Raw genomic sequence first — 72,089 nt, 5'->3', positions numbered from 1 at the left:
ACAGGGTAGGGACAGAGACAGAGGGAGACAAAGAATCCCAGACAGGTCTGTGCTGTCAGTGCAGAACCTGACAAGGGACTTGATTTCAGGAACTGTGAGATCGTGACCTGAGGTGAAATCAAGAGTTGGATGCGTAATCAACTGAGTGACTCAGGTGCCCCAGGAAATTTTTAAAAAATTTTAAGATATAGGTATTGGTCAAATAAAGCAATCTTGTCAACAGAACACCTCTCTGTACCAATATAGAAGAAAGAAGAAATTATTTAATATTGAATAAGCATTATCAGATCAACATGCATGAAGGTGACTACAGTTCTGGACAGAAATTCACATAAACTTAAAACAATTAAAGTTCTCTTCGATGAGAGATAAATAGATGTATCTTATGATTGTCTTCTATGAATCTCATAAGAAAATTAATTTCAGAGATACGTGTTTGCAGTTCCAAGGGTCAGAAGGCCCATGACCTTCACATTGTTAAGTGAAAAGGTTGAGTCTCTTACTGGGATTGTTAAGTTGTCAAAGAGAAACGCTACAGACAATAGGATGGAGAGGAAGTTGCTTCAATCCCTACAGAAAATTTTGTCATACTAACCTTACATAGGAAGATGTCTAATATATCTAAGATCTTCTCTGTAGCTCTTTACTTCCCTATAAATATTCTGGTAGTTTTCTACTGACAATTAGGAAATATCATAAAATGAGATAGATTTATAATCCACAGGGAACTAGATCATCATCCAGAACAAAGCAGCTCCAGGGCTCTGCCATCATTCCAGAAGTAGGGCATTAAATTAGGAACACAGAACTTAGAAACAAGCCATCCAGGCACATATCTGTACCTAAATCTGTAGTAAATATCTGCACTAAGTGATAAAATCCCAATTTGGGGGATTAAGATTTTATTTTATTATAATTTGTTAAAAGTGTATTTATTTATTTATTTAGAGTGAGTGAGAGCAGGGCAGGGGAAGAGAGACAGAGAGAGAGAGAGAGAGAGAGAGAGAGAGAGAGAATCCCAAGCTGGCTTCGTGCTGTCACCACAGAGCCTAACATGGGGCTCAATCCCAGGAACCATGAGATCATGACCTGAGCTGAAACCAAGAGTCAGACACTTAACCAACTAAGCCATCCAGGTGTGCCCAAAGGAGATGAAGGTTTCTAAAAATGGCTTTCAGAACTAAAGAATAACTTAATTATCTGTTGGAATCATGACACAGGCAGAAAAACTCTGATAGGGAGGTCAGTAAGATGTTTGAGAAAGGAGTGATGTCCCAGAAGGAAGCCCCCCCCCCCCCCCCCCAGAAAGAAGCAGATCCTAAGACAGGCTACAAATAAGAGAACTGCAGACCCCTCTGCCACCAGGACTGAGTCATGGGCTCCATCATGCGTTCTTAGGTTAATTCTAATCCCACGGGGACACTGCCAGAGCCTGCTTGTCAGGTTTGCAAGAACCACTGTGGCACTGAATCTGAAGCAGGAAAGAAGAACAGATTTAGTACACCTGTGAGGAGTCAGAAGGGGCGGGCAAAGTTAACAAGGACAAGCACATCAGTGTAGTGCTTTTCTATTTATTTGCACTAATTCCTAATCAATCCCAAGAATTATTCTGCTCAAATAGTGTTTCATTGGAAAACATCAGCAGTAGCATTTGTCTGACTGTACGAGCTTTCCTTATCCCTTGACATACCAACTTGCTGCCAATCAGTTTCTGTTTGTAGACATCCAGACATGTTGTTAAGTGGGTGTCTTACACAAAACACGTGGCTTGCGATCCACTACGTGGTTTATCATCTACTCTCAGTTTCACTTATAAAACAGTTACTTTTAATAGCCATTTCCTACAAACCACAATATGAAATACTTTTAGTTTGGCACAAGAATGACAGCCTTTGGGGCGGCTTGGTGTTTGTAGCTGTAATTTGCCGTTGCCATTTTTAAATGCTGGGAAAATTATCATTTTGTAAAAAGCAAATCAGAATGTGTTCTCATATTAAATAACGTTACATAGACAAGAATGGCAATTGCATTGTTAAATAGACTTCTTTCTCACCATATTATAGTGTCTTGGAACGAAGTGTTCCTGACAGAGAGCAGTTTTGGATTAAAGGACCATTTTTTTCCCATTCTGCTACTGTACTTCATGTAATTAGAAACGTGATAAGGACAGACGATATGAAACAATTAGGGAGGGATAAATTGTGAATACAAAAATTGGAGCAAAGAAGCTCTCCTTATCCTAACTTGTTATCCATACAAAGCAGATATTTTTTAGTTGAAGCAGTAAAAATCAAGTTATGATGTTCCCGTCACGGCAATGCTTGCATACGAACAAAATTTTAACTATGAAAACAGGGTAGGCTAGGGAATATTAGAGAATCAAGCAGCAGCAAAGAAAAACAATATAAATAAACACGGCAAAATGATCTTACATGGAATATGCCACTTATTGTCATATATATATATATGACATATGTACAAGTTTGTTTACTTTGAGGGAGTGAGAGCGGGAGAGGGACAGAGAGAGGAGAGGGAGAGAATCCCAAGAAGGCTCTGCACTGCTGGTGTGGAGCCCAACGCAGGGCTCAAACCTATTAACCATGAGATCATGACCTGAGCCCAAATTGAGTCCCACACTTAACCAACTGAGCCACTCCGATCCCCTAAAATATATATTCTTAAAAAACTTGTCTGCCATATGGAAGGAAAACTATTTTTCCCTTTAGCGACATGTGGCATCTTACAAAGTGAGAAGAGATTAATCTCGCGTTGTCAAGTGACTAGCAGAAATCAATCAGTCTGTCAATAAAGCGCCCCAGAGCCCCTAACTCACTGATATGTGTGCAGGAATATAGTCCTCAATTTCAACTTTATAATTTTGCAAGACAAATGGACAGACGAAACATCATAAAAATCTTAGATAAGTCATTATGTAATCATTTGTGAAACTGAGTGCAATTGCTTTAGCTCAGAAAAAAAGTATTGTGAGGGGAAGGAGGGTTGTGACTTTATTGGATAAGACTGGTAGAAAGACTGAGTTGATCTTGAGAGACAGATTACATTCTACATAGCAATGAGTAAAAGGGTTCAGGCAATTCCAAAGCTAAGGGAATAGAAACAGCAAAGACCTCAAAGTGGAAATAGAAATGGATCTTACATGTGACATGAAGAAAACCAGGACGAGTACAGTGAGAACTGTATGTTAGAGGTTGGAGTAAAGTTCTTCATGAATGATTAAGGGGGTAACTGTGACAGCCAGACAAAAGCACGTGGGTTTCCAAACAGGAGTCCTTGACTAGGATTCTAACCAAAGTCAAAAGAAACTCTACTTCTCCTGACTGGAAAGGAGTTGCTTGAAATTTCTCTCTCTCTCTCTCCCTCTCTCTCTCTCTCTCTCCCCCCACCCCCACCCCCACGCGCACACACACACACACACACACACACACACCTCAATCTTTGGAAAAATTAGATTAGGAGGTTATGTAGAAGCTGATTGAGGTTAAACTGTGGAAAGTGGTGCAAATAAAATGTATTACCTACAAGGGATGTGCTTCCATTCTAAGAATTCTGAGGAAATGGGCTATTGCTTCCTGAGATGCCTAAATTATCTGATTTTGTCTCAAGGTCATTTCAGAATAAAGACAAATCGAAGGAAACCAATAAATACTCACCTTAGGTTATAGATTCCTAAGGTGCCTACTCCTGCAAAGAATATCACTGACCTAAGAGTTAAGGTAATTCACTACCTCTCCCCTCAATTTCCACCACTTCTTGGCACAGCAAAATTGATTGATTAAAGAGGCTGTCTGGTTCTCCTTTAATGACCAGAAGCACAGATGGATTGATTGTCACATTAGCTGCAACTCCCTCAGAGGAAAAAAGTTGAAATAAGAAGCTCTGGGCAGTTACAGCCGAGCAGAAATAGCATCTACTGTCCATATGTTATTTTGTTTGTTTTCTCAGTAGCTTAGTTACCAAAAGTGGGAAATGATTATATGAGACTATTGAACAAAGTTTGACCTTGAAGTGTTTGCTTCCTAACAAACCTATGGCACTAGAATTCTAAAAATAGTATAATTAATAAAATTAGCTACAGAATCCTTTCATATTAGGAAGATACATATTAATGATCATTTATATCTCCAGAAGACTATACAGCATACTCAGGCTTTTCCAATGACTTAATGACTTTAGGGTCATTCAAAAGAGACTCTAAGTAAATATATTTTCAATGTTTTAAACATTACTGCCAGAAATGTTATTAAAAAGCTTCTGAAACTAATATATATGTATATATATATATATATTTTTTTTTTTTTTTGAGAGAGACAGAGAGAGAAAAAGTGCAGGAGGGACACAGAGAAACAGTATCCCAAGCAGGCTCTGCACCATCAGAGACAGAGCCCAATGTGGATCTTGAGCTCACCAACATTGAGATCATGACCTGAGCCAAAATCAAGAGTCCGATGCTTAACCAACTGAACCACCCAGGTGCCCCTGAAACTAAAATAATTTTAAATAGTTCACTACGTATTTTAAAAAGTATTCTCTTAAAAATATGAAGTAAAACCACAGTGAACATTTCCACCACTCAGGTGACCGGTAATGGATATCAATTTGTGGGTTGACATCTCCTTTGTAACAATCCTCTATATTAGATATATTTTCTCAACCCAGTGGAGTGCATGCTCACAAAAGAAAGCCAATCTTATTAGAATCAGATTATATTCTAACTGAAATGCTGATCTGATAGAAATGCAATATCATATGTTTTCACATCTTTATGATGCTGTATGTGTGTGTAATTCCTTTCAGTGACACAGCAAATTTCATATAGTTACAATAAACTTAAAAAAAGAAGGAACAATGAAGGAAAACTTCCACTGTATTGTAGGTAGGTTTTCTATCACCTACCAAATTACCTACACAAATTTCATTGTGCAAAAATATGCACAAATCCATTTAAATAAATCTAATTATAACATATTTCAAAAGAAAAATGTTACAGTTAACCTTTGAACCTTTGAACTGCATGGGTCCACTTATGCCTGGATTTTTTACTGTAAGGTACTGTAACTATTTCCTGTGCCTTATGATTTTCTTAACATTTTCTTTAGCTTATTTTAAGAATACAGTATACAATACATCTAACATGCAAACTATGTGTTTACAGACCATTTATGTTATTAGTAAGGCTTCTGGTCAACGGTAGACTAGTAGTAGTTTTGTGGGAGTCAAAATTTTGTGGGTTTTCCACTGTGCAGATGGTCAGTGCCCCTAACCCCCACGTTGTTTGAGAGTCAACTGTGTGTTTGAAATGGCCCATCACCCCACCCTTCAGCTAGCTCTGTGCTCCAGAAAAATAGGCTAAGTTTCTAAGCTTAGAAGGACATTGCATAACCCTTCTATAAATTAGTTCACAGTTACAATAATTAGTTTTGTGACTAGCTTTATATTATGTGGCAATGTACAATTTATCTAAAATATTTCATCATGAATTAATATAGACATTTATAGTTGCTTTTAGACATGATTAAAATTATCCTAAATACTTTTAGGATACATGTGATTAAGGTTTTGATCAGGCTGGGGTCTTACAGCAAGTATTTTATGTGCTCTTTAAAAAAGCAATAAAATAATGGGGCAAAAACTCTGCCAAATTATACTTCCTCAGTTCAGTTTGAAAAATAGTTTTCTATGACACTCCAGTAACAGGCTGTTACCACTTGTAGTAGATTTCTGCAAAGAGGACTACCGACACTTCCTCCCACACCTATATGCACCTGCTGCTCTCCCTGTCAAATCAATCTTTTACTCTTCCTTTGAAATCCAAGCTCTCTTGCACCTTCTTTTGATTCACAGAATATGGTGAAAGTGACAGTGAAGTCTTAAGAGGCCTTACAGCTTCCTTTTTTGTTTTTTTTTGTTTTTTTGTCTTTGTTATTTTTGTGTTTGTTTTTGTTTTTTGTTTTTGTTTTTGTTTTCAAAACAGCCACCACATCAAGAACAACTAACTTGCTGGAGAGAGTTCCCATGAAGAGAAGGTGGCTTTGGAGGATAAGAATACAAAGGGAGATAGAGTAACTCAGCCAGGTCCTACCTTTTCCTGCCATCCAAGCTAAGAGGCCAAACATATGAGGAGAGCCATCTTGGAGTCTCTAGCTCCAAACAAACTCTCAGCTAATACAACGTAGAGCAAAAGTGATCAGTCTCTGCTAAGTTCTATACAAATCGAAAATTATGCACAAATAGATAACTAGGTATTGGTTTTAGTCACTACATTTTAAGGAATTTTGTTATGCAGCAATAAATAATTGAAACAATCTCTTTCCAGATTTTTATCCTAGTACCATTATTCTTCCTACCATTTCTTTCCTTTATTGTGTTTTCTTCCTTTTTACCCTCCTCTCTTCCTCCCTCCCTCCTTTCCTTCCTTATTCCTTGAACTTTAGTGCTAGAAGCTCTGTCCTGGAGGCCATAAAAAATATAGATCGCAAAGCACAGTCTTTGCTCAAATGAACTTTATAGTACGGTAAAGAGAAATATGCTTATAAATGTCTAACTACAATGCAGCAATGATAACAAGAATAAAAGCAGGGTTACACTTCAGGGGGCATTTCATAGTCTTCTGTACATAGAGTACTTCCTTTCTCTCACTGATGTTTCTCTGGCAAAGGAAAGTGATGAGAAAATAAATGTATTATACCATTACTAAAACATGGATATCAGTTAATAATAATAATAGTAATAATAAACATTTATTGAGACTGAATTCTTAATATTCAGTATAAAATTAGTTGAATATATTCATTTTTCCACCAGGAACAAAAGGAGAAATAGTAAGCACGAATGATTAACTGAATATTGTTCTTGAAATTACCTAAGGCAATGAAAAGTATGCTTCCTTTACCACAATGATACCTATCCTCAGTGGTCCCTAGGGACATGTATACTGACTTGTTGCTATTTAAAAAGCTGTATATCTGAAGGAGGAGGAGGAAAAGGAGGGGGAGGAAAAAGAGGCAATGATAACTTTTGAATGTTTAATAATTTTATAAATCAATATCTTTACAAAGAGACTATTTAATAACACATGATATAAATTTACAATGACAAATGTGTATTTTAAGAAAAAAATAACAATTTTGAATGGGGCTCTGTGGAATGAGATAGAGAATAAACTTATGCTGTGTATATGACTTGCAAATCACCAAAAACATTCCACTGCCCCCATGAGGGCCAGAGTGGATACTTTCTCTGGGTACTGCTGTTCTTATCCTGAAACTATTCAAGTAGTCATAGGTCTGGGAATCAGGCTTCAAAAATCTCCCAAATCATCACAATGTAATGAAAACATTTTCTTAAATTTAGTATCACCATTTGTTTTGATGACTTAAGCAACATAAATAATTTTTGATATTCATTTTCTTGAGTTTGTTCATTTATTTGTAGCATACCAATAGGTTAAAAATTACTCATTAGAAAATTTTTACGATATGATTCTGTTGTATCCATTCTCTTTCAAGTTTTGAAACTACTTGCAAAGGTAGGAAATTTTATTTTGTTATGTGTATATTAAAATATAAAATATACTATGAAATAATGTTTGTATCACTTATTTTAAGCTAATTATTTTTAAGGAGCAGAAAACTCAAGTTTAATTTTTGCCTCTTCCCTACCTCCACAACTGCATAAAAGAACTTAGAGAACTTATTTCAGGAAGGGAGTTATCACCATAAATAACTATGGTATAATATGAATTAAGTATGGTAGACAGGGAAGAACATAGCAAGGCCTGTTGGATCAAAGTCCTCTCTATTTTCCATCGTTTTCTGGATGACCTGGCAAACATTTGTTTCCCAAACATTTACTTTTTCCATGCTTCCTGTGAATTGCCTTCCTTTCCTTTCTGGCCCCAGATCCCTAACCCACTTGTCCTTAGTCCAGATTGATATATACCTAAATTTACCTGTATTTGGAATCCCTCATATTTATGTGGATTCCACATACATAATTAATTTTGATTCTCTCCTGTTAATCACTCTATTATCAATTTTTTTTTTAATTTTTTTTCAACATTTATTTATTTTTAAGACAGAGAGAGACAGCATGAACGGGGGAGGGGCAGAGAGAGAGGGAGACACAGAATCGGAAGCAGGCTCCAGGCTCCGAGCCATCAGCCCAGAGCCCGACGCGGGGCTCGAACTCACGGACCGCGAGATCGTGACCTGGCTGAAGTCGGACGCTTAACCGACTGCGCCACCCAGGCGCCCCATCTATTATCAATTTAATTCTTAGACTAGCCAGAGGAATCATGAAGGATAGATAGAAATTTTTCCTTCTCAACAGATACGTTACTTTAAAAAGGCATCTAATTTTAATTGATTTTTATAGCAAAATATATGTGGCATTTAGTTATGTCAGAGCATGTTCTAAAATATTATGCTGCACTCAAATTTTTATCAGTAAATAATAACTCATTTGACATTGAATATTTTAAATTTCTGGAAAACCTCCAAATTTGTAACGTTTTTCCTCAAAAAGCAAGAAGAAAATAAAACAACTTTAAGTGTCATTTGATTAATAAAATTTAGCTCTTATGCAGCTAAAAATTTACCTTAATTGGATTGCTGGCATTGCTGAACTCTGATTAAATGCATTTGGATCAATGTTAATTGACTTAACTATGAAGTATACATCATAGAGTCACTCATGGTTGGGTAAATTATATCTCTTGCTTTCTTAGGACGAGTTTTTTTTTTCTCCCTCCTACATCATTGGATAAAGCTTAAAATCAGTTATTGTTTTAAATGACAACCAGATTCCAAACTCAAAAGATTATGTAACTGGAAACAATCATATCCAATCACTCACATATGGCAAATTATCATTTAGATGAGATACAATTTATAGACTTTTAACTATTTCTGCTTGCTGTTTTGGTTTCTTTTATTTTTTCTGTATATAGTCAGGAAAAATTTTTTTGATGTAGACACTCTTTAGTGTACTATGCCATGTCTCCTTTCAAAAGGAAAAAAAAAAAGTGCCAAAGCCCACCCAAGTTGTCAGATCTGGGTTAAGGGAAATGCAAGCTTACTCTTTTCACGGAAGAAGACAAGGTTAGCTCAGAAATGCATTAGTTCTTTTTGTTTATTTCACATAGTGAAAGCAGGAAAAACATGTTTCTAAAATAAAATGCATGGACACTTCAACCTCACCTACCCTCATTACTTACTGATGCTATTCTGTTGTCTTTATATATATTAATATGAAGTATGGACCAAAATATGTTATATACCACCAATCACGTTTAGATTAGGGAATTTATTGCCGTCATACCATTTAATATGATTAAATTCCTACTCTTTCCTCTAAAATAATTATTAATCTCATTTTGAAGCTAGAATTAAATGATATTCCCATGATTATACAACTAATAAGAGATGGTTTGTGACTACTCACCATGCTTTCACTCTAAAGCCTAGGTGTATTCACTTTTGCCCCATAGTCTTCAATCACAAAATGACATAGAATAAGCTTAGAATAGCTTTCCATTTTACCAAATTATGGTTTATAAATTGAGGATACCAAACATCTTTTTTTTTAAATGTATGTTTGTGTATGAATTCTGTGGCCAATTATGTCTTTTACTCCTAGTAGACTTAATAAAACAATTTTCCAAAGCTGGAATTACATTTTCCCATCCATAGTTTTAATAATGAGACATTTAGAATCAGAGAAAAGACACCTGAGTTCTGTCACACAACTGCTAAATGACATGGACTCTGACCCACATGCTTTTCCCATTCCTGGGGGGCAAGAGCTGTGCCATAAACCTGACATGTAGATCACCATTGGTCACATGGTAGGGCCACAGAAAACTTCTAGTGAATGGAGAAAACTTTGTAAAAATAAAATATTGTTTTCTAAAGTTAAGATCAAGGGCTCAGACTCTTTTTCATATGGAAACATTGTTTTTATATTTATTTATTTATTTATTTATTTATTCCCTAACACATGCTCTTTCTCATTCCATTCCTAGGCCTTCAGGGTACAGTGTCTATGGAAGGAGAGTAGCTACTACCTCCTATGATCTAACAAAAGCCATACTTTCCCTTAAGCACTGAAAGTCACTGTCTTAATTTATTCATTACATTGCATTGTCCTAATACCCTTTGATTGGTAAATAAAGAAAGCAATTACAAGTTGATTGTTAATCAGAGACTTCTCCAGCTGGGAGGAAATTAGCCATTACCCCAGTTAAATCAGTTTAAATTCGGTCTTACATAGTACAGTACTCCAAAGTAGTGTTTTCCTCTGAGGCACTGATGTGGCAATGATCAAGCCCATCTTTAATATATAGGTAGCAGAAACCAAATAGATTGCAATTTGTTGTCAGTTATATCTTTTTTCTGCCCAGAGGCAATTGATTATTGAACTCATTATGAAGTCAAGAGTGTTTGAGGACCATCAAACACCAGGATCAACAAGAAAATGATATGCTGTGTGTATTCTCTGTGTTACTTAGTTTTTCTGTTTATGCGAAAACAATAAAAGTTTCCTTGGTGATGACTGATGTAATCATCCTTTTATCATATATTCAAAATTAAGAACAGAGCCCAGCACACATAAAGAACAGTAGATAAATATTTAATGAATAAATGTTATCATATGACTTATTTTGAGAGACGTGGTAATACAAAAATCCAAAACATGGTCCAAATCCAATTTAGGTTCAATTTCCATCAAGAAGTGGAGGATCTTTTTCTGTTCTTAAATCAATGTTTAGCATATCCTGGAGGAGAAAACAGAAATCCTTATTATTTCTCTATTTTAGACATAAAGGAAAACCAACAGTAACAGTAATTACACAAAAAAAAAACATTAAAAGAAAAATAAATTAGGTCAAATTCACTTCAAGTGAAAAGCCAACACTGTAGAATGTGTATAGTTAAAAATAAGTGCATGACCTTACCTCTGATTTACATGAGACTGTGATTTTGAAAACAAGCCCAATGAAACATTGTAGGGGAGGAAAATCTTCCTTCTTCCTTTCTAGGTTCCTTGGCTCACCTAATAATTAAATTGAGACAAGGAGATTAGCGTGATAAAAACAAATTTAATTATGTACATACAGGGGCCTCATAAAGGTATGAGAGGCTCTCCAACAGCCAGGCAGGTACGTTTTAAATGCCATTCTGAGCTAAAGAGAAGGGGAGTAGAAATATGGGATTTCAAAGGAGAATAAAATTCATAGGATGATTGGAAGAACAAAAGTTTGGGAAACAAAAGTTTGCCATGCCATGTGGAAAAGTCTGATGCAAAAAGTTATCTCTGTAGCTCTTTCCTGGTATAGGCCTTCTATCTAAATTCTTATATGCAGTTGACAGGGAGGTAGAATGTTCTTTCTGAATGGGTTGGGCCTTAATTATTTTCAGCAAGCAACAAACCACATGCCAACATGGCCCAGTAGGGATGCCCTGTCCTGAATCCCATCAATATCTTACTGGAAATCAGAAGACTCAAGTCTAAGGACTAACTTCTGAGAACACTTGTACTGTCAACATCTCTAAGGTTCCATTTACTCATTTCTTAAGTTTCTGATCTGTTGCACAATATTCCTATTTGTATGAAAGTATACCAGGAATGTGGAATTCATTTTACAAAGTATGATGTAGAGTGTTAGCTCTACTTTGTGTTGTACAGTGAAACTGCACAACTGATTGACTGAGAACTCCTGAGTTCTAGCCATTGGCTGGGAAAAATGACTTAATGACTTGGCACAATTCATTTGCCATCACTTAAATGAGGACAAGCATTTATTTAGCAGTTCCTTTTAGTAATGGTACTCAGATTCTGGCTGGGGTTAGGATTTTGAAACTTAAACCCAAATATCCCTAAACCTAATCTAGTCCATGGAACTCTCTGGATTCATTTTAAACATCAGCTTTAGTATCTCTTCAACAAAAGTTCTTCCCCAGAGAGTCACAGAGTAATTTTAGAATTTTTATCTGGTTTAGTAGCCACTCCTGGGGGTCGGGGTGGAAGAACCCATTGACAAGAAAGGACTGTTGAATAGCCTGTTTAGTTTTTATTCTTTACCTTTACTTCCTCTGAATATAGCCTGTACATTATGGATTATTTATTGGAACCTAAAATACTAGGCTCAGTAGATTCTTTCAATAAAAGCTAGAGTTAAATTATTTTCAAGATAAAAACCAGGATAAATAAGATTTATTTTCAACAAGTAGCATAAAATAAAAAGGAAATTGGCAGTCTTATAAAGTTCTTAAGATAATTAGAAAAGTAAAAGAAAGAAGAATCTTCTATCACAAGGAAGGAATTGGGTTGATAGTAAAAAAAATACCTTTTAGAGAAGAGAAAATGAGGTGTTGAAGAAGACTGGTCTATGAGTGGTTGCTGCTAATGTATTCCAGCTCTGTAACATTTACTACCACTGTCATAAAGCCGATTAACTATAATCAGGAATCTAATGTTTGCCAAGTTATTACAGGGCCCTTTTACTAGTGTGCTTTATTTAATGGATTAAATAAGTATTGGGCCACTGCTTACACATTTAAACTGAAAAGGAAAATTTTAAATTTTAAATATCCAGTATAGCAAGCATTTTCCCTACCATTGTCATATATTTAAGCACTTATTTAATTAGATTCATCCTGTGTGTGTGTGTGTGTGTGTGTGTGTGTTTAATTTTCCCTGAATTTATATATCATTGGTTAACGTTTTAGTGCAGAGTTTCTTTTTAGCCAAATTGTCCATTCTTTTCTTAAAAAACTTTATTAAAATATAATTCATATATAATATAATTTACCCATTTTAATTCCACAATTCATCAGTTTTTAGTATGTTCACAGAACTGAGCAAACATGACAACAATTGTTTTTTGAACATTTCGCCTTACCCATCAGTAGCCATTGACCATTTCCCACCAAACCATCTAGCCTTAGGCACCCACAAATGAACTTCCTGTGTCTATAGATGTGCCTGTTATGGACACTTCATGTAAATGGAATCGTATCATTGTGGTTTTTGTTGTTGTTTTTTGTGACTTCTTTCAATTATCCTAATGTTTTCAAGGCTTATCCCATGTTGTAGTGTTATCAATTCTTTTATTTTTATTGTTTAATATTATTCAATTGTGTGGATATACTACATTTTGTTTCATTCATTAATTGATGAACATATGGGTTGTTTCCACTTTGGGACTATTACAAATAACGCTTCTATTTTAGAACCGATCTGCACTCTTGAAGTTAAAATTGAACCACTTAACCTGGACTATATGAACCTAACTCACTCTTTTGTGACTAAACATTTGTTAACTCCAATGTCTTGGGCTCCTTTATATCTGGGGTTGAGAGATCAGATTAAAATGCTCTGTAAATTGCTGTAAAAATAATTGGTGTTCTTTGAGGGCATTATAGTGTCTGAGGTTAAGAAGTGGCTGTTTTTCTGGTCACAAAGTGAAGATTTATCTTCCGTGAGTATCCATATACTTGAGATAACAAATGTGAAGATTGGGAAGGCTCTGAGGTTCTTTATGAATATAGAAAAAGTTCCCAAAACAATAGTTAAGTCTATCACCTCATAAATGTATTGCAAAAACCATAAATTTCAACAATAAAAAGACAGGCACTATCGATGGACCATGTAAATGAGGGCACATCCCATGCTAACTAAAACAGGAGGGGAAATGCTCTTTTTGTAGTATCTAGTAGTTATTCACTAATCAGCATTACAAATATACTAAAGAGAAGAATCTGCCACTAAAAGATCTGAAACTCTCAAGGTCACTTCCAAAGACCATTTTATTATTATTATTATTATTATTATTAATTATTATTATTATTATTATTACTATTATTATTATTTTGTTGTCTTTTTTTAATTCGAGTGTTACATTAGTTCCAGAGGCACAATATGGTGATTCAACACTTTCATATATCACTTAGGGCTCATTAAAGGTAACTGTACTCTTAGTCCCCTTCACCTATTTCACCCATCCACCCACCCACCTCCCCTCTGATAACCATCAATTTGGTATCTATACTTAAAAGTCTGTTTCTTGGTTTGCCTATCTCTCTTTCTTCCTTTTTGTTTGTTTTGTGTCTTAAATTCCACATGTGTGAATTCAGTTGTCTTTCTTTTACGGACTTATTTCACTTAACATTATGCTCTCTAGATCTATCCATGTTGTTGCAAATGGCAAGATTTCATTCTTTTTAAGGCTGAATAATAATCTATTGTATATGTATACCATATCTTCTTTATCCATTCATCTAACAATGGACACTTAGGCTGCTTCCATAATTTGGCTGTTGTAAATAATGCAGTAAACATAGAAGTGCATATATTCCTTTAAATTAGTGTTTTCATATTTTGGATGTCAGTATCCAGTAGTGTAATTCCTGGATAAAAGGATACTTCTATTTTTTAATTTGTTTCTTTATTTTTTTTGAGGTGACATATTTTATTTTATTTTTTTTTCAATATATGAAATTTATTGTCAAATTGGTTTCCATACAACACCCAGTGCTCATCCCAAAAGGTGCCCTCCTCAAAACCCATCACCCACCCTCCCCTCCCTCCCACTCCCCATCAACCCTCAGTTTGTTCTCAGTTTTTAAGAGTCTCTTATGCTTTGGCTCTCTCTCCCACTCTAACCTCTTTTATTTCTTTTTCTTTTTCCTTCTCCTCCCCCATGGGTTTCTGTTAAGTTTCTCAGGATCCACATAAGAGTGAAAACATATGGTATCTGTCTTTCTCGGTATGGCTTATTTCACTTAGCATCACACTCTCCAGTTCCATCCACGTTGCTACAAAGGGCCATATTTCATTCTTTCTCATTGCCATATAGTACTCCATTGTGTATATAAACCACAATTTCTTTATCCATTCATCAGTTGATGGACATTTTGGCTCTTTCCATAATTTGGCTATTGTTGAGAGTGCTGCTATAAACATTGGGGTACAAATGCCCCTATGCATCAGTACCCCTGTATCCCTTGGGTAAATTCCTAGCAGTGCTATTGCTGGGTCATAGGGTAGGTCTATTTTTAATTTTCTGAGGAACCTCCACACTGTTTTCTAGAGTGGCTGCACCAATTTGCATTCCCACCAAGAGTGCAAGAGGGTTCCCGTTTCTCCACATCCTCTCCAGCATCTGTAGTCTCCTGATTTGTTCATTTTGGCCACTCTGACTGGCATAAGGTGATATCTGAGTGTGGTTTTGATTTGTATTTCCCTGATGAGGAGCGACGTTGAGCATCTTTTCATGTGCCTGTTGGCCATCCGGATGTCTTCTTTAGAGAAGTGTCTATTCATGTTTTCTGCCCATTTCTTCACTAGGTTATTTGTTTTTCAGGTGTGGAGTTTGGTGAGCTCTTTATAGATTTTGGATACTAGCCCTTTGTCCGATATGTCATTTGCAAATATCTTTTCCCATTCCGTTGGTTGACTTTTAGTTTTGTTGGTTGTTTCCTTTGCTGTGCAGAAGCTTTTTATCTTCATAAGGTCCCAGTAGTTCATTTTTGCTTATAATTCCCTTGCCTTTGGGGATGTGTGGAGTAAGAGATTGCTACGGCTGAGGTCAGAGGGGTCCTTTCCTGCTTTCTCCTCTAGGGTTTTGATGGTTTCCTGTCTCACATTCAGGTCCTTTATGCATTTTGAGTTTATTTTTGTGGCTGGTGTGAGAAAGTGGTCTAGTTTCAACCTTCTGCATGTTGCTGTCCAGTTCTCCCAGCACCATTGGTTAAAGAGACTTTTTTCCATTGGATGTTCTTTCCTGCTTTATCAAAGATGAGTCGGCCATACTTTTGTGGGTCTAGTTCTGGGGTTTCTATTCTATTCCATTGGTCTATGTGTCTGTTTTTGTGCCAATGCCATGCTGTCTTAATGATTACAGCTTTGAAGTAGAGGCTAAAGTCTGGGATTGTGATGCCTCCTGCTTTGGTCTTCTTCTTCAAAATTCCTTTGGCTATTCGGGGCCTTTTGTGGTTCCATATGAATTTTAGGATGGCTTGTTCTAGTTTCGAGAAGAATGCTGGTGCAATTTTGATTGGGATTGCATTGAATGTGTAGATAGCTTTGGGTAGTATTGACATTTTGACAATATTTATTCTTCCAATCCATGAGCATGGAATGTTTTTCCATTTCTTTATATCTTCTTCAATTTCCTACATAAGCTTTCTCTGGTTTTCAGCATAAAGATCTTTGACATCTTTGGTTAGATTTATTCCTAGGTATTTTATGCTTCTTGGTGCAATTTTGAATGGGATCAGTTTCTTTATTTGTCTTTCTGTTGCTTCATTATTAGTGTATAAGAATGCAACTGATTTCTGTACATTGATTTTGTATCCTGCAACTTTGCTAAATTCATGTATCAGTTCTAGCAGACTTCTGGTGGAGTCTATCGGATTTTCCATGTATAATATCATGTCATCTGCAAAAAGTGAAAGCTTGACTTCATCTCTGCCAATTTTGATGCCTTTGATTTCCTTTTGTTGTCTGATTGCTGATGCAAGAACTTCCAACACTATGTTAAACAGCAGCGGTGAGAGTGGGCATCCCTGTCGTGTTCCTGATCTCAGGGAAAAAGCTCTCATTTTTTCCCCATTGAGAATGATGTTAGCTGTGGGCTTTTCATAAATGGCTTTTATGATCTTTAAGTATGTTCCTTCTATCCCGACTTTCTCAAGGGTTTTTATTAAGAAAGGGTGCTGGATTTTGTCAAATGCCTTTTCTGCATTGATTGACAGGATCATATGGTTCTTTTCTTTTATTAATGTGATGTATCACATTGATTGATTTGCGAATGTTAAGCCAGCCCTGCATCCCAGGAATGAATCCCACTTGATCATGGTGAATAATTCTTTTTATATGCCGTTGAATTCGATTTGCTAGTATCTTATTGAGAATTTTTGCTTCCATATTCATCAGGGATATTGGCCTATAGTTCTTTTTTTTTAGTGGATCTCTGTCTGGTTTAGGAATCAAAGTAATACTGGCTTCATAGAATGAGTCTGGAAGTTTTCCTTCCCTTTCTATTTCTTGGAATAGCCTGAGAAGGATAGGTATTATTTCTGCTTTCAATGTCTGGTAGAACTCCCCTGGGAAGCCATCTCGTCCTGGACTCTTATTTGTTGGGAGATTTTTGATGACCGATTCAATTTCTTCGCTGGTTATGGGTCTGTTCAAACTTTTTATTTCCTCCTGATTGAGTTTTGGAAGGGTGTGGGTGTTTAGGAAATTGTCCATTTCTTCCAGGTTGTCCAGTTTGTTGGCATATAATTTTTCATAGTATTCCCTGATAATTGCTTGTATCTCTGAGGGATTGGTTGTAATCATTCTATTTTCATTCATGATTTTATCTATTTGGGTCATCTCCCTTTTCTTTTTGAGAATCCTGGCTAGAGGTTTATCAATTTTGTTTATTTTTTCAAAAACCAACTCTTGGTTTCGTTGATCTGCTCTACAGTTTTTTTAGATTCTATATTGTTTATTTCTGCTCTGATCTTTATTATTTCTCTTCTTCTGCTGGGTTTAGGCTGACTTTGCTGTTCTGCTTCTATTTCCTTTAGGTGTGCTGTTAGATTTTGTATTTGGGATTTTTCTTGTTTCTTGAGATAGGCCTGGATTGCAATGTATTTTCCTCTCAGGACTGACTTCGCTGCATCCCAAAGCGCTTGGATTGTTGTATTTTCATTTTTGTTTCCATATATTTTTTTTAATTTCTTCTCTAATTGCCTGGTTGACCCACTCATTTTTTAGTAGGGTGTTCTTTAGACTCCATGCTTTTGGAGGTTTCCCAGACTTTTTTCTGTGGTTGATTTCAAGCTTCATAGCATTGTGGTCTGAAAGTATGCATGGTATGATTTCAATTCTTGTATACTTATGAAGGGCTGTTTTGTGACCCAGTATGTGATCTATCTTGGAGAATGTTCCATGTGCAGTCGAGAAGAAAGTATATTCTGTTGCTTTGGGATGCAGAGTTCTAAATATATCTGTCAAGTCCATCTGATCCAATGTCTCATTCAGGGCCCTTGTTTCTTTATTGACCATGTGTCTAGATGATCTATCCATTTCTGTAAGTGGAGTGTTACAGTCCCCTGCAATTACCATATTCTTATCAATAAGGTTGCTTATGTTTGTGAGTAATTGTTTTATATATTTGGGGGCTCCGGTATTCGGCGCATAGACATTTATAATTGTTAGCTCTTCCTGATGGATAGACCCTGTGATTATGATATAATGCCCTTCTTCATCTCTTGTTACAGCCTTAATTTAAAGTCTAATTTGTCTGATATAAGTATGGCTTCTTCAGCTTTCTTTTGACTTCCAGTAGCATGATAAATAGTTCTCCATCCCCTCACTCTCAATCTGAAGGTGTCCTCAGGTCTAAAATGAGTCTCTTGTAGACAGCAAATAGATGGGTCTTGTTTTTTTATCCATTATGATACCCTATGTCTTTTGGTTGGTGCATTTAGTCCACTTACATTCAGTGTTATTATAGAAAGATATGGGTTTAGAGTCCTTGTGATGTCTGTATGTTTTATGCTGGTAGCGATGTCTCTGGGACTTTGTCTCACAGGGTCCCCCTTAGGATCTCTTGTAGGGCTGGTTTAGTGGTGATGAATTCCTTCAGCTTTTGTTTGTGTGGGAAGACCTTTATCTCTCCTTCTATTCTAAATGAGAGACTTGCTGGATAAAGGATTCTCGGCTGCATATTTTTCCTGTTCATCACATTGAAGATCTCCTGCCATTCCTTTCTGGCCTGCCAAGTTTCAGAAGAGAGATCAGTCACAAGTCTTATAGGTCTTCCTTTATATGTTAGAGCACGTTTATCCCTTGCTGCTGTCAGAATTTTCTCTTTATCCTTGTATTTTGCCAGTTTCACTATGATGTGTTGTGCAGAAGATCGATTCATGTTACGTCTGAAGGGAGTTCTCTGTGTCTCTTGGATTTCAATGCCTTTTTCCTTCCCCAGATCAGGGAAGTTCTCAGCTATTATTTCTTCAAGTACACCTTCAACACCTTTCCCTCTCTCTTCCTCCTCTGGAATACCAACTAAGCATATATTATTTCTCTTTAGTGCATCACTTAGTTCTCTAATTTGCCCCTCATACTCCTGGATTTTTTTATCTCTTTTTCTCAGCTTCCTCTTTTCCCATAATTTTATCTTCTAGTTCACCTATTCTCTCCTCTGCCTCTTCAATCCAAGCCCTGGTCGTTTCCATTTTATTTTGCAACTCATTTATCACATTTTTTAGTTCCTCCTGACTATTCCTTAGTCCCTTGATCTCTGTAGCAAGAGATTCTCTGCTGTCCTCTATACTATTTTCAAGCCCAGCGATTAATTTTATGACTATTATTCTAAATTCACTTTCTCTTATATTGTTTATATCCTTTTTGATCAGTTTGTTAACACTGTTATTTCCTGGAGATTCTTTTGAGGGGAATTCTTCTGTTTGGTCATTTTGGATAGTCCCAGGAGTGGTGCGAACTGCAAGGCATTTCCCCTGTGCTGTCTGGAATAACTTGCGTTGGTGGATGGGGCCTCAGTCAGACCTGATGTCTGCTCCCAGCCCACCGCTGGGGCCACAGTCAGACTGGTGTGTGCCTTCTGTTCCCCTCTCCTAGGGGCGGGATTCACTGTGGGTTGGTGTGGCTCATCTGGGCTACTTGCACACTGCCAGGCTTGTGGTACTGCAGATCTGGCGTATTAGCTGGGGTGGATTGTCAAGGTGCACAGTGGGGGGAGGGGCAGGCTTAGCTAGCTTTTTGTTCGGATATCCGCTTTGGGAGGGGCCCTGCGACACCTGGAGGGAGTCAGACCCGTTGGAGGGATGGATCCGCAGAAGCACAGCCTTGGGTGTTTGCGCCTTGCAAGCAAGTTCCCTGGCAGGAACTGGTTCCCTTTGGGATTTTGGCTGGGGGATGGGCGAGGGAGATGGCGCTGGTGAGCGCCTTTGTTCCCAGCCAAGCTGATCTCTTTCATCCGGGGCTCAACAACTCTCCCTCCCATTGTCCTCCAGCCTTCCCGCTCTGCGAGCAGAGCTGTTAACTTATAACCTTCCAGATGTTTAGTCCTGCTTGCTGTCCGAACACACTCTGTCCAGCCCCTCTGCTTTTGCAAGCCAGACTCAGGGCTCTGCTTGGCCAGCGGGCCGCCCCTCCGCCCCGGCTCCCTCCCGCCAATCTGTGGAGTGCGCACTACCTCTCCGCCCTTCCTACCCTCTTCCGAGGGCCTTTCATCTGGGCTTGGCTCTGGAGACTCTGTTCTGCTAGTCTTCTGGTGGTTTTCTGGGTTATTTAGGCAGGTGTAGATGGAATCTAAGTGATCAGAAGGACACGGTGAGCCCAGTGTCCTCCTATGCTGCTATCTTCCGACCTTTTTTGTTTAGAAACCTCCATACTGTCTTCCATCGTGGCTGTACCAGTTTGCATTCCTACCAACAGGGCAAAAGGATCATTTTTCTCTGAATCGTCACCGGGACTTTTTTCTTGTTTTTTTTTTTTCTTGTTTTTTTTTTCTTTTTTTAGCCATTCTGATAGGTGTGAGGTGATATCTCGTTATAGTTTTGATTTGAATTTCTCAAATGAGGAATAATGTTGAGTATCTTTTCACATGTCTGTTGGTCATCTGTATGTCTTCTTTGAAAAAACTGTTCATGTCTTCTGCCCATTTTTAAATTGGATTATTAATTCTTTGGGTGTTAAGTTATATAAGTTTTTCATATATTTTGGATGCTAAGCCTTTATTGGATATGTCATTTGAAAATATCTTCTCCCATTCAGTAGGTTGTCTTTTATATTTGTTCATTGTTTCTTTTGCTGTGTAGAAGCTTTTTATTTTGATGTAGTCCAAATAGATTATTTTTGCTTCTTTTTTTTTTGCCTCTGGAGACATATCTAGAAAGATTTGCTATCACCAGTGTCAGAAAAATTGCTGCCTGTGCTCTCTTCTGGGATTTTTATAGGTTTCACAGTTAGATCCTTACTCCATTTTTAGTTCATTTTTGTGTATGAAGTAAGGAAAAAGACCAGTTTCATTCTTTTGCATGTTGCTGTCCAGTTTTCACAACACTATTTGTTGAAGAGACTGACTTTTTCCCATTGCATATTCTTTCCTCCTTTGTCTAAGATTAGTTGTCATATAATTGTGGATTTGCTTATGGGCTCCCTATTCTGTTCCATTTATATATGTATCTATTTTTGCACCAGTACTATACTGTCTTGGTCACTACAGATGTGTAATATAACTTGAAGACTGGAATTGTTATATCTCCAGTTTTGTTTTTCTTTTTCAAAATTGCTTTGGCTATTCAAGGTCTTTTGTGATTCCATACATATTTTATGATTCTTTGTTCTAGTTCTGTGATAAATGCTCTTGGTATTTTGTTAGGGATTGCATTATATCTGTAGATTGCTGGGTAGTATGGACATTTTAATACCTGTTCCTCCAATCCATGAGCATGGAATGTTTTTTCATTTATTTATATTATATTTAATTTTGTTCACTGGTGGTTTATAGTTTTCAGAATAGAGGTCTTTATCTCCTCGGTTAAGTTTATTCCTACATATCTTATTATTTGGTGTAATTGAAAATGGGATTGTTTTCTTAATTTCTCTTTTTGCTGCTTCATGATTGGTGTATAGAAATGTAATGGATTTCTGTATGTTGATTTTGTTTCTTGTAACCTTATTGAATTCATTTATCACTTCTAGTTTTTTGATGAAGACTTTTTAGTGGAGACTTTACGGTTTTCTATATAGAGTATCATTTGCAAATAGTGAACGTTTTGCTTTTTCCTTACCTGTCTGGATGTTTTTATTCCTTTTTGTTGTCTGACTGCTGTGGGTAGGACTTCTAGTACTATGTTTAAAAAAAAAAAGTGGTATAAGTGAATATCTTTGTCTTGTTCCTGACCTTAGGTAAAAAGCTCTTAGTTTTTCCCTACTGAGTAAGATGTTAGTTGTGGGTTTTTCATATAAGGCCTTTCATATTTTGAGGTATGTTTCCTCCAAACCTACTCTGGTGAGGGTTTTTATTTGGAATGAATGTTTTGTCAAATGCTTTGTCTGCATCTATTCAAATGATCATATAGTTTTTATCATTTGTTTTGTATTGATGTGAAGTATCCTGTTGATTGATTTGTGAATATTAAACCACCCTCGTATCCCTGGAAGGAGTAAATCCCACTTGATTGTGGTGAATGATTTTTTTAAATATATTGTTGTATGCAGTTTGCCAATATTTTGTTGAGTATTTTTGCCTCTATGTTCATGAGATATTGGCCTGTAGTTCTCTTTTTCTGTGGTGTTTTTTTTTACTGGTTTTAGAATCAGAATAATGTTGGCCTCATAGAATGAATTTGGAAGTTTTCCTTCCTCTTCTATTTTTTGGAGTAGTTTGAGAAGAATAGGTGTTAATTCTATAAATGTTTGGTAGGATCGCCATCTGTTCCTAGAGTTTTGTTTGTTAGGAGTTTTTCATTACTAGTTGTAAGAACTCATGAAATTCAGCTCCTCTTGCTTTCAAAGCCTAATATTATGGGGATCTGTCTTCTCCATGCAGGTTCTCCAATGTGATGGCCTGTTTCTTGTCCTTTTCTGCACCCACAGCTCCCTCCACCTCCTACCTTGGGCAGCTATGGTCTGTGTTCTTCTCTACTTCATCTTCATTCTTCCTATACTCTTGAATCTGTCCACATTTCTACCTTTAAATATGGAGTTTCTTCTGCCAGTCTTTGGGTCATTTTCTGGGTTATTTACGCTGGTGTGTTATCTAGTTGTATTTATGGAACAAGGTAAGCTTAGAGTCCTCTCACTCTGCTGTCCTCCCCAGGGGAGAGCACTTTCCAAGAGCCATTTTAATAAGGAAGAGAAAGACGTGGCTGCCCAAGTGATGTAGGGGTATATATAAAGAATGTCTGCATGGTAGAACAAATTAACTTGGTCTTAATGGAAGTTTAAAAATTTTGTTCTTAGTAAAAGCACCTTTACCTTTTGTTTAAGTCATTTATTTCTTTTGTTTCTGTCACCTTTATTTCCATCACCTTCTCTTTCTTTTATGAGCCTCAACATTTATAAAAGATATTTCACCCATTCAATAGCACTTTTGACAGGAAAAGGAAAATTAGGAGTCAATTTTGTAATGACTATAAAAGACTCCAATTTCACTCAAACAAAGGCACAGCCACTGTATGAAAATGGATGCCTGCTGTTTTTGAATTAGCATTGTCAAACCTAATAAGCTTCCTGATAGTTTTACCTACAACTCCTGAACAACTTTGAGATGAATCGATGAACAGTCAATAAACTCATCCAGAATTCTTATATTCAAGAGTTTTAAAATTAGAAATGGCTCAATAAGGGGAGGTGTTACATGTTCCATGAATCTGAAAGGGATGCATAATTGAGTGATTAAGCTGACTGCTTTGGCTGTTCTGAGAGCAATGGCTATATCAGTAAGAAGAAATAAAGATTTTATAATTCTAGTAGCTCTATCTGGACAATTGAGGAATAATACTAACTCTTTAAATAACTGAATTTATTTTTAGCTTTCTGGTAGGAAACAGAAGACTTGTTAAAATTCATCATAAGGGATCTTAATCATTCTTTTTGTTACTGTCATTTGTTTTTAATTTACTTTTCAGTTGTATTTTTTTATTTTTTTCCAGATTGTTACTTTGAAAATTTTGAAATCTACTAAAACTTTCATGTAGTTCAGTAGATATTATAAATTTTTACTTAGGTTAAACAATTTCTGTTTTGCCACATTTGCTTTATTTCTCTCCAAATACAAATGTTAATATATACATGATGGTAGATTAAATTAGACATATAAAATTAGTTTGTATATTGGAGCTCGTAAAATGAAGGCTGCCCCAGTGGGCCAGTGCACATCACAAATGTAGACCTAAGTCAGCCTACATATAGGGATATATCTGTCAAGAAATCTTGACATACAACAATCACAGTCTTCTAACTCAGCTTTAGCCATTTTACCTTACTCTAGAAAATAGGATTTGCTAGCCCTAAAAGGAAATCCCTAAAGGATAGGATTGGTATGCTTTTTTCATTATGTTCCTTGAGATTCAGTTTTCCTTTTCCTGTAAAAAGAAGGAGACACCCTTAAAAATGTAGACTTCCTTTATAAATGTAAATTTCTCTTATGAAAGGATAAGTTCTACTTTGTTTTCAGGCTTTTTCCTGTGCCTGCTATTTCTTAAAAATAACCAGCATAAAATAATCATTATACCAAAGAGATGTATTTTGAGGTGGCAAGTTCTGTCTCCTTTAACATTCTCTGTTGAAACCATAATAAAATTAGAAAACTGAATACATTTACTAGTGTTATGCTATTACCTAATATTCAGTTCCTATTTAAGTTTCTACAATTTTCCCAAGTATATTTTTGATAGTTGTTATTCTTTAATCCATACACCAATTTTATGTTTTGTGTATTTTGTTGTTGTGCCTCTACCTTAATCTAGATCACTGTCTCTACTTTATTTTGTCTTTAATATCAATAATGGCATTTTTGAAAATCTGGATAAGATTTTGTTTGTTTTTAGGGAGTCACTTAATTTAGGTTTGTTTCCACTATTTTATTCGTGTTAGGTACAGATTAAAAGTTTTTGGCAAAAATACTATGTAAATGATGATTCTTCCCTTGGCATATACCATAATTAGATATATGATGTTAATCTGATTAATCTGTCATGTAAAGTTAATTTTATTTCACAATATTGTTTTGGAGAGGCTTATACACTAATTTACTATATATTGCTGAATTACCCTAAATGGTAATCAGTAGTATATTGGGGTCCCATTTTGACTTTATCCTTATAAAAATTACATAATATCAGACTCTTTGCCTATTCTCTTGATGGAATTTGAAGTGTGGTTTGTGAGCAAATGGCTAAGAAAGAATTCTTGAGACATCTTTGCTGGAAAAAGGTGATTTTATTAAATCAGGGGGACAGGACCTCTGGGCAGAAAGAGCTGCACTAGGATTGTGAGGAGCAACTGATTGTATACTTTTAAGTTTGTGGAGGGAGGGGGGATAAAGATAAAGTTAGTTTCTAAGGAATTTCTGTATGCTGAAAGCAAGGTCTCACAGGACCTTAGCTATTGTCAAGATAAGGTTGGGTGCCTTTAGTTTTTAAGGATGTGTAAACATTAAGGCATTAAGGCAGCCATAAACTTCTTGAGGAGTGTTACACACTACAGGTCTCCTGCATCTATCAGTGGGCTTCTAGCTGTAAGGGAATTTAACTTAAACTGCATTTTTCTTATCTTTGTTGCCCTCATCATTTTGTATGCAAGTGATAACTCATTTTGTTTACCAGAATTTCTTTGATTTCTGATGAGAAATGGTGTCTTTCCAGTCCTACAAATGGCTATCCAAAGATTCTCTGAAGTATCTCCTACTAAGGAATTGCTTTATATCATTTTTTAATGTTTCCATTAAATTGGATATATTTTTTCTTCCTTACTTCAAGGATCCATTATATATTATGAAAACTAACATATTATCTAATTGTAGTATATTCAAATAACATGTAGTTTCAAGTATCTTCTCTCAGTTCTTAACTGATCTTTAAACATTGTGCCAGCTGCTTTTGCTATTTTCATTGTTATAGTTGTAATGTTCATCTCTGGCAATAGTTTCTTCTCCTTGACTTTACTGTTTGTTTTGTTTTTGTTTTTACATTGTAAATGCCATAGATATTCTTGTCCTCTTCTTGTTTCATATCAATCTTATTATATGATCTGTCTAGTTTCTTGAAAAAAGACTATTGATTCTTTACTGGAAATGACATGAGGTTTGAAATATGTTGAAGAAAATTGATTTATATTTGATATTGAATCATTTAGGTCATAAATATTCACGTATCACACTTTTGGTTTGGATCTAATTCTACAAATGTCTAAATTTTATAATTTTTCAAAAAAATGTCGATTTTTCTAGTATTTTTTTAAAAATTCTTATTTACCCTTTTTTTAGGTAAGGAAAAATTTTCATTTCTCTCATACTTCCACATTATTTGTTCTCTGTGTGTAAGAATCACTAAGAAATAAAAAAATATATATGCTTTAATTCTTTCTGTCATTATGAGTTTTAATGATGAATTTGTCCCAAACTTTGCCAGTAGAAACAAACTTGACCAGTTCTTGTCTTTTTGACATGTCTATATCAATTTTTGAGCCTGTTTTCTGACTCAGCATGATGTTTTAAACTCAACTTCTCCTTGGCATGGCCAGATTTGAAATCAGCCACTTTTCCAGAAAACTTGCTCCTCTAAACTAAATTCCTTCAGTTTTTGGAATTGAAAACTGAGTTCTATATGTACCTATTTCCACTGAGGTCTGATAGCCTCTAAGCTGTATCAATACAAAGAGCTAGGAGATATATTTTAAAAAAACTAAGTTTATACTGATACCTAAAGTTCCAATATGTTACTGGAGAGTTTTCTTATTTCCATTCCCTATTTCTAGCTCCCTTTTCTTACAGTGAGAAAACTGGCTTCCAAAAACACTAATATATCTATTGATTTACTAAATCATATTTTGCACACAAAACAACTTGAGAACTACGACACCAATTTCACTACCAATAAGAAAGAAACTAAGTTAATTGCAGGATTTTATTTTATTTTATTTTATTTTATTTTATTTTATTTTATTTTTATTTAAAAAAAATTTTTTAACGTTTTATTTATTTTTGAGACAGAGAGAGACAGAGCATGAATGGGGGAGGGGCAGAGAGAGAGGGAGACACAGAATCGGAAGCAGGCTCCAGGCTCTGAACCGTCAGCCCAGAGCCCGACGCGGGGCTCCAACTCGCGGACCGTGAGATGGTGACCTGAGCTGAAGTCGGCCGCTTAACCGACTGAGCCACCCAGGTGCCCCTATTGCAGGATTTTAAAGATGATTTTGTTCCTAGAATATATTGACCTAAGTGTATAGCCATAGTGTGGTCCTCATAGAATACCTGGATGTTGTTTTCTTCTGTGTGTTAATGTTAAGTATCATTTACTTCTCTCTGTATTCAGATTTTAAAATTACCTCTTATGTGCCGATGTAATTATTTTTAAGATGTAGGACACTAACATCTTCCAAAAGCCAAAACTATATGAATGCCTTGTAGGTTTGTTATGCATTGCTAAATTTCCCTTTGTAGCAGTCATACCATTTGCAATCATATCAGGGTGTACACAGCTTCTAACAGACTCTTTTAACACAGTATGTTGTGAGACATCTGATACTGTCAGTCTGAGAGTTGAGATACTGAATACATTTTCATATGCTTTTTGGCTCTCTTGATATTTGTCAAGTACCTATTCAGGGTATTTCTGCATTTATTATTGGGTTATTTGTTTTTGTCTTATTGATTTGTGGAAGTTAATTATATTCTCCACATATCCATTTTTTACGGATTATATGTATTGCAAACACTTTTTACAAATTTTACAAGCAAACGTTCTTAACTTTAGTGAGTCCAAGTCATTAGTCCTTTTTTTAATGAGTAGTGCATTTTACATTCTCTGGAATAAATCTTTGCCTGCCCAATAGCATGAAGATATTATCCTATAATTTCTTCTTTAAGCCATATTGTTATTATTATTTTTTATATTTTTATTTACATTATTGTTTTTATTAATTTTTTTCACATTTAGGTTATATGTACTTTTTTATATTTAGAGATTTAGATTTAGATCTATTTATTTTCTTTTATATAAATATATATACTTTTGTATGGCATTAGATAGGAATAAGAATTTACAATATTTAAATGGGTATTTTATAATTGTTTAAAAACATATTTTGCCAGCTGAATTTCACTCAAGCCCTTTCCTGAATGCTATTTTCCTCTTACTTTGTTTTTGGTTTCAAGAATGTCTTAGGTATTTTAGATCACTTATATTTTCACAGAAATTTTGGAATACAATGTGTCAATTTCCACAAAAAGAAAAACTTGGAATTTTGAAAGGGAACACATTAAATGTGTGGACCCATTTCATAACATGGAGTCTTTTCAATTCTTGAGCATCATAGATGTGTCCTTGTTTTTGTTATTTTAATCGCTGTTAGCAATATTTAGTTTTGAGCATTGAAGATTTACCATTATTGTATTACATTTGTTGCTCTGTATTCAATATTCCTGATTTTTTAATTAATTTTTTTTATTTTCCACTTATTTGTTGCTATGATAAAAAACAACTGATTTTTGTATATTGACTGAATCTAGAAGATTGCTAAATTCACTTGGTAATTCTAATGGTTTGTAGTCTTTTGGGTTTTCTGCTTAAAGTAACTTTTACTTCTTCTATTCTGATCTTTATAATTTTAGTGTTTGTTCATGCCCTCCTTGGTTATCTAGAGCTGTACTCTCACCTGTAACCACATATACATGTGTATATATACCACCTCTTTCTTTATCCATTCATCCATCAGTGGATATTTGGGCTCTTTCCATACTTTGGTTATTGTTGATAGTGCTGCTGTAAACATTGGGTGCATGTGTACCTTCAAAACAGCACACCTGTATCCCTTGGATAAATGCCTAGTAGTGCAATTGCTGGGTCGTAGGGTAGTTCTATTTTTAGTTTTTTGAGGAACCTCCATACTGTTCTCGAGAGTGGCTGCACCAGCTTGCATTCCCACTAACAGTGCAAAAGAGATTCTCTTTCTCCCCATCCTTGCCAACATCTGTTGTTGCCTGAGTTGTTAATGTTAGCCATTCTGACAGGTGTGAGGTGGTATCTCATTGTGGTTTTAATTTGTATTTTCCTGATGATGAGTGATGTTGAACATTTTTTTCATGTGTTGTTTGGCCATCTTGATGTCTTCTTTGGAGAGGTGTCTATTCATGTCTTTTGCCCATGTCTTCAATGGATTATTTCTTTTTTGGGTGTTGAGTTTGATAAGTTCTTTATAGATTTTGAATACTAACCCTTTATCTGATTGTCGTTTGCAAATATCTTCTCCCATTCTGTCAGTTGCCTTTTAGTTTTGCTGATTGTTTTACTTTGCTGTGCAGAAGCTTTTTATTTTCATGAGGTCCCAGTAGTTCATTTTTGCTTTTGTTTCCCTTGCCTCCGGAGACGTGTTGAGTAAGAAGTTGCCGCGGCCCAGATCAAAGACGTTTTTGCCTGCTTTCTCCTCAAGGATTTTGCTGGCTTCCTGTCTTACATTGAGGTCTTTCATCCATTTTGAGTTTACTTTTGTGTGTGGTGTAAGAAAGTGGTCCAGGTTCATTCTTCTGCATGTCGCTGTCCAGTTTTCCCAGCACCACTTGCTGAAGAGATTGTCTTTATTCCATTGGATATTCTTTCCTGCTTTGTCAAAGATGAATTGGCCATACGTTTATGGGTCAATTTCTGGGCTCTCTATTCTGTTCTATTGATCTGAATGTCTGTTTTTGTTCCAGTACCATACTGTCTTTTTAATTTTTTTTAATGTTTATTTATTTTTGAAAGCAAGAGAGACAGAGTGCAAGCAGGGGAAGAACAGAGAGAGAGGGAGACACAGAATCCGAAGCAGGCTCCAGGCTTTGAGCTGTCAGCATGGAGCCCGATGCGGGGCTCGAACTCACGAACTGTGAGATCATGACCTGAGCTGAAGTCAGATGCCCAACTGACTGAGCCACCCAGGTGCTCCTAGTACCGTACTGTCTTGATGATTACAGCTTTGTAATACAGCTTGAACTCCAGGATTGTGATGCCTCCAGCTTTAGTTTTTCATTTTCAACATTGCTTTGGCCATTCAGGGTCTTTTCTGATTCCATACAAAGTTTAGAATTCTTTGTTCTCTCTCTGTGAAGAATGCTGGTGTTATTTTGGTAGGTATTGCATTGAATATATAGATTGCTTTGGGTAGTATTGAAATTTTAACAATATTTGTTCTTCCTATCCAGGAGCATGGAATATTTTTCCATATTTTTGTGTCTTCTTCAATTTCTTTCATAAGCTTCCTGTAGTTTTCAGTATGTAGATTTTTCACCTCTTTGGCTAGGTTTATTCCTAGGTATTTTATGGGTTTTGGTTCAATTGTAAATGGAATCAATTCCTTGATTTCTCTTTCTGTTGCTTCATTATTGGTGTATAGGAATACAACCAATTTCCGTGCATTGATTTTATATCCTGTGACTTTGCTGAATTCGTGGATCAGTTCTAACAATTTTTTGGTGGAATCTTTTGGGTTTTCCATATAGAGTTTCATGTCATCTGAAAGAGTGAAAGTTTGATCTCCTTCTGGCAGATTTGAATGTCTTTTGTTTCTTGTCTATAATCACTTTTTCTTAATTAAAATATTTATATATAAAAAGAAATATATCAGCATTATCTTATCAATATTCAATATATTAATATAAATTTATTAGTTTGAACATTTATAAAAACTTCCTTTTTAAAATGTCTATTTTATTATTAAAGACTATTAGTAATCTTTTCCCATTTCAGTTTATATCGGCAGCTATGCATTCAACTAATCTTGGAATACTCTATTTTCTTTACCTTACTATTTTTCCATGTCTTTTTCTTCACCTTACTATTTCTTCCCATGTCTATTTTCTTTACCTTACTATTTTTCCATGAGCATTCTCCTTTCATTATTTAATGTTTCATTTTAATAATTATTTTTGAAGAATATTATATTACATCTATCTAATTTCTGAAGTATTAATGTTTGCTCATAAATTTTCAGTTGGTCAACCTCTGGTTGTCTACAATTCTACTTTGATGACTTTTGTAAACCCTACCTAAACTTTTTGTTTCTTATTGTTTATAAAGACTCTCATTTCCATTGATAAGTTTTTATAAACTTGCTATTTAGTACCCCAGATATCTTTCTGCATCCTTTGTTCATTATATACTTAAGAAATATTTTATGCTTTTTAGCACATCACAATGCTTACCTTGATATGACAAATGAAGTACATTTTACTTCAGCATTCTTTTTTTTTTCCATTTTGTGGAAGAAGTATAAAAAAACTTATAATGCAAAATATTCATTCATTAAATTCTTATAGGATTTGTAACTGATGTCATACATAATGTATGAAAAGATTATAATAAACTTCCAAATATGTAAAATTACTTTAGAAAGTTAGAATTCAGCATTTTAATGTTTACAATAAATTTTGTTCTTACTTTAATAGATTGAGTTAATATTATACTGAGGACTATTTTTTTTTAATTTTTTTTTAACGTTTATTTATTTTTGAGAGAGGGAGAGAGACAGAGTGTGAGTGGGGGAGGGACAGAGAAAGAGGGAGACACAGAATCCGAAGCAGGCTCCAGGCTCTGAGCGCTCAGCTCAGAGCTCGAGGCGGGGCTCTAACTCACAGACTATGAGATCATGACCTGAGCCGAAGTTGGACGCTCAACCGAGGGAGCCACCCAGGCGCCCTGAGGACTATTTTTAAAATAGCATATTTAAATGATAATATAATCAAATAGATTTTTCTCTCTGGTTAAATATCTTGGGTTGGTAGGGAAATAATTGTTGGTTAAGCCAAGTGACAATATGACATATATGATCATATTAAGCTCTCTGTAAACATTAGTGATGACTATGTATATACGATAACTATGTCACAGACAGCTAGAGAACTGAGAACAGCTAAAGCAAGTGTTTTTAAGATGGAAGACCTTCCATTATCAGAAATGTTCTGTTAATGACTCCAAGTAGATTTGGTGTGAGTGTTTCTCCTTGGTCACAAACAATGCATGTACACACACATGCATGTTTATGTGTGTGTGATGTTTTAAAATTTTTGTGTCAATCCTACCCTTTTGAACCTAATTTGGTTTCCTTTTGTGTTTGGTTCACTTTGTAACGTTCTTTATGTATTATCTGGCCCTCTCCCTATATGATAAACTGCATGTTTTCAATGTAATTTTAAAGAGGAAATTGAACCTTAAAATTAGTTTTCCAGCTTTGTCTCTCAACTGTTTTTCTTCAAAGTCATTAGGTTATTAGTTATTTATTAATCTCAAATATTTATATGATGTACTTTAAAAATACTCTCCTATAACACATAGTTCACACTCAGTAAGCTTGAGATCCAGTCAGTGACTAAAATAGGGAAATCTACTCTCAAATTTGAATGAATTGCTCAGAAGTGCTGATAATCCATAAACAAAGATGTGATTGATTATGAGTTAGGTTAATTATAAAAGGTTTATTTAACTACTCTTTCGTATTATTAATCTTCTTCACCCATTTTGCCTAATCCCACCCCCTGACTTCCAATGCTATGTTGAATGAAAATGGGGATAGTGTACATCCTTTTCTTTACCTGTTTCTAGAGTAAAAGGTTTAACTTTTCACCATCGAGTATATTGACTGTGGGTTTGTCATATATGGCCTTTATTATGTTGAGGTACATTATCTCTCTACCCGCTTTGTTGACATTTATAAATGAATGTTAAATTTTGCCAAATGCCATTTTTGCATCTGAGTTGATCATATAATTTCTAGCTTTTATTTTGTTAAGGTGGTGTATCACATTGATGATTTGTAGATGTTGAACCATCCTTGCATCCCTGAAATAAATACCACTTGATCATGGTGTATGATCCTTTTAATAGTTGTTGAGTTTAGTTTGTTAATATTTTGTTGGAGATCTTTGCACCACTGTTTATCAGGGATATTGGCCTGTAATTTTATTTTTGTATTATGTCCTTCTCTGGTTTTGGTATCAGCAGAATACTGACTTCATAAAATAAGTTTTTCTTACTCTTCAAGTTTTTGAAAAAGTTTGAGAAGTATAGATATTAACTCTTTATTAAGTGTTTGGTAGAATTCACCAGTGAAGCTGTCTGGTCCTGTTTGTTTGTTGGGAGGTTTTTGATTACCAATTTAACTCACTAGTAACTTTCAGATTTTCTTTCTTTCTGATTTAGTCTCAGAGATTGTAAATTTCTGGGACTTTATCCATTTCTTCTAAGTTGTCCAATTTTTTGGAGTATAATTGCTCATAGTCATCTCTTATTATCCTTTGTATTTCTGTGGTATCAGTTGTAACTTTTCCTCTTTCATTTCTGATGTTATGTATTTGGACTATCTCTCTTTTTTCTTCTTAGTGAGTCTAGCTCAACGTTTGTCAATTTTATCTTTTATCTTTTCAAAGAACCGAGTCTTAGTTTCATTGATTTTTCTATTGTCATATTTAATCTCTTTCATTTATTTCCACTCTGATCTTCATTTACTTTCTTCTGGTAACTTGGAGTTTTGTTTGTTCATCTTTTTCTAGAGGTTTTTAGGTGTAAAGTTAAAATGAGATTTCTCTTGTTTCTTTAGGTAGGACTATATTGCTATGAACTTCACTCTTATAACTGCTTTTTCTGATCCCATAAATTTTGGTATGACTTATTTATGTTTTCATTTGTCTTTTGGTACCTCTATTTCTGTTTTCATTTCTTCTGTAACCCGTTAGTTGTTCAGTAACATGTTGTTTTGTGTTTTTAATTTCCATGTATTTGTAGTTTATTTTTTCTTAAAATTCATTTCTAATTTTATACCATTGTGGTAGAAGATGCTTGATATTATTTTAATCTTCTTTAATTTATTAAGTCTTGTTTGGTAGGCCTAATATGTGATTAGTCCTGGAGAATGTTTCATGTGCAGTTTGAGAAGAATGCATATACTGCTTTGGATGGAAAATTCTATATACATCTGTTAAGGCTAGCTGGTCTAATGTGTCTGTTAAGGCTGATTTTCCTAATTGGTTTTCTGTCTAGATGATCTATCCATTGATGTAAGTGAGGTCTAAAGGTCCCTACTATTATTGTATCACTGTCAATTCTACCTTTAGGTCTGTTAATATTTGCTTTATGTATTTTTGGTGTTCTATGTTGAGTGCATATATATTGACAAATATTATATTTTCTTGATAGATTGCCTCATTTACCATTATGTAGTACCCTATCCTATTCTGTGTTTTAAATTCTGTTTTATCTAATATGGGTATAGCTACACCAACCCTCTTTTTGTTTCTATTTGTATTGATTTTTTTTACATACCTTCATTTTCAGTCTGTGTGTATCCTTGCTTCTGAAGTGAATCTCTTGTAGGAAGTATATAGATGAGTCTTGTCTTGTTTTGTGTTTTAATCCACTCAGCCACTCTATGTGTTTTGACTGGAACATTTAGTCCATGTACATTTAGTATACGTATTGATAGGTGTGTATCTACTGCCATTTTGTTCACTGATTTGGGGCTGATTTTATTGTTTCTATTCCTTTTTCTTTCTTGTGATATGATGACTTTATTTAGCATTATGTTTAGATTACTTTCCTATTTTCTTTTGTGTGTATATTTTCAATAAGTTTTTGCTTTTTTGGTTACCATGAGGTTTGCATATATCATCATACACACACACACACACACACACACACACACACACATATATATATTTCAGTCTATTTTGAGTTGATGCCAACTTAAATGTGAGCACATTCCAAAACTCTACATTTTTAGTTACCCTTTTCAAGTTTTATGTTTTTGATGTAACTTTATACATTTTTTAAAAGTTTCATGCATCCCTTAACTATTTAAAGTATTGTAGTTAGTTTTACTACTTTTGTCTTTTAACCTTCTTAGTAGCTTCATAATTAATCCAATGCTTTTACCATATATTTACTTTTTTAGTGAGATTTTAACTTTCATGGGTTTTTTTTCTTATTAATTTGTACTATTTCTTTTCAGATTAAAGAAATGTTTTTCATATGGTTCAGTACTGATAAACATCTTTAGTTTTTGGTTGTCTGGATAACTCTTTTTCTCTTTTTCACCTCTGAATGATAATCTTACTGGGTAGAGTATTCTTGGTTGAAAGTTTGGTTGTTTGTTTTTTGTTTGTTTGTTTGTTTGTTCCTTTCAGCACTTTGGGTTTTTTTTGTTTTTTTTGTTTTTTTTTTTTGAGACAGAGAGAGACAGAGCATGAGTGGGGGAGAGTCAGAGGGAGAGGAAGACACAGAATCTGAAACAGGCTCCAGGCTCTGAGCTGTCAGCATAGAGCCTGGCGCGGGGCTTGAACTCACGGAGTGTGAGATCATGACCTGAGCCGAAGTCGGACGCTTAACTGACTGAGCCACCCAGGCGCCCCTCCTTTCAGCACTTTGAATATGTCATGCCACTCCTTTCTGGACTGCAAAGTTTCTGCTGAGGAATCTTCATATAGCCTTGTGGGATTTCTTTTGTACATAATAACTTGTTTTTCTCTTATTGCTTTTAAGAGTCTCTCTTTATGTTTAACTTTGACATTTTAATTATAGTGTGGCCTTTTTTGGGTTCATTTTGCTTGGAACTCTTTGTGATTCCTTAATCTGAATATCTGTTTCCTTCCAGAAGTATTAAACTATTACTTTTTTTCAGATGAGTTTTCTGCCTCTTTCTCTCTTCTTCTTCTGGGACCCCTACAACACACATATTGTTCCACTTGCTATTGCCCCAAAAATCTCTTCAGTTACATTTACTTTTTTCTTCATTATTGTTTGTTTCTGCTGCTTTATCTGGTGAGTCCCATTGCTCACTGATCCTTATTTATACTTTATCCAATCTGATGTTAAAGCTTTCTTAGTGTATTTTTCAGTTTGGTTACTGTGTTCTTCAGCTCTGTGACTTCATTTTGGTACTTATTTATGTTTTCTATCTCTTTGTTGAAATTCTCACTGGATTCATCCCTTCTTTCAAGTTCAGTATGCATCTTTATGACCATTACTTTGAATTCTTTATGACATAGATTATTTATCTCTGTATCACTAAGATCTTTTTGTGAGATTTGGTATTGGGTTTTTTTTTGTTTGTTTGGAACCTATTTCTCTGTTTCCTCATTTTGTTTCTCTTTGGGTTCATTTCTATGTATTAGGTGAAATAGCTACCTCTCTTTATCTTGAAGGACTAGCTTTGTTAAGTGATGATTGTTCTTGTTCAACTTTTCCCTAGCTCTTGGTTATCTCTTAAACCTTTGTGATTGTTGTTACCTTATGATTTATTATTGATATGATCCTATTATTGAAGGTGTGTCAAGATATGTGAGTGATCTGAAGGGAGGAATTTTATTTAGCACCTAGTTTTAGGCTTATTGGAAGCAAGACCTTCAGAGAGCAGCTTTTGAAGTATGCAAATGTATACTGTTCTGTGAGGCCACAATTTTAATTCCTGTTGGCCTCCAGGCCAGGAGAGCTTAAGGTGTCCCCTGGGTAATTGTTGCAAAAATCAAAGCTCCAGACAAGTGTTGAAGTTCTTTTTGAGAAATCTTGACAAGTAATAGTGAGGCCAAGGGTTTGTGCAAGAATGGTGTCTCACTGCTTGTTTCCTGGAAGTTTCTCCTTAGACTCTAGATATGTGTGAAACCTGAAGTCAGGCTGAAACTCCACACTAAGTAAATAGGCTTTTTTTCATTGAAAAATGGGTTGTGCTTCAGTCTGTTACTTATGTAGCCTTCTGGGAGTACTGAATTGCCAAGAGGTGTCTTTCTGATTGTTATAGTCCCAAGGAACTCTGGAATGCTACCTTCTTGGCCTCCAGAGCCATATGATCAAGTGGTATCCTCTGTGTGGATTGTGCATGCGTTTTGGCTTTATCAAGGTGTGAAGTATACTCACTGGTTTCAGAAGACATTGGGAAAATGTCATGTTTTTGTGTGCCCCTGGGCTTCAGCAGTGTAATATGAGGGAGTTTTGTCTGTGTGCATGAACTTCCTTTAGGCTGGAAATGGGAGGGTGTTAACAAGTGCTCATGTTCACCAGCCTCAACCAGGGATGGGAGAACACTGCAACTTCTCATACTCTCTTTCTCAGCAAATGCTGCAACCACTTGTCCCTACACATCCAGCAATATGGTAGAAAAGTACCACATTTGAGTTCATCAGCCTGTGCTGGCAGACTACATAGAGAGTGAGACAATGCATATACCAGTATCTTTATCTTTGGGGAGCATTACAACTTTCCCCAAGTCCTCTGGCTAATACCCCCAAATCAGCAAATGAATCTCCCTCACATATAATCTAGGACCTTTTCAAATTGCTATTTTTTTTTTTTTGCGGGGTCTTGGTGAGTGAGACCACATGCAAGCCCTCCAAGAAAGGAATCTGTTTCCTGTAGCACTTTGGAAACCCTTGGACATCAGATCTGTTGGTTTTCCAAACTACGTGTTCTGGGGATTCATCTTTCTAGTATAGATCCCAGGTCCAAGGTGGTCAATGTTGGCCATTAACCCCTTGTTTTTCTCAGAGAAGCATCGGTCTGGTGAGATCCCTCCCTACTGTGTGTTGCCACTTGGGCAGCGGTGAGTTATGAGACCATGTCTCTGCCTCTCCTACCCTTATTGATATGATCATTTTATCCTTTCTTGTGGAGAGCAGTTAATCTAGCTTTCAGATCTTTTCAAGGGAAATGATCCATACGTAGCTATATATTTGGTGTGTCAGTAGGAGGAGATGAGTTCAGTTCCTGTACCACCATCTCAGATGACCTTCAAGCTTTATTTTTTAAAATTAATTATCCCCTCGTACATCTTGTTATCTGACAAAATGATAAGAACTTTAAGGTAATGAATCTTCTATATTCTTTACAACCTCTCCATCAAAATATACCACATTAGGTCATACTATAGCTAAGTTTTATTTTTCCCTTCCAAAGCAGTGCTGTTCCATTCCTCTTTTAATTAGTCAAGTCACTGGTATCTCTGAAGCTTTCCCAAATGAGATTTCATGTTGGAATAACCAGTTTCCTCTATTCATTTCCTAGCTTTGTCTATCTAAGAAACCTTTGTATACATATTCTTTTGATAGTTTTTTTTTCTTAATTAGATGAACTAGTTATTTATCTAATGACTCATCCTTATTCCATACCATACTAATTTTATCTCATCTTTACTTGCATTTTATATAGTTTATGCAATACGTGTAGAATCTCAGCCTGTACCATAGAAAACAATCCCATTTCATTTGCCATATGGTTACAATATCACAAGTATGAAACTATAAAATTAAAAACCATAACATCATTAACTTGTGTCCTGTTAAGTATGTCTTTATGTCTTCCATTTAGATATAAACAGAAAAGGGAGCATTCACTAATGTTGATAAAGAGAAATAAGATATTGTTCAGTGTTGGGGTAGGAGGAAGGAACACATAACTATGTATTAGACTTTATAAGAATATAGCTAAAGGAAAAATCCACTTAAAATCTAAGAGGGCATGGTATCATTAACAAAAATAGGAGAAAATTAGATCTTGGTACTGTTCCCTTCTACTGACAGAGACAAGTATGGTTGAACAGGTGAAAAAACATACCTTTGAAACTTTTCTGATTTCTAGTGGATATGGTCCTAGAGTAGGTAATTTTCTTATTTATCAAGGCTCTTAGTGAGCTTTTGGACATGCCGAATTTGCCCTGAACTGGGTGGATAATACATAACTAAATTCTTCCTACACTGAAGTAAGAGGATAAGTTTCTCATGGCAGATGAAGGAGCTTAGGCAGACTCAAGAGATAATTTAGAAGTAAGATCAACTGGATTTTGGGGTGGTGGAGAAGGTCTTTTGGGTTCTCACTTGCACAACTGGATGAATAGTGATACCATTCACTGAAATGGAAATATGAAAAAGGAATCCACTTTAGGAAAAAACATCATGTGCTAAACCCTGGAGCAAAGAGAATTCAGAGCTGAAAATGTTTGCAAATTTGGACTCTTCAGTATATGCTTAATTGAAATTATAGAGTGGAAGAACAATAAGCAGGTCTATAATCCTTGATGAATTTTACAATTAACTAGGCAAAGGGTGTGTATCTAAAGAAAGAAAGAGTACTTTACTCACTGTAGCCTTTCTAAAATGTATTCTTAAAGCACTGATTGAAGTGACTGATTTGACAACCAGATGTTGGGAGGAAGAGGATGCCTGCTTTTTTTAAAGACTAAAGAAGCTTGCAGTTATAGACTGCAATTTAGTAAATCATATCCTTCCACAAAAGAGCAGCCACCTTGTAGCTCCTTCAGAGGTGTACTTAATGTTCTGTTGAACAAATTTCACTTGCCCACAACACAGTGTACCCTTCAAAGATGTCCTTTACTCCATTATTTCCTGTGGTTTCTGTGGACACTCTCTAACCTCATACCCTGAATCAATATTGTAGCTAAATTTTCTTCAAATGTATTTTCTCATGGCACACAATATTTAAGGAGATAGGGAAGGGAAACAGGGAAAGGTTTTTATTTGACTAAATCAAAGATAATTTGGAAATTCTTCTGAGTGTTAAATTCTTGCAGCCTAAAGAATATAAGAAGAAAAAAAATAAAAAAATAATATAAACAGGATATAAGATATGGACTTGTGATTGGCAGGCACACTGTGAGATCTACCACTATATGGACATGATCCCGCACTGCAGGAGGATTGCTCAGTGGAAGGATTTAGGCAGAAAGCCAATGGAATTATTGATGGGTTCTCACTGAGCATCTTAATACGAAAGGTGCTTGAGGAGGTGCTTTTCAGAACAAAATTTTTGGACATAAAGGAGCTGACATCATAATAAATATACAATAGTCACCCATAGATCAATAAAGTCAGAGAATCTCATTAAACAGATGTTACCTTGAAAAAAACAACTTTAGAGAAAAAAGATATCTCCTTGGAAAAAGACAGTAGATTTTTCATTTAGAAAGATTTACCCTGACAATAAGTCAGCTTCTTCCTCGGCAGACTTTGTCTTTGTTGAGGGCATCGTAGAGGGTGCTCTTGCTTTCTGGACCACCTAAGAGCCTTGGGTAAGGGTTTTTCTGTCCTCTCTTTTCTCCACACCAAGTTGCTTCAGAGTCAGATTGGACTTCAGGATTGTTAATAATGAAATGAAATATTACAAATAGGAGAGATTATAGGTACTTACATATTAAACTGTACTAAGGAAAGGGATACTGCAGATATGTAATTATTCCCCTCCCATCTTCATTCCAGGTAGTGATGTCTTCCAGCTGAGATTCTGTGTGAAGTCAAGAGTAGACCTAACACATATTAGGCAGCTATAGCTGTCATTTCATAGGCTTTCTAGCTAAGACTGATATCTGAATTTTGAAAATTTGGATAACAAGAGGAATTTTGAAGGAATCCTGCCAAAATGGGCATAAATGCTGGACAAGGGAACTGGTGGATAACAAGGGCCAATAGAGAGAGGAGTTGGTTTCCATCACTTCTTCTCCTTCACACCATGAGTGGATACTGTGGGAGCAAGAGGTTCCCCTCCTAGTTTAGAAGTTGTTTCCTTTCTCTTCTTTGCCCTGTTTACCACCTCCTCCCTGTAACACTCACAAAACAGCTTGGTCTCTGTAAAACTACAAAGTGACCCTTTAGCAACTGTGCATCTTTGGTAGTCTCTAAGCCCCAAGAACTAAACCCAAGAAATGTCCTTATTACTGGCTTCATGGATATAGATAACTCACCTTACCTCAGTCTTCTGCTGTCTATAAAAACAGCTGAGTAATTTTTTTCTAAAGTATTTTATAGGATATATGTCCACTTAGTACACATGAACACAAATTGGACCTGCCATGGTACGTTCAAAAAAAAAAAATCATACTTACATATATACATGTATGTCATACATCTGTCTATCAATCATCTATCTGCCCATCTAGTTATTATGTATCTGGACTTCCTGCTTCTCAGAAATTCTCAGAAGGCTCATTTGCAAAAATAAAAGCAGCCAGAAATATTTCTCCTCCTAGAGCAAAAGACCTGAGCAATAACGGTCAGCTCCAGAATAATTACACATTTACATCTTCAGGGATAAGACCAGGAGCGATAGGCAACTACCAGGAAGAGTATTCGCTAGAAGCAGCATCTCTGCCTCTGTGTTAATGTGCTAGACACAACCAGAAGTACAAGTAGGCTGGGACCAAATGGAGTAATTGATCTCTCTGAACACTTTCTTCACATTCACCGCCATTTCATCATCCTTAAAGATAGTATGTTGAAGTTACAGTTATTAGCACTTTGGAAGATATTAGTCATAACACTGTGAAAACAGGGCTGGGAGACAAGCAGAGAAGGTGGAGTTGGGGCGCTCACTTGCTGTTAACCCACCAGCAAATGTGAAATTTCACTCCCAGGCTGGCCACTCCATCCCCCATCCCACTACTCCTCAGGTAGTAGAATCTGGCTGCACCTCCAAACACCACATTTGTATTATATAAATCTCCACTCACATGTCCCAGTTAAAGAAGGGAGAAAGCCCCCCTTTTTATAGGTTATCTTTGGCATGCTCATCATTCTACAGACCAGTGTAAATTATTCTCTAAAATAGCTGAAGAAAGTCATCATGATAAGCAGGCTGGAGCACATCGGCCTCTGCAGAGCTGAAATTGTTACTGCTGAGTGAGTGTTCTGTTTTCTCCTCACATCATTACACCCATTGAGTGCAGCACCCAGATATATTTGTCAAGTCAAATTAAAAAAAAATTTCTTACTTGATTGTACTGATACCATGATTGACAGTAGGGATTTACTTTCTCATGGCAGATGTGCTTTCCCTAGACTCTTTTACTCTGCCTGTTTTCAGAAATTCTGACTTCCAGCCACTTCACATTTGTATAGCTGTCCTCAATACTGCCTTTATTTTATTTTACACCTTGTTTATGTTTCATGCTACTTCATTAACTTCTTCCTATATTTTCAGATAAAGAACTTGAGCCAAACTTATGTCTGCATATGACTGTATTCTCATATTGCTACACCAGTTTTGCCAGACTCTCTGACTTTAAAAATAAAACTTATTGATGTATGAGCCTAAATCTGTGGGCCAACCTATGCAAATTCAGAAAATATCTTAGGCAAATAACTCTGTTCCCTTGACTTCTTGATAATTCAAGCCGATTAGACAGCAACTAAGATATTGAAGAGCTTCTGGCAAAATGATTCTCTCCCTAGGGGGTCTTGAAGAGGAAGTTATAGTCTTATTTAAAAAAAACTTACCTTCAACCTTGTATTTACATACTCTCAGTCATATGAACCTATAAAAATGTTAGACAACATTTATACATTTTACTTTCTTTTAAAACTTAAATGTCCATTCTGATTTTATCCTACAGCTAGGGTGACACATGTCTGGGTTTGGCACACAGGTAGTCAGTCTCAGTTCATGCCTGTTGACCCAGCACTACATCAAATTTAGCATTTTTCCAGAATTTTAAATTTTATTATACTGTTATTAATAGGTGCATTAAAATACACCCAGATAAGCTTGGTATAACTCCATCGTTTTTTCTACTAGCTTGTGCAAAGTTCTTATCTAGTAGTGTGAGATGCATGGATGATGAACAACCTTCATACTTTAACATGTGACAGAAACTGAAAGCCAACAGGGGTAACCTTTTTTTTTTCTTACCTTTCTAGACAGATTAAAATTAGCCTCTCACTTTAAAGGACAGTATGCAAGGGATGCACAAATAAACTATGGTTGGACGGGACTGAAGTGAAATAACTCTTTCCAGTCTCCTTCAGTGATAAGAAAAGTAATCTAGCCCGTGCCAGATGGCCACTTGCTGTAACAGGCAGTTGTGCCCTCCCTATGGCGGCAATCTGCAAGATGCCTGGTCTCCAGGCTGTCAGTCCTTCTAAACCATGTAGCATGGTGGAAATTATAGCTTAGGTCTTTGTGAAACAGAAGCAAGCAAGGATAAGCAGCCCTGCCTTAGGACAAGGATAGTCTGAACGACTGACTTACTGGGTTTTTGCAATTTAATGGGATGTGTAAAAGTAAAATAATTCTTTTGATGTATTGTTTGATAATGCTTTTATTCTGTGACAAAGCAGTTTTGCACAAACGAATTAAAAGATAAGAAAATCTCATGCTAATGAAAAAATAAATGCTGAATTTCTGCTACTCAAGAATTTTAATAGATGTGTACTTTGCAGAGAATGTTGACAAATAACATCTCACCAAAGAAGCCACAGTCATATAGACCACATAAAACGAGGAAGGATTGTGTAATATAACAGTCTTGAAAAATTAACGGTTATTTAAGAAGACTTTGCTCAAAGATGGCAACTTCTTGGAGCTTCAGAAAGTAGGCTTATACATCATCCAAGCAAGGCATGACTTTTCATTCACATCAAATGAGTTTTCTAGTTTAACATTACTCATTTTTTTATTCTAAGTTCGTTTTTGTTCAAATATGTATTATGAAGTTATAACTCTTAATGTGTTAACGTTATTAGCAGAAATGGAATTTTGCAGAGTTAAGCAGTCCAAGTTTTATGTTAGGGTCATTATGCACTTGTTTTGAAGACTATTTTGTTAATTCTGAGAAGCTTTCAATATTTTTTCAATCAATCTTGAAATCAAAAGAAATACTTTGGAAGCTTATTTCACTGAAGGTAAAAGAGTGTGAATAGTAGGGTAGACTAAGTTTAGATATTCTCTATTGAAGTTTTTGGGTTTTTTTGTTTTTGTTTTGCAGTGATCATAGGAACATAAATTTTTATAGAACATAGTCAGGGTAAAAATAATGTTCTCACTAAATTGAGAAAGTATGGAACTAAAATGTACTTGGAAGTGATTATGTTCACAAGTAATAAATATATATTTACAGACACGCTACACTATTTAAAAATAAAATTTGTAGGGGCGCCTGGGTGGCGCAGTCAGTTAAGCGTCCGACTTCAGCCAGGTCATGATCTCGCGGTCTGGGAGTTCGAGCCCAGCGTCGGGCTCTGGGCTGATGGCTCGGAGCCTGGAGCCTGTTTCTGATTCTGTGTCTCCCTCTCTCTCTGCCCCTCCCCTGTTCATGCTCTGTCTCTCTCTGTCCCAAAAATAAATAAAAGTTGAAAAAAAAATTTTAAATAAAAAAAAAAATAAATAAAATTTGTAATTAGCAAATATTGGATATACATACACGGACACACATAGATAGATGTATACATAGTTAAATTATGTTCTGAGATGGAGCTAATATTAAACTTAAAAAACATTTTAAAGCAGTATGTACTTTCTTTACCCTTTATTAATCATATTTTAGAAATGCTTGAGGCTTTGAATAATTCTTTGTAAATCAACATAAGTATTATGTTCTTGTTTTGAAACTATTGTAAAGGTGTACCTTAGTATGTATGTGTGTGTATATATATAATATATATATTCAATGTATATATTCTATATATTCTATACATATATTGAATATATATATTCTATATACAATACATATTCAATATACAATCAAAACTGTATCTATATATATTGAATATATATATTGAATATATATAGAATATATATAGAATATATGTATAGAATATATATATACAGTATATATATATTGAATATATATATGTGTATATATGTGTATATATGTGTGTGTGTGTGTGTATATATATATATATATATATATATATATTTGTGTGTGTGTGTGTACTGGACATATATGTTAGTTTCAGGTAAGGTGTACCTTCAATTTTGATTGTATTTAGTTTGATGGTGTTGTAAATATTTTAAAAAATATTTTTTAGGGAAACAAACATTGCTAATAGCAAGATTTTGAACTTCAAATGAAAGTTAGAAACAGAAGAATAAGCACTCAATAAAAAGAATTAAAGTGGTGTACAAAATATCGAATCATAATTTGTTAAATGTACCTGGGAATGTCTTCAGGTTAGGGATAGTCTTTTGATTGAGCTTATATTATTTTTTAATTCCAGTGTAGTTAACATATAGAATTATATTAGTTTCAGGTGTACAATGTATTGATTCAACAATTCATGTATCCCCAGGTACTTCTCGAGATAAGTGTATTCTTAATCCCCTTCACCTATGTCACCCATCCCCCCACCCACCTCCTTTCTGGTAACCATCTGTTTGTGTGTTTGTTCTCTACAGTTAAGAATCTGTTTCGGTTCGGGTTTCCCCACCCCCACCCCCCTTTGTTCACTTGTTTTGTTTCTTAAATTCCAAATATAAGTGAAATCATATGGTATCTGTCTTTCTCTGACTGACTTATTTCACCTAGCATTATACTCTCTAGCTGGATACACGTCATCATACATGGTAAGATTTCATTCTTTGTTATGGCTGAGTAATATTCCATTGTGTATGCACACACACCACCTTTTATTTATTCATTCATCAGTCAATGGACAGTTGCACTGTTTCCATAATTTTACTGTTGTAGATGTTGCATTAAACATAGGGGTGCATGCATTTTTTTGAATTAGTGTTTTCATATTCTTTCGGTAAATACCCAGTAGTAGGATTACTGGATTATAAGATAAACCCATTTTTAATTTTTTGAGGAACATCCATAGTGTCATCTATGATGGCTGTATTAGTTTGCATTCCCACTAACAGGGCATAAAAGTTCCTTTTCTCCACATTCTTTCCAATACTTCTTGATTCTTGCGTTTTTTATTTTAATTATTCTGACAAGTGTGAGGTGATATCTCATTGTAGTATTGATTTAAAATTTCCCTGATGAGTGATGTTGAGCATATTTTCATGTGTCTGTTGGCCATTTGATTGTCTTTGAAAAAATGTCTGTTCATAACTTTTGCCCATTTTTAAATGGATTATTATTATTATTTTGTGTGTTGTGTTGTATCAGTTCTTTATGTATTTTGGATGCCAAACCTTTATTAGCTATGTCATTTGTGAACATCTTTTCCCATTCAGTAGGATGTCTTTTATTTTGTTGGTGTTTCCTTTATTTACATAAGTCTTTTATTTTAATGAAGTGCCAATAGTTCGTTTTGCTTTTGTTTCCCTTTCTTTAGGAGATATATCTAGAAAAATATCTGTGGCCAATGTCAGAAAGATTACTGCCTCTGCACTCTTCTAGGATTTTTATGGTTTAAGGTTTCACATTTAGACTCTCAATCCATTTTGAGTTTATTTTTGTATATGGAGTAAGAAAGTGGTCCAGGTTCATTCTTCTGCATGTCGCTGTCCAGTTTTCCCAGCACCACTTGCTGAAGAGACTGTCTTTTTTTTTTTTCCATTGCATATTCTTGCCTCCATGTCAAAGATTAATTGATCATATTTCCCCCCCTGGGTTTTCTATGCTATTTCATTTATCCATGTGTCTATATTTGTGCCAGTACCATAGTGTTTTGATTACTACAGCTTTGTAGTATAACCTAAAATCTGGAGTAGTGATGCCTACAGTTTTGCTTTTCAAGATTGCTTTGGCTGTTTGGGGTCTTCAGTGATTCTATACAAATTTTACGTTTGTTTCTTCTTTGAAAAATGCTGTTGGTATTTTCACAGGGATTGTATTAAATGGATAGATTGTTTTGGGTGCCATAGATATTTTAACAATATTCTTTTCTTCCAAACCATGAACATGGTATGTCTTTCAATTCTTTGTGTCATCTTTAATTTCTTTCATCATTTTTTTTGTAATTTTCAGAGTACAGATCTTTTAGTTCCTTGATTACTTTTATCCCAAGGCATCTTAATACTTTTGGTGCAATTGTAAATGGGATTTTTTTAATCTTTCTTTCTGCTGCTTCATTATTAGTGTATAGGAATGCACCAGATCTCTGTACATTGATTTTTTCTCCTTTGACCTTGCTTAATTCATTAATCATTTCTAGTAGTATTTTGGTGGAGGCTTTAGTGTTGTCTATATATCATGTCTTCTGCAAACCATGAAAATTTTGCTTCTTTCTTACCAGTTTGGTTGTCATTTATTCCTTTTGCTTATCTAATTGCTGTGGCTAGGACTTTATTTTTTTTTTTTAATTTTTTTTTATTTTTAATTTTTTATTTATTTTTATTTTTTATTATTTTTTTATGAAATTTATTGACAAATTGGTTTCCATACAACACCCAGTGCTCATCCCAAAAGGTGCCCCCCTCAATACCCATCACCCACCCTCTCCTCCCTCCCACCCCCCATCAACCCTCAGTTTGTTCTCAGTTTTTAACAGTCTCTTATGCTTTGGCTCTCTCCCATTCTAACCTCTTTTTTTTTTTTTCCTTCCCCTCCCCCATGGGTTCCTGTTAAGTTTCTCAGGATCCACATAAGAGTGAAACCATATGGTATCTGTCTTTCTCTGTATGGCTTATTTCACTTAGCATCACACTCTCCAGTTCCATCCACGTTGCTACAAAAGGCCATATTTCATTTTTTCTCATTGCCATGTAATATTCCATTGTGTATATAAACCACAATTTCTTTATCCATTCATCAGTTGATGGACATTTAGGCTCTTTCCATAATTTGGCTATTGTTGAGAGTGCTGCTATGAACATTGGGGTACAAGTGGCCCTATGCATCAGTACTCCTGTGTCCCTTGGGGAAATTCCTAGCAGTGCTATTGCTGGGTCATAGGGTAGGTCTATTTTTAATTTTCTGAGGAACCTCCACACTGCTTTCCAGAGTGGCTGCACCAATTTGCATTCCCACCAACAGTGCAAGAGGGTTCCCGTTTCTCCACATCCTCTCCAGCATCTATAGTCTCCTGATTTGTTCATTTTGGCCACTCTGACTGGCGTGAGGTGATACCTGAGTGTGGTTTTGATTTGTATTTCCCTGATAAGGAGCGACGCTGAAAATCTTTTCATGTGCCTGTTGGCCATCCGGATGTCTTCTTTAGAGAAGTGTCTATTCATGTTTTCTGCCCATTTCTTCACTGGGTTATTTGTTTTTCGGATGTGGAGTTTGGTGAGCTCTTTATAGATTTTGGATACTAGCCCTTTGTCCGATACGTCATTTACAAATATCTTTTCCCATTCCGTTGGTTGCCTTTTAGTTTTGTTGGTTGTTTCCTTTGCTGTGCAGAAGCTTTTTATCTTCATAAGGTCCCAGTAATTCACTTTTGCTTTTAATTCCCTTGCCTTTGGGGATGTGTCGAGTAAGAGATTGCTACGGCTGAGGTCAGAGAGGTCTTTTCCTGCTTTCTCCTCTAAGATTTTGATGGTTTCCTGTCTCACATTTAGGTCCTTTATCCATTTTGAGTTTATTTTTGTGAATGGTGTGAGAAAGTGGTCTAGTTTCAACCTTCTGCATGTTGCTGTCCAGTTCTCCCAGCACCATTTGTTAAAGAGGCTGTCTTTTTTCCATTGGATGTTCTTTCCTGCTTTGTCAAAGATGAGTTGGCCATACGTTTGTGGGTCTAGTTCTGGGGTTTCTATTCTATTCCATTGGTCTATGTGTCTGTTTTTGTGCCAATACCATGCTGTCTTGATGATGACAGCTTTGTAGTAGAGGCTAAAGTCTGGGATTGTGATGCCTCCTGCTTTGGTCTTCTTCTTCAAAATTCCTTTGGCTATTCGGGGCCTTTTGTGGTTCCATATGAATTTTAGGATTGCTTGTTCTAGTTTCGAGAAGAATGCTGGTGCAATTTTGATTGGGATTGCATTGAATGTGTAGATAGCTTTGGGTAGTATTGACATTTTGACAATATTTATTTTTCCAATCCATGAGCAGGGAATGTCTTTCCATTTCTTTAAATCTTCTTCAATTTCCTTCATAAGCTTTCTATAGTTTTCAGCATACAGATCCTTTACATCTTTGGTTAGATTTATTCCTAGGTATTTTATGCTTCTTGGTGCAATTGTGAATGGGATCAGTTTCTTTATTTGTCTTTCTGTTGCTTCATTGTTAGTGTATAAGAATGCAACTGATTTCTGTACATTGATTTTGTATCCTGCAACTTTGCTGAATTCCTGTATCAGTTCTAGCAGACTTTTGGTGGAGTCTATCGGATTTTCCATGTATAATATCATGTCATCTGCAAAAAGCGACAGCTTGACTTCATCTTTGCCAATTTGGATGCCTTTGATTTCCTTTTGTTGTCTGATTGCTGATGCTAGAACTTCCAGCACTATGTTAAACAGCAGCGGTGAGAGTGGGCATCCCTGTCGTGTTCCTGATCTCAGGGAAAAAGCTCTCAGTTTTTCCCCGTTGAGGATGATGTTAGCTGTGGGCTTTTCATAAATGGCTTTTATGATCTTTAAGTATGTTCCTTCTATCCCGACTTTCTCAAGGGTTTTTATTAAGAAAGGGTGCTGGATTTTGTCGAAGGCCTTTTCTGCATCGATTGACAGGATCATATCGTTCTTCTCTCTTTTTTTTGGTTAATGTGATGTATCACGTTGATTGATTTGCGAATGTTGAACCAGCCCTGCATCCCAGGAATGAATCCCACTTGATCATGGTGAATCATTCTTTTTATATGCCGTTGAATTCGATTTGCTACTATCTTATTGAGAATTTTTGCATCCATATTCATCAGGGATATTGGCCTGTAGTTCTCTTTTTTTACTGGGTCTCTGTCTGGTTTAGGAATCAAAGTAATACTGGCTTCATAGAATGAGTCTGGGAGTTTTCCTTCCCTTTCTGTTTCTTGGAATAGCTTGAGAAGGATAGGTATTATCTCTGCTTTAAAAGTTTGGTAGAACTCCCCTGGGAAGCCATCTGGTCCTGGACTCTTATTTGTTGGGAGATTTTTGATAACCGATTCAATTTCTTCGCTGGTTATGGGTCTGTTCAAGCTTTCTATTTCCTCCTGATTGAGTTTTGGAAGAGTGTGGGTGTTCAGGAATTTGTCCATTTCTTCCAGGTTGTCCAATTTGTTGGCATATAATTTTTCATAGTATTCCCTGATAATTGTTTGTATCTCTGAGGGATTGGTTGTAATAATTCCATTTTCATTCATGATTTTATCTATTTGGGTCATCTCCCTTTTCTTTTTGAGAAGCCTGGCTAGATGTTTGTCAATTTTGTTTATTTTTTCAAAAAACCAACTCTTGGTTTCGTTGATCTGCTCTACAGTTTTTTTAGATTCTATATTGTTTATTTCTGCTCTGATCTTTATTATTTCTCTTCTTCTGCTGGGTTTAGGCTGCCTTTGCTGTTCTGCTTCTATTTCCTTTAGGTGTGCTGTTAGATTTTGTATTTGGGATTTTTCTTGTTTCTTGAGATAGGCCTGGATTGCAATGTATTTTCCTCTCAGGACTGCCTTCGCTGCATCCCAAAGCGCTTGGATTGTTGTATTTGCATTTTCGTTTGTTTCCATATATTTTTTAATTTCTTCTCTAATTGCCTGGTTGACCCACTCATTCGTTAGTAGGGTGTTCTTTAACCTCCATGCTTTTGGAGGTTTTCCAGACTTTTTTCTGTGGTTGATTTCAAGCTTCATAGCATTGTGGTCTGAAAGTAAGCATGGTATAATTTCAATTCTTGTAAACTTATGAAGGGCTGTTTTGTGACCCAGTATATGATCTATCTTGGAGAGTGTTCCATGTGCACTCGAGAAGAAAGTATATTCTGTTGCTTTGGGATGCAGAGTTCTAAATATATCTGTCAAGTCCATCTGATCCAATGTCTCATTCAGGGCCCTTGTTTCTTTATTGACCGTGTGTCTAGATGATCTATCCATTTCTGTAAGTGGGGTGTTAAAGTCCCCTGCAATTACCACATTCTTATCAATAAGGTTGCTTATGTTTATGAGTAATTGTTTTATATATTTGGGGGTTCCGGTATTCGGCGCATAGACATTTATAATTGTTAGCTCTTCCTGATGGATAGACCCTGTAACTATTATATAATGTCCCTCTTCATCTCTTGTTACAGCCTTTAATTTAAAGTCTAGTTTGTCTGATATAAGTATGGCTACTCCAGCTTTCTTTTGGCTTCCAGTCGCATGATAAATAGTTCTCCATCCCCTCACTCTCAATCTAAAGGTGTCCTCAGGTCTAAAATGAGTCTCTTGTAGACAGCAAATAGATGGGTCTTGTTTTTTTATCCATTCTGATACCCTATGTCTTTCTTTTGGTTGGCGCATTTAATCCATTTACATTCAGTGTTATTATAGAAAGATACGGGTTTAGAGTCATTGTGATGTCTGTATGTTTTATGCTTGTAGTGATGTCTCTGGGACTTTGTCTCACAGGGTCCCCCTTAGGATCTCTTTAGGGCTGGTTTAGTGGTGACAAATTCCTTCAGTTTTTGTTTGTTTGGGAAGACCTTAATCTCTCCTTCTATTCTAAATGACAGATTTGCTGGATAAAGGATTCTCGGCTGCATATTTTTTCTGTCTAGCACCCTGAAAATCTCGTGCCAATTCTTCCTGGCCTGCCAAGTTTCAAAAGAGAGATCAGTCACGAGTCTTATAGGTCTCCCTTTATATGTGAGGGCACGTTTACCCCTTGCTGCTTTCAGAATTTTCTCTTTATCCTTGTATTTTGCCAGTTTCACTATGATATGTCCTGCAGAAGATCGATTTAAGTTACGTCTGAAGGGAGTTCTCTGTGCCTCTTGGATTTCAATGCCTTTTTCCTTCCCCAGATAGGGAAGTTCTCAGCTATTATTTCTTCAAGTAGCCCTTCAGCACCTTTCCCTCTCTCTTCCTCCTCTGGGATACCAATTATGCGTATATTATTTCTTTTTATTGTTTCACTTAGTTCTCTAATTTTCCCCGCATACTCCTGGATTTTTTTATCTCTCTTTTTCTCAGCTTCCTCTTTTTCCATAACTTTATCTTCTAGTTCACCTATTCTCTCCTCTGCCTCTTCAAGCCGAGCTGTGGTGGTTTCCATTTTGTTATGCATTTCGTTTAAAGCGTTTTTCAGCTCCTCGTGACTGTTCCTTAGTCCCTTGATCTCTGTAGCAAGAGATTCTCTGCTGTTCTGTATACTGTTTTCAAGCCCAGCGATTAATTTTATGACTATTATTCTAAATTCACTTTCTGTTATATTATTTAAATCCTTTTTGATCAGTTTGTTAACTGTTGTTATTTCCTGGAGATTCTTCTGAGGGGAATTCTTCCGCTTGGTCATTTTGGATAGTCCCTGGCGTGGTGAGGACCTGCAGGGCACTTCCCTTGTGCTGTCTGGAATAACTTGCGTTGGTGGGTGGGGCCTCAGTCAGACCTGATGTCTGCCCCCAGCCCACCGCTGGGGCCACAGTCAGACTGGTGTGTGCCTTCTCTTCCCCTCTCCTAGGGTCGGGATTCACTGTGGGGTGGCGTGGCCCATCTGGGCTACTTGCACCCTGCCAGGCTTGTGATGCTGGGGATCTGGCGTATTAGCTGGGGTGGGTAGGCAAGGTGCACGGGGGCAGGAGGGGCAGGCTTAGATCGCTTCTCCTTAGGTGATCCACTTCAGGAGGGGCCCTGTGGCAGCGGGAGGGAGTCAGATCCGCTGCCGGAGGTTTGGCTCCACAGAAGCGCAGAGTTGGGTGTTTGTGTGGAGCGAGCAAGTTCCCTGGCAGGAACTGGTTCTCTTTGGGATTTTGGCTGGGGGATGGGCGGGGGAGATGGCGCTGAGGAGCGCCTTTGTTCCCCACCAAACTGGGCTCTGTTGTCAGGGGGCTCAGCAGCTCTCCCTCCCTTTGTCCTCCAGCCTTCCCGCTTTCCGAGCAGAGCTGTTAACTTATGACCTCCCAGACGCTAAGTCGCGCTTGTTGTGGGAACACAGTCTGTCAGGCCCCTCCGCTTTTGCAAGCCAGACTCGGGGGCTCTGCTTGGCCGGCGAGCCGCCCCTCTGCCCCGGCTCCCTCCCGCCAGTCCGTGGAGTGTGCACCGCCTCGCCGCCCTTCCTACCCTCTTCCGTGGGCCTCTCGTCTGCGTTTGGCTCTGGCGACTCCGTTCTGCTAATCCTCTGGCAGTTTTCTGGGTTATTTAGGCAGGTGTAGATGGAATCTAAGTGATCAGCAGGACATGTGGTGAGCCCAGCGTCCTCCTATGCCGCCATCTTCTCAGACCGAGATCATGTATTCTGTGGCTAGGACTTTAAATACTATGTTGAAAAAAGGTGGTGAGAATGGATATTTTGTCTTGTTCCTGACCTTAGGGGATATGATATCAGCTTTTCAATATTAAGTGTGATGTTAGCTGAGTTTTTCTATATGTGGCCTTCATTATGTTGAGTTATGTTCTCTATAAATCTATTTATTGAGGGTTTTTATGATGAATGGATATTTTGTTTTCAAGTGGTTCTTTTTTGTATCTGTTGAAATAATCATATGGTTTTCATACTTTCTCTTATTGATGTGATGTATCGTGATTGATTTAGCAAATATTGAACTACCTTGAATCCCAGGAATAAATCTCACTTGATTGTGGTGAATGATGTTTTTAAATGTATTGTTGAATTCTATTTGCTAATAATTTGGGGCTATTTTTGCATCTAAGTTTATCAAAAATATTTTCCTGAAGTTCTCTTTTTGTAGTGTTTTTATATGGTTTTGGAATCAGGGTAATGTTGGCCTCATAGAATTCATTTGGAAGTTTTCCTTCCTCTTCTATTTTGTGGGAGAGTTTGAAAAGAATAGGTATTAACTCTTCTTACATGTTTGGTTGAATTCAACTATGAAGCTATCTGTTCCTGGGCTTTAGTTTGTTGCAAATTTATTTTTTTTTATTACTGATTGTATTTCATTGCTTGTAATTGGTCTGTTCAAATTCTATTTCATCCTGATTTAATTTTGGAAGGTTATATATTTATTATTTCCTCGTTCTTTTCTTTTTACTTCTTTTTTTTTACTTTATTTTTATTTATTTATTTTTAAATTTACATCCAAATTAGCATATAGGGCAACAATGATTTCAGGAGTTGATTCCTTAATACACCCTTACCCATTTTGCCCATCCCCCTTCCCACACCCCCTCCAGTAGCCCACTGTTTGTTCTCCATATTTATGAGTCTCTTATGTTTTGTTCCCCTCACTGTTTTTATATTATTTTTGCTTCCTCTCTTATGTTCATCTGCTTTGTCTCTTAAAGCCCTATATGAGTGACGTCATACAATATTTGTCTTTCTCTGACTAATTTCGCTTAGCATAATACCCTCCAGTTCCATCTACATAGTTGCAAGTGGCAAGATTTCATTCTTTTTGACTGCTTAGTAATACTCTATTGTGTGTATATATATATACACACCACATCTTCTTTATCCATTCATCCATCAATGGACATTTGGGCTCTTTCCATACTTTGGCTATTGTTGATACTGCTGCTATAAACAGGTGGTGCATGTGTCCCTTCGAAACAGCATACCTGTATCCCTTGGATAAATACCTAGTAGTGCAATTATTGGGTTGTATGTTAGTTCTATTTTTAGTTTTTTGAGGAAACTCCATACTCTTCTCCAGAGTGGCTGCACCAGTTTGCATTCCCACCAGCAATGCAAAAGAAATCCTCTTTCTCCCCATCCTCACCAACATCTGTTGTTGCCTGAGTTGTTAATGTTAGCCATTCTGACAGGTGTGAGGTGGTATCTCATTGTGGTTTTGATTTGTATTTCCCAGATGATGAGTGACGTTGAGCATTTTTTCATGTGTCAGTTGGCCATCTGGATGTCTTGTTTGGAGAGGTGTCTTTCATGTCTTTTGCCCATTTCTTTATTGGATTATTTGTGTTTTGGGTGTTGAGTTTGATAAGTTCTTTATAGATTTTGGATACTAACCCTTTATCTGATATGCCATTTGCAAATATCCTCTCCCATTCTGTCTGTTGTCTTTTAGTTTTGCTGATTATTTCCTTAGCTGTGCAGAAGTTTTTATTTTGATGAGAGATCCCAGTAGTTCATTTTTGCTTTTGTTTCCCTTGCCTCTGGAGACGTGTTGAGTAAGAAGTTGCCGCGGCCCAGATCAAAGACGTTTTTGCCTGCTTTCTCCTCAAGGATTTGGCTGGCTTCCTGTCTTACATTGAGGTCTTTCATCCATTTTGAGTTTACTTTTGTGTGTGGTGTAAGAAAGTGGTCCAGGTTCATTCTTCTGCATGTCGCTGTCCAGTTTTCCCAGCACCACTTGCTGAAGAGACTGTCTTTATTCCATTGGATATTCTTTCCTGCTTTGTCAAAGATTAGTTGGCCATACGTTTATGGGTCAATTTCTGGGTTCTCTATTCTGTTCCATTGACCTGAGTGTCTGTTCTTGTGCCGGTACCATACTGTCTTGATGATTACAGCTTTGTAGTATAGCTTGAAGTCCGGGATTGTGATGCCTCCTGCTTTTTTTTTTTTTTTTTCAAGATTGCTTTGGCTATTCAGGGTCTTTTCTGGTTCCATACAAATTTTAGGATTGTTTGTTCTAGCTCTGTGAAGAATGCTGGCGTTATTATGATAGGGATTGCATTGAATATGTAAATTGCTTTGGGGAGTGTCAACATTTTAACAGTATTTGTTCTTCCTCTCCAGGAGTATGCAATCTTTTTCCATATTTTTTTTTTTAATTTTTTTTTTTTCAACGTTTATTTATTTTGGGGACAGCGAGAGAGCATGAACGGGGGAGGGGCAGAGAGAGAGGGAGACACAGAATCGGAAACAGGCTCCAGGCTCTGAGCCATCAGCCCAGAGCCTGACGCGGGGCTCGAACTCACGGACCGCGAGATCGTGACCTGGCTGAAGTCGGACGCTTAACCGACTGCGCCACCCAGGCGCCCCTCTTTTTCCATATTTTTGTGTCTTCTTCAATTTCTTTCATAAGCTCTCTATAGTTTTCAGTGTATAGATTTTCCACCTCTTTGGTTAGATTTATTCCTAGCTATCTTATGTTTTTTGGTGTAATTGTAAATGGGATTGATTCCTTGATTTTTCTTTCTGTTGCTTCATTGTTGGTGTATAGAAATGCAACCAATTTCTGTGCATTGATTTTATATCCTGAGACTTTGCTGAATTCATGGATCAGTTCTATCAGTTTTTTGGTGGAATCTTTTGGGTTTTCCATATAGAGTATCATATCACCTGCAAAGAGTGAAAGTTTGACCTCCTCCTGGCCAATTTGGATGCCTTTTATTTCTTTGTGTTGTCTGATTGCAGAGGCTAAGATTCCCAATACTGTGTTGAATAACAGTGGTGAGAGTGGACATCCCTGTGTCATTCCTGACCTCAGGGAGAAAACTCTCAGTTTTTTCTCCATTGAGGATGATATTAGCATTGGGTCGTTCACATATGGCTTTTATGATCTGTTGGTATACTCCTTCTATCCCTACTTTCTTGAGGGTTTTTATCAAGAAAGGATGCTGTATGTTATCAAATGCTTTCTCTGCATCTATTGAGAGGATCATATGGTTCTTGTACTTTCTTTTATTGATGTGATGAATCATGTTAATTGTTTTTGCAATATTGAACCAGCCCTGCATCCCAGATATAAATCCCACTTGGTCATGATGAATAATGTTTTTAATGTATTGTTGGATCCAGTTGGCTAATATCTTGTTGACGATTTTTGCATCCATGTTCATCAAGGAAATTGGTCTATAGTTTTCCTTTTTAGTGGGGTCACTGTCTGGTTTTGAAATCTAGGTAATGCTGGGTTCATAGAATAAGTTTGGATTTTTTCCTTCCATTTCTATTTTTTGGAACAGCTTCAAGAGAGTAGGTGTTAACTATTAGACATCCCTACACTCTTTCTTTTAAAGTCTATTTTGCCTGATGTAAGTATTGCTACCCCAGCTTTCTTTTGACATTCATTTGCGTAACGAATGCTCCTTCCTCACTTATGTGTCAGGGTGCTTGCCTGGCTTAGTCAGTAGTCTTGATCTCAGGGTCACGAGTTGAAGCCCACATTGGGCATGGAACCTACTTAAAAAAATATGCATGCATGTTTAGTTCTACAATGAATCTCTTATATGCAGCATATAGGTTAAGTCTTGCTTTTTTATTCATTCTGTTATCCTGTGTCTTTGCAGCATTTAGCCCATTTACATTCAGAGTAATTACTGATAGATATGTACTTATCGCCATTTTTATTAGTTGTTTTATGGTTGTTTTTGTAGTTTTCCTTTATTCTTTTCTTCTCTTGTCTTCTTGATTAGTTGGCTTTCTTCAGTGATACACTTGGATTCCTTTCTCTTTGTTTTTTTACACATCTGTCTTTTGTTTTTGATTTGTAGTTTATCATTTGCTTTGCATATAACATCTTTTTTTATAGCAGTCTGTCTTAAGTTTGAACCCATTCTTTACTCCTCCCACATTTTAGGCATATGGTCATACTTTACATTCTTTTATTTTGTGAGTCCCTTGACTGATTTTTACAAATATACTTATTTTTACTGCTTTTGTGCTTCCTACTTTCCTTAGTCTTGCTTATGGGTTTTCCTTTCTACTCAAAGAGTCCTCTTTAATATTTTGTAAGTTGTTTTAGGGGTGATGAATTCCTTTAACTTCTGTTTGTCTTGAAAACTTTATCTTTCCTTCCATTTAAAATAATAGCCTTGGGGAGATTGGGTGGCTCAGACAGTTGAACGTCTGACTCCGGCTCAGGTCATGATCTCATGGTCCATGGTTCACGTCCCCACGTCGGGCTCTGTGTTGACAGCTCAGAGCCTGGAGCCTGCTTCAGATTCTGTCTCCCTCTCTCTCTGCCCCTCCCCTGCTCACACTGTCTCTGTCTCTCAAAACATGAATAAACATGAAAAAAATTTAAAAAATAAAATAAAATAATAGCCTTGCTCAATAGAGTATTCTTGACTGTAGATTTAGTCCTTTCATCATTTTGAATATATCATGCCATTTCTTTCTGGCCTGGAAATTTTCTGCTAAAACATTAGCTGATAGACTTATGGGTATCCCTTGTATGTAACTGTTTTCTCTTGGCACTCTTAAAATTCTCTCTTATAATTATTTTTTGCCATTATAATTACTACATGTCTTGGTATAGACCTCTGTGGGTTGAGCTATTGTTTCTTCCAACAAATTTCCTGGGCATTCTCTCTCTCTCTTTTCTCCTTCTGGTATCCCTATAATGTGAATGTTATTACTCTTGACGGTGTTGCTGAGTCCCCTAAGTCTATTCTCATTGCTTATTTTTATTTTTTCATCTGCTCAGCTTGATTACTTTCTGTTACTCTGTCCTCCATGTCACTGTCACTGATTCACTCTTCTCCTTCCTTTAATCTAGTATTTATTCCATCTAATGTATTTTTAATTTCATTTATCGTGTTCTTCTTTTCCGACTCTTTTTTATTTCTTTGTTAAAGTTTTCACTGAGGTCCTCCACTCTTTTCTCAAGTCCAATCAGTATCTTAATGTCATTACTTAAAATTCTCTATCAGGCATATTATTTATATTCATTTTGCTTAGGCCTCTTGCTGTGATTTTGTTCTATTCTTTCATTTGGGACATATTCCTCTGTCTTCTCATTTTGTATGAATTTCTGTGTCCAATTCTATGTGTTAGGAAGGTCAGCCACATCCCCTGTTCTTGAAGGTAATAGCTTTATGAAGAAGAGGTCCTGTAGTGCTCTGCCTTTCGGGGTCCTCTGTTAACCAGAACCTAGCATTTCAGGACTGCCTCTTATGTGTGTTGTGTGCACCCTGTTCTTGTTATGTTTGAGACATTTTTTCTTCAGTACAGTAATCTGCAATGGCTCTTTTTGACTGTTGTGGGAAGTGTTTGATCTCTGTGGTTTAGTAGGACAGACTGGAGTCACCTTGGTCTTCAGTTTCATCAGGCTGGGCATTTGCCAAAGATGCAATAGCAGCAAATTGCAGCGTGCTTTTTCTGTGTTGTCCCCTTAGAAACTTTCATTGGTGTACAGGGGCTGCAGTCAGACTAACTGTCTGTCTCCACCTCAACTGCTGGGTCCACAGTCATACTGGTGTGTGTGGTTATCTTCCCTTGTCTCTAGGGAAGGAGTTGCTTTGGAATGGTTCTGGCTCCTGTTGGGGCTGTTTGTACATTGCCAGTCCTGTGGCACTACCTTGCCCAGGCTCTGGATGAGAGTGTATTGGAGGGAGCAGATCTGCAATGTGTGGGGTGTGGGGGTGTGGGAGTGTTAGCAAGGTTATTTGCTGCTTGTCCTCTGCAGGAGGGACCCTCCAGTGTTGAGACTGATGCATGCCTGACTATAGGGTGCAGTCCACTGAAGGGCAGTGAGTGTGGGGGCACAACAGGACTTTTAGCAAGTTATGTAAAGTTAGTTAGTGTCAGTGCCATGCTGTTTCTTTCAGATGTTCATATTTTCTATGCTGGGGGACAGGGGAGGGAAATGGTGACTCTCAGCTCCTTTGTTTCTGAAGAAATATCCCAAAGTTCTCTGTCCCTGCAATTAGTAAATAACTCTCCCTTCTGTGTGCCTCAGGCAGTTTTCAAACCACTGCTTCTATGCTGTATCTCTGCAGACTGTTTTATAGGCTGTCTATTTAAGAGCAGGGACTCAGTTTCATCTTGCTCTCCAGGCTTTCCCAGAGCCAAACCAGCTGATTTTTAAAGTACCAGGTTTTAAGTCCTACTGGTTGTAAGAACTCATGCAATTTGGCCTCTGTAGTTTTCAAAGCCAAGTATTATGGGGATTTATAGTCCTCATGTGGGCTTCCCAGTGTGATCATTTGGTTTTCTCTACTCTCTGTCTCCGCAGCATCCCTCCCTCCTGTGGACAGTCCTGTGGGTCTGTTTAACTCGTGACAACATCTCTACTCTTCCTACAGTCTTCAATGTGGCCTCTTCTCTACATTTAGTTGTGGAGCTTGTTCTGTCAGTCTTCCGGTCATTTGGGGAGTTATCTAGTTGTATCCATGGGATGAGGTGTGCATAGTTTCCTTCTATTTCACCATATTCCCTGGAAGTCATTTATGGGACCGATTCTCTGTTCTCCTGCTGTTTTCACTTGTGGGTTGATGGCTTTCTTTAGTGTTGTGCTTGAATTTCTTTCTCTTTATTGTTTTTATATCTATTGTAAGTTTTTGGTTTGTGGTTATCATCAAGTTTTTCTATAACACCGTAGGTGTATAGCAGCCTATATTAACTTGATGGTTGTTTATGTTCAAGCACATTGAGCCCATATTTTAGATAAATTTATAATTTCTACTCGAAGAGAATAAAATCAAAAGGTTTATAATTTTTGCATCATCTAAATAGGGCAAACCATTGCAAAATATCATTAAATAGAAGCAACTTATTTAACAAGTTTTGGTTATAAAAGCACTTTCATAAATAGATACCTACATGGGTATGAGAAATGATATCTATGAAAATATCTAGACTGAAATATTTACATACTTTCATGCAAAAAGAAAAACAGAATTAATATCTTCACTTAAAAGTACTAGTAAGCTTATCAAAAACCTCAGCACTTGTAGAGAAATTTTTTTCTCAACTAAGAAAAAGAAAATATGGTTCACAGAGAAATGTAAAACAAAGGTTGAAACAATTTCCAAGTCATTAAGTATAATGTACAATTTTGAAATGATTTTAATGTTTTATAAAATATTATAAATTCCAGGTCAAAAATTTTAAATATACATCCACTAATAAAATACAGTGAGAGTGTGTTAAAGTAGATATGATTTATAATCTAATGTACATATCCCTGAAGCAAAAAAAGTATCCTGTTTATTGTGTTAGGGTCAAATAATAAATAGGAAGAATTAGCTTTTGCTAATTCTACATGGATATATTTTCATTTTTAAAAAGGGATTTTTTAAAAACCATTTTTAGGGGTGACTGGATGGCTTGGTCAATTAAGCATCCAACTTTGGCTCAGGTCGTGATTTCCTGGTCTGTGGGTTCAAGCCCATGTCAGGCTCCAGCTCAGAGCCTGGAGCCACTTTGGATTGTGTGTCTCCCTCTCCCTCTCTCTCTCTCTCACTCTCTCTCTCTCAAAAATGAATAAACATTTAAAAAATCATAAATAAATAAATAAATAAATAAATAAAAGTAAAAACCATTTTTAAATGAGAAGATTTTATGAGACTACCAGTAGAATAGACCAATGTATCAGGAAATAAAGTGATATGGGTATATGTCAGTGTCCCTTTTCATATGAGTCTTATTTTCAATTACCATATATGTTCACCCTAACTGTGATCACCTTTTACACACCTGCAATTGCTAGAAAATGTTTTAACTCCAATTTAATTAATAAAATTTTAATCTCAAAAATCTTTAGACAAAACACTCTACATGTCTGTCTATCTCTGGAATCTCCTTTTACCAATTTAGAGTAGAAATACGCTAAGACTGTGTCTCTGAATATACACTTTAGAAACTATGAAGAGACAGAATGTCCCCTTATGTGAATTACTTAACTGGCATGAAAAAATTCAGGAAATCATTAGATAGAAACTGGTCAGAAAGTTTCATCTAGTCTATTTCATATTGAAGAAAAAGTTCAAAAATGTTTAGATAGGAGTCCCAGTTCTTTCACTGCCTGTTTCTGCAGTCCAGAGCTGGCCCCTTTGCCTTGGTTCTTTGGACTGGATGAACAAAGAGGTGGTGTTTAGCCCAGCGATTATAATCAATCAAGGCTCAGCCAGCTTTATAAATCTTTCCTATATAAAGGGGAAAAGAGGAAAGAGACACTGGCCTGTTAGATTACTTTGCCTAGGGCTGAGATACTAACCTCAATCATTCTGGTTAGGAATCCTACCAACAAGATCCTACATCGTGGTTATGGTTTACAAATCATTTATTTTATTTTTTTTCTTTTTGGGATACAAAAAAATATCCTTTACGTATTTATGAAATCATAGATATAATAAAGAGCTAGGTATCAGGATAAACAAGCCAAATATCAGATTTACCTACACTAGTTTTTTTTTTCTTTATTATAACTGTGCAAAAACATTCCGATGAGGAAGTGTCATGTGGCTATTGGCCTACCACACATAAGAAGAATGCCTGTAATTTTAGAAAATCTCCTATCCTTAAGAAGGAAAATTCAAAAGCCAGCTTCAGGGGAAATTTGAGTCCCGAATGGGATTTTTCCTGAGAACCCTCCATAACATTACAATGATCCTTTTGCATAATGTCTGCCACATAGAAGGCACACAACAAATATTAGTTGTATGAAAGCATTGGTTTGCAGTTACCAGCTGAGAATTCTTGCAGTTAAACTTCTTCCATAGAAGCTGAGTTGCTGATTCACCCATTCACCTACAGTATTGTATAGTTCTTTTTGAGTTGAGTTAAAAGAAAAAATCCATCTCACCAAGAACTTGTTGGCTTTAGAGAAAGCTGATCAATATTCTGAGTTTTATTTAAAAAAATTATTTGCAGGAAACACACACCTTTAACGATATGTTCAACTTCATGTTCTTGTCTCCTCATTCACATCCATTCACTTTACGTCCCCCTCTTAGATTACCCCACTCCTGGAGTTTTTGTTGCTTCTATATTGCAGCTTTCGATCCCCTTCCTCTGAAGCCATGTCACCAACAACACTCAGATCCTGATAATGGAAGCTAGGGGAAGTTTCTGTTCAATCTTAATCCTTATCAAGATTATTTTTACAAACAAATGTAGTGTTTCCCCAAAAACTGAAAAGAGAATGAAAATAGCAACAACATTTACACTGTTATAAGGGACTGACCTGAGGCCATACATTTACTCCTGTTAACAATTCTACAAATGAAACATTCTTAGAATCTTTTTTTGTTGAAGGGAATAGCTGATGCACAAAGTTTAAATAACTTATTTAGGGGCCAAAATGCTATACTAATCAGTATTATAAATGAGATTTGAATCCAGAAAGATTTAATCTCAGAACGGGGTCTCAACCATTTTACCAAAATATCTTTGCGAACAGCCTTTTCTCCATTTTGAATCAACAGCAATCATAATAAAATTCACATTGGTTGTCTACTCCTTGCTGTGCACTTTGCTAAGCACTTTACATGTGTTCTCTCATGTCTCCTTTCAATAACCAAGTGAGGAATGTTCTCAAATATCCCTCCCTTTTTGGTAAGCTAAATTGCTGCTCGGAGCATTTTCATAATTTCCTAAAGTTAGTAAAAGAAGCAAAGCTGATATTTAGATCCAAGAATGGCAGAAAGGTTATCAACAAATTACAGAATAATAAATACCACAGTGTGTACATGTGTCTATCTCCTCTTGTGATATGATTTCAGCCATTTATTATCTGGTCTTTTTTATTAAAGTGGCGGCATTCTGAGAAGAAGATATATTTTCAGAGGTCATATCAGTAAAATATGAAAATTTATACCTAATTACTTAGAAATATTCAAAGGTTAACAGGGAAAGTACATATCCCAGACATTCCCATGGAGAAGTAAGTGAAATATTAGAACATGAATAAGCTCAGTAAATTCTCTGTTACAGCTCCATGGCTATAGTGCCTGGAGAAAGGAACTAAGATATTCTGTTATGGAATATTCTGTCATCTCTTCTGTCCATAAAGGATGCTCGCCAAAGAACCAGAGAGTGTTCATGTCTTTATAAAATATCTCTATAGTGTACTTCTCTAAGGAAAAAGGAGAATGAGATATAGAGACACTAAAGAATGTGAATCTAAGTCCTCTTTACTCAGTTCAACTTTCTAAAATTAAAATGACTAGAAGACCTCAGGACTGCAGGAGTTTACTTTTTAGACGAGCATTATGCAAGACCAGATTGTTTCAAATCTGACAGCCTAGTAAAATACCTTATGAGCTATCAGTTTATTTTCATTTTATTTTGTAATAAAAATTGTCTATATTTAAGGTATGCAGAATGAGGTTTTGATATATGTACGCATAGTGAAGCGATTACTACAGTCAAGCTAATTAGGATATTCATCTCCACCAAAAAATTCCCAGATTCCCTTCAGTGAGAACTTGAAAGAAATAGTACTGTTCATAGCTTTGCAGACAAGCAAGCCCTCTTAGTATTATTTGAACAACATATATTTCTGCTCAGCTAGGAAGAGGAAAGGCTTTACTCAAAATCATCCATTAGTTCATTTTAGAATTTAAACTCTGCAGGTCTTTTCAAGGAAGTTAAGCTGTCCACATCTGCTCTCCTAGCAACAGCATTCTTGTCCTACTGTTGTAGTTCATTATCCTGCAAGCTGCAGGCACAAATGTTTCCACTTTTCCCTTCACATATTTTATGAAACTTATGAATCTAATGTTTTTTTTAACATATTCCATTTCCTTTATAAATAAAGACATTAATCAAGTCTAATACCTGGACTACCACGAATATACTAAAACACTGAAAGGGTCCCCATTGTGTACAGAGAGAAAGAACTATATTTGCAAAGGTAGGTGCATGAAAGCATTCTGACAAAACACAGGAATAACAATTACTGGGTAATCAACAAGCCAGAGAGTACATTTACAGAATATCGACAAGAAGATGCTTATGTTTAAAATTATTCCTCATCTTTCCTATATGCCAAGCAAATGCCTTCTTTGTTCTCAACTGTACCCAGTAACAAACACAACTTAAAAGATACTTGGAAAAATTTCTCAAAGCAAATAGCACAATATTTTTCTCTATTATGTACAGAGGGGACAGATGAATAGAGATAATTCCAAATAATGACTATGGGAGAAATAGTCCATTTTATATTTACATAAAAATAATAGAGGAGTTAAAAGTAAATGCTGTATAGCATATTAAAATGTCAATTTCCTAATTATCAATTAGATTAGTGTATTTTTATGCAGAATATCTATTCAGATATGACATAAAAAGAACTGAAATGCACAGGCAAAAAAAATTGCATCATTCCAATAGTTGTCTTTTTTTTTCAAGACCCAGTATCAAAAAAATCGAATAAATTACTATGGTATTATTACTATTATTATTTGATTTGTTATTGAATATAAAAGGAATAGACTGGGAGCAATTTAGGGAAGTTGAATAGACATGCAGAATTTTCATTAATACATTATTTAAATTTATGAGGAGTCTACAACTCTTTATATTAATATGATAGTACTTGCTATATTTTGGAGAGAAGTTGCCTAATATATGTTTGAGTCATTTTTATAAGTTCTGGAGATAATTCCAGGGCAGTGGACTAAACCTCAGCAAGGTCTGATTAATATAATAAAATGAAATATGCATCATAATGTGAATATTTTTATCAGTATTATATTTATTTTTGGGGCATTTTCTTTGTATGTACAGAAGATGTAGGATTGTTCTAGGAAAACATATTCCAAGTAAGTTACTAATTCTGTTCTTTTGGTCATTAATCGAAAGCAAACTGAGGCATAGCTATGGCTACTAGAAGAACTGAAATTCTATGATGATGAATATGTTATGAGCACAATTTAATATTTGTTTCAGGCTGGTATATATTGTCAGACCTCCTCACCCGATAACTAAATCAATTGCTGAACACTGTCAAAATTTGCCATATCTATAATGATCTGCTATTATATGAAACATGTTAGAAATATTGTCATGTTTGCCATGGGAGGAATGATCCATATCTACTTTTTCAACGTTTTTTAGAGTCTCAGAATTGAGAAGTAATATGTGCCTACAGATTGAAATAGCTTACCAAGTGCCTACTTCAATGGATCTGAAAGTCCATTTAAAAATATTAAAACACATTAATGATTAATTGCTGAAGAAATTACCCTCCCACCATAGAATGTGAGGTGAAGGGAGCACTGAGAAAACCCTCTTTCCTTCAGATATTGAAAACAGATTGATTTCAAAGGGCTTTGAAATTTTCTGATAGTATTTCTCAAAATCTGATTGGAGTCCATCTACTTCATTCTTAAGGTAAGTTTTTTTTTCATGTAGATTCCTAAACCCTAACCAAACCTATTAAATATAAATCTTGAAAGATTGAGCCTAGGGATCTTTATTTTTATACCTCCTCCCTCACCGCGGGTGATTCAGAAACACACTGAACTTTATAAATAGCAAATGCATCATTTGATTAGTCTAACAATGACTATTTAAGAATGATAGAGGGGGCACCTGGGTGGTTCGGTTGGTTAAGCATCCGACTCAGGTCATGATCTCATGGTTCATGGGTTTGAGCCCCGCATGTGCTGTCAGCACAGAGCCTACTTGGGATTCTCTCTCCCCCCCTCTCTCTGCCCCTCCCCTGGTTGCTCTCTCTCTCTCCCTCTCCAAAAAAAAAAAAAAAAAATACAGGATTAATACCTTCATGTGAGTTTTGCAGATTGAGGGGAAACTCTTGGAGAAGAGGGAAGAAAATATGGGATTCAGAGGGAAGAAGAGAGGTTACAGTCAATAAGAAAATATTCATTTTTAATCCTTTCTTTTGAATGGGGAAACATAAATGTTGCAGAAGAAGGGTGGAGGAATTACTGAAAGTTGGAAAGGATCAGTAATTAATAAATAGATAATTTTCTGTTTCTATTTTTTTCAAACAGCGATGCAGGAACATTTTCATAATGGACAGTTGGTAGCAAGAGATTAGAAACAATTGTCTTCCAACTGCCCCTCACCTTCTAGATATGTGATAACAATTGAACATGTAACTGACAGCTAACTAAATGTTCATCTGATTTTTTTCTCCTTTTACTGTCTCTATATTTCACTCACATGACATTTTGTGTATGAAGATTAGCAGCCCTGGAAACACCTAGTTGTGATTTCCTATTTCAACACTCCCAACAAACCTTGACTACCATCCATAATAAAGATGCAAAATCAGCTATAGCTTGACTAATCGTGTTACCCAAAAGAAGCTCAATATGATCTCAACATCTGCTTATTTTTTTGGCAAGCTGAGGGCAATTAATGCCATTGCTTAAACAAAGTTCACATGATTTTTATAAGGCATCATTTAAAGGGTGCCTGGGTGGCTCAGTCGGTTAAGCCTTCGACTCTTGGTTTCAGCTCAGGTCATGATTTCACGGCTTGTGGGTTCGAGCCCCACATTGGGCTCTGTGCTGGCAGCAGAGAGCTTGCTTGGGATTCTCTTTCTTTGTCACAGACCGTGAGTCTAGAGTTCTCTTTTGTCCAGCAAGAGAGAAAATGCAGAAATGAAAAAGAGAGAGACTAATGTCCAGGAGGAGACAAGAGCCCCAAACAGGAGTTTTGTCTCTGTATGTATTGAGCTCTCAAGGTGTTACGTACATGGTAAACATGCAGAAGAAAACAATAAGAGAGTGACCATGAACTTGTGTGTATAAGAAGCAAAGGGTTTGGGGGGCAAGTGGTGTTTGAAGTTGAGATTAAAGCACAATGATAGACTGGAACCACATGCAAGATGGACAGTGTTTCTCTGTAGGCCATACAGCTAAGTAGCTGTTATCTCCAAAGTTTAACATTGTTGGAGCATACTGACTTAAGGCTAACGAGGCATCCTGTTCACTAGCTAACCCCGGGTGCTTTCGCCCTGCAGGGGCTTTCTTGACTAGCGTTGGGTGCTTTTGCCCTGTGGGCTTCCCCCACTAAGCCTTGTTAACCCATTGGTGCACGTGTACAGAATTCTAAAACTTATTTCCCACAGTTCCTCCTTTTTTGTTTTTCTTGGTTTTTATAGTCTTGTGTGTGAGGACATTCATGATGAGCTCCTGATCTTCTTATGTCATCAGGTAGCTTGGAGGGTGACTCTTCAAAGACATAAAAAATACACAGTAAAAGACACAGTATTCTGCTTCTCAGAGTTATCCAGAACTTGAGATGGGTTCTGGTTTAAGGGAGAAAGGATTTAGGTTGTGCCACATTGCCCAGGAATCAGTCCATTCATTTTTAAGTTGGTCTTCTGCATATTGTAGCTCTTGGTATGGAGTTACATCTAAATTGTCTATATTGTCAGAGAGGTTGGAAGAAAACCACTGCGGAGGTGTGTCTGGACAGCATCCCAAGATAGGGAGTGATTATAAGGAATGCCGGTCACGCAAACATGTTGGTAGTTAGGGTCACAGGGCAGTTTAGAGCAGAGGATGAAGAACTCTTGCTTTTTTTTTCAATAAATTCCACTATAGTCTCAAGTGCTTTGAGGTCGCCCAGAACTTGTCTATCAATAGAAGTTTGGCTTGTTAGCTCTTTGGTAGTGTTGACCATAAATTTATTAAGGACACGGGCTGTTTGGATAGTATGATGTAAACTGATTCCAGTGACAGTGGCAGAGGCAATAACGCCTACTGCTGCTAAGATGCCCTTGATCAACAGTTCAACAAATCGTTTTTGCCTTTTAGTTGGGTACCAGTGTTGAACAAGATTGGAAAGAGCGCCTAGTCCCAATGGATGCATATAGGGCTCAAAGCTATTACTAGAAACCAGGGGGCGCCTGGGTGGCTTAGTTGGTTAAACGTCGGACTTTGGCTTAGGTCATGATCTCACGGTCCAGTCTGTGAGTTTGAGCCCCACATCAGGCTCTGTGCTGAAGTCTCAGAGCCTGGAGCCTGCTTCGGATTCTGTGTCTCCCTCTCTCTCTGCCCCTCCACCACTCACTCTCTGTCTTGCTCTGTCATAAATAAATGTGAAAAAAATTTTTTTCAAAAAATAGGAACCCAGGCCAAGATGCACTAAGTACTACTAAAGAAGAAATATTTAATTGGGTAATGTTATTATTTATTATGTACACAGAACATGAACCAGCCTTGGGAGGTAGAGGTGTTATAATTATTTCTTATTTGTTTGATCTGTGAAGTAGAAGTAGCAAACAGAACATAGGGAGAAGGGACACAAATAGTGGTTCATGCAAAATGATGGTTGTGTAGGGTGGCCCAAGACATGTTAATATTTCAATTTACATGAAATACGCCGTGGCTAACAGTACAAGTTAAGAAGGGAAGGCCTAGTTTCCAAAGATTAAAAAGCCAAGGTCCTTTTAATTTCTCATTATGCGCAGAAATTATGGGGTCAGACACGCCTCCATCTTTCATAAAATACTCTCCCTACAATATTGGTCAAAGGATAAGGTCTTATTCAAATATTTTGTTTCAAGATGTCCTCTAGGACCCCTGTCAATAATAGTCCAATTGCCCCAGCAATTGTAAGGTAGACAGCCAGGGGTAATTCCCCCTTTTTTGTTTTTTAGCATCTGTAAGATTATGCTCAGTCCCTCCATAACAGGTTGTCCAAGGAATATTATTCCAGGGGTGGTCTGAATACTTGAAAATAGAACAAGCTAGAACATTAGGAATGTGAGATATGTTTGTTTTTTTAGGTATCTCAAAACTTGTGGCTGAGAAAAAAATAAAATTTTCTGGCCTTGTAGAGGTTTTGGGCTGTACATGTAAAAGCCAGTTGATTCTTGGTTTGAGACAAGCAGGTAAGTTGCTGAGTCCGGTAACACACATGGGAGGTGCTGGAATAAGCCACCATTGAGGTCTGGGCATAGCAAGCCAATGCTCTTGTTTAGTTTGGAAAGGCGGGTTAAGGTTGGCTCCTCTCATGAACTCAGTGTCATTATTGCTAATAGGAATATCCCAGTCTAGGAGTGTTAGGCTGTCAAATATAGGTGGATTAAGGAGATGAGCCTGATATGAATATTGAGCTTGGCCTGGACAAAAGAGGGTAAGGAGAAGAATCAGGATTACCCGTATCGAATTCCTGTCAGTGATGGAGATCATGGCCATCAGATGGAACTCAGGAGTATATGCAATATCATTGTATTGTAAGAGGACACGGGCCTGATTAAAGAGGCATTTAAGGCTTCCCCATGTTATCTCAGGGGCAAGGACTTGCGTTTGTGGAGTGGCTTCAGGATGAGGGGTCAGCGAAGAGGCTTCTTCCGTCTTGAAAAATGGGGTGGTGGTTGCTCATTCAGAGTCATTCTCTGGAAGTTGTGATTCATTTGAAGAAATCCTGGGGGTCTCCACCATGCCATGGTATGGCTTCACTAACTGAGAGAGAATGCACAGAGGTCTGGAATCTGAAAGAACACAAGCATATCCTCTACCCCAAGTGAGAAATTTAGTGGGCCCAGTCCATGTGGGCCCCCCTTCAGGGGTTTTTTATAGCACCATAGGGTGAGAGGGTTTATCTGGTTTTGAAGAATGTTGCTCAGCTGTGGTCAGTCCTTGAGAATTAAGGTTTAAAAAGTTAATAGTGATCATAGCATGGTGCAGGAGGAATGGAGATTTGTAATGTAGATAGCCAGGGGTAATTCCCCTTTTTTGTTTTTTTAGCATGTTTTTGGGCATATTGTGTGCTTGTTTTACAATTGCTTGACCTTGTGGATTATAAGGGATACCTGTAATAATGTCAGATGTTCCATAGGGCACAGAAGTCATGAAATGAAGACGAGACATAGGCTGGGTCATTATCTGTCTTGACTGTGTGAGGGAAGCCCCCAACTGCTATAGCATGGAAAAGGTGTTGAATAGCTGCTTTGGTGTTTTCTTTTGTATGAGCTGAGGCAAAAATAACACCTGACTAGGTATCTATAGGTATATGTATATATTTGTGTTTACCAAACACAAGGTAAACTGCAACTTGCCTTTGCCAAATTTCATCAGGTGTGAGGCCCTGGGGGTTTTTTTCTGCTGGGAAGGAAACAGGGGAAAGCAATTGACAGTTTGGGCAGGGGCCAATGATCTGTTTGGCCTCATTTACCATAAGGTTAAATTGGTTAAAGCTGGCCAGTTTGGATGCTAAAGATTGTGGGAGGCTCTGGCTTCAAAAAGTGAGTAACATTCTTAGGAAATGACTTTGTCTACTAGAGCATTATCTTTGATAAAATTGCGTTTCTTTTTTTGTATCTTTTTTATGTATCTCCTATTTTTTTTAATATACAGAGTTATGTTTTTTTATTTCCATTAGTCCTAATTACCTGTAGCAGAAGTGTAGCCTAGAAACCTTAGTCTCCGGTGAAAACTACATGGTAACCCATTGTGAACTGTTACATCAGAAATTTTTTAGGTGGCAAGTTTCTGAATCCATTAAGCATAAAGCATGTTTTTTTTAATAGATGTAAATATCCTTAGTGTTTTGGACATAAGAAGCCAAGAGCACAAATCTATGTTTAGCAAGCACTGCTTCGGCATTCCATTTGATTTGGAAGAGGCCTACATGTCCCATGAATTTAATTCAATTTATCATCTAAGCAAAAACGTAAAGTTTCAGATTATCAAAGACCCTGAAAGCTATATTAACAATTACCCATGAAATCTTCGAGACAAAATTAACCACTATTTTAAGCCATTTTTTTTTTTTGTTAACTAATTGCAACAGAGATATTTATGAGATTATTTGAACTTTAGTAAACCTGGATAGGATAAAATTTTATTATTTAATACTGATAATTTAAAAGACATGTCTATCTTAATTACATTTCATCTGTGTCTCCTTAAAAGTTTACCATTGTCAATTTTTTCCCAGGGAACCAGTGAGGAAATCTGAAATCTTGGGGGGTGGTTTTTGCTCCTTGACAATGTAGAGAGAAGCAGCTGATAGTGCCTGAGGTTTTGAAGGCCAGTTGTGCAGGCTGCACCCCAGGTGGTGCAGAAACGGAGGAGGGGAAAGGGAGAAGAGGTGAGGTACCTCCAAGAAGCCTGGAGGCAGATAAAAGCACAGAGGGCAGAGAAGGAGTTCTGGTCTTAAAGCCTGTCGGTTTAGACAGATGAGCAGATGCAGATTTTTTTTTTCTCCACCAAGTGGAATTAGGCAATCCATGTCTGGCTAGAGAAGACAGGGAAGTTCCTCGAAACAAAAGGACTTTTGGCAGCTGCTTGGGAATATTTCTTAAAGTCTCCATCCCAAGGTAGACTAACCAGAGACCGTTCTAATTATCAAAGACATCGACCCAGGAAATGAATGAGGGAGAAGCCCCCACATACAGTTAGAGTAACCAGAGTGTATTAGGAGAAACAGTGAGAGAGTTAGAGTCCCCTTCATTAGGGATGGCCTGTGTAAGATACGTCCCAGTATTTCAGTGCATTATTCTCTGACAATGATTGGACCCGGGCTCATTGTCTTGGTTGGACCAATTGCCCTGTGCTCAACAATCGTTTAAAGGACATTGGGACAGCGACATTTAGATTCTGCATAGTGCGAGCCACACAAACGTCATAAAATTCTTGGGCATAAACAGCCTATTGGGCTGGGATCAAAATGATTTTTATAGGAGAGCCCCAGTTTCAGGCACAGATGGAGTAAGTGCCACAGATGGTTTCTAAAATACCGACGTAAAAGGGCTGTGGAGGCGTATAGTTGGACTGATTTTTGCAATTCTTTTACTATTTGAAAGAGTAGGCCTCCGTAGATGTACTGTCCATTTTGCTTGACAAAGGGAAGTAGGTGGAATTCATCACCCTTATGCGTTTCCTTAAGGGACTTTTGCATTGATGACAGGACCTTATCAGAACCTGTTGGTGAGGTTTTTAGAAGCTCCTCCCACCTTTTGGGGGGAGGGGGAGTAGCCCCCTGAGCCTAAGGCACAGGCTGACTATAAAAAGGCTCAGGGCTTTCCTCTCTTTTGGGTAAGCCTACATCTTCATACACATCATC

This window comes from Prionailurus viverrinus, chromosome B2 (genome assembly GCF_022837055.1).
Source record: "Prionailurus viverrinus isolate Anna chromosome B2, UM_Priviv_1.0, whole genome shotgun sequence".
Lineage (NCBI taxonomy): Eukaryota > Metazoa > Chordata > Mammalia > Carnivora > Felidae > Prionailurus > Prionailurus viverrinus.
Note: the sequence above shows the minus strand (reverse complement) of the source record.